At 37.3% G+C, this 72,089-nt stretch overlaps 2 protein-coding genes and 1 long non-coding RNA gene across 3 annotated transcripts; 1 reads left to right on the plus strand and 2 right to left on the minus strand.

Moving 5' to 3' along the window:
- Positions 1 to 248: 248 nt before the first annotated feature.
- Positions 249 to 1,036, minus strand: LOC134214771 (uncharacterized). The gene is made up of 2 exons (XM_062694088.1): positions 763 to 1,036; positions 249 to 645 (listed from the first exon to the last, which is right to left on the minus strand). The coding sequence occupies exons 1-2, from the start codon at positions 772 to 774 to the stop codon at positions 364 to 366; spliced, it is 294 nt and encodes a 97-aa protein (XP_062550072.1). The 5' UTR covers positions 775 to 1,036; the 3' UTR covers positions 249 to 363.
- A 6,518-nt stretch (positions 1,037 to 7,554) lies between these two features.
- LOC134214772 (uncharacterized) lies at positions 7,555 to 33,444 on the plus strand. Its single transcript, XR_009979904.1, has 4 exons — positions 7,555 to 7,684; positions 7,742 to 7,870; positions 7,939 to 8,102; positions 33,295 to 33,444. It is a non-coding gene; the product is annotated as an uncharacterized LOC134214772 (long non-coding RNA).
- A 17,855-nt stretch (positions 33,445 to 51,299) lies between these two features.
- LOC134209096 (uncharacterized protein K02A2.6-like) lies at positions 51,300 to 53,870 on the minus strand. The gene has a single exon (XM_062685074.1). It carries the CDS (start codon positions 53,868 to 53,870, stop codon positions 51,300 to 51,302), a length of 2,571 nt encoding a protein of 856 aa, XP_062541058.1.
- Between the last annotated feature and the right edge of the window lie 18,219 nt (positions 53,871 to 72,089).

The raw sequence follows: 72,089 nt of genomic DNA on the forward strand, positions 1-72,089 counted from the left end.
TGGTTTTCACAGCTGTACTAAGGAGCAGAAAGTAAAATCTTTCGCTTGATATATTAAGTCCACCCACATGCCTTTTACTTATTTTTTAAAAAATAGTTGTTCTTATGTATGGCGACAATTGGTACACCCACCCTATACATCCTACAAGAAAAAATGGAAAGGTCGAGGAAAAACGAAACGTACACCGTACACCTATAGAAATGATGCCTGATTAGGACGAACGTTAACGTTCGACTATTAACATTCTAAAAATAAGTGCATTTCGAGATTCAGGTCATTTTATTTTCGTATAAAATTATGTTGTTTACATTTCCAGGATAGATAATCACAGCTTTCACAGTTCAAAGTACCAATTGCATCCAATTATCTGCGCAGAGGTAGGACGGCAGGGGCCGTGGCAACGAACGGCTCATAGGCCGAGTAGGAGTATGCCAGCGGAGAGGCCAGATAAGCGGTTGGGTAGCCAGGGGCAGCGACTACCGCGGCAGCAGGTGCAAAGTTTCCGTGGAAGGACTGCTCGAAGAAGGTTGCACTGGGCACAACCGGGGCAGTGGCCACCACCGGGGCACTGTACGCAATCACACCGGGCTTGGGGTCGGCCTTGGCCGCAACCGAGGCAACGGCAATGACGACGAATACACCAATCTGCAAATATACGAATGTCAAGCATCATTAGCAAATGGCGCCAACAGACCGTTTGCTGGACGAATGCTGCAAACATCGATTGTTGACGGTTGGATTGCGCTGTTCCAGGATACTTACGATCTTGAACATTTTGACGATGATTAACTTCGAGGGGGCTCTAATGGAGGGGCTCGTCGACCGGCTAAGCTGTATCTATCAATGCGAACGATGATAACAAATGATAATTGCTGTCAACACCGGTAGAGGTTTTATACAAAGCATTTCTGGATTGCTCGCTCAAGTGGGAGGAGGTGATTATCAATTAAATGGAGGAAATGAATCAGCGGCACGTGCCAAAGCTCGCAGGGTGTATCAATTTGGAAGAATGCCTTTTGTTTTCGACAGTTTGATTGGCATCGGCTGTTTTTGGATTCGTGACAACCAATGAACTTGACTTTTGGCAAGCTCTTACGATGAATAGTTATATGGCTTCCTATTAAGGTGGTTATACAACAAAGCCACAAATCGGCCATCTTGGAAACCACGTGCTTTTTCTAGTGATTTTTCGAGAGCACGAATTGAAAGAACCACAACGCCCATGGGGATGAAACATCCGTAGATCGTTTGCTTACTCATGCTAAACAATCGACTTTAATTTCAGCATTGTACGAAAATTATTACGCTAGATTTGAACTTTTGATGTTACGAGTAGAAAACCTTGTGGTGAATTTGAAATTCACCACATGGCTTGATTGTATAATCACCTTAACAATATCACGAATTCGACAGTTTAGTGGAGACTCACAGAAACAATTTAATATTTTATTAGTTTGAAAAAAAAAAACAATATAAGTTGACTTGCTATAAATCAATACTGAATAAATCATCATCTACTCACTGGCATGTTGAATTGTGAAAAATATGTTGAGTTTTCGACGTAGAATGGGATATCGTGCATTTGTCATGCATTAAACTAAAAAGCACATGTCGCCGAAATGTCGCTGGCATAATTTATTTAATCCAAAAAGTATTTTTTTTATATTGGAATAAATCATTAAATTTCACCAATCTTTTCAGATACGTATTTCGATCTAAACTGTGATTCGATCTTCACTACCTACCTCGTACTTGAGTAGAATCAAGAGCCGTGGTGTGTGTGTGCTTCCATTCTATCTCCCATTGTCCGGCAGTGCTTTTATGGAAGAAACATGTCTTCATCTATTTGTTAATATTTTCATAGATGAAAACATGTTTAGCCCTGGAAATAGAAGGTGAGAGCACAGACAAACAGACATAACACTCGACAAATTTCCATAGTTCACTGATTTACTAGTCGCGTCAAATAATCATTAGTTGGCCAATCGATCAAGCGTGGCGCGCGCATCGGATTTGCTCGATTTTGACGTTTGCACACTACTGCCATCTGGTTCGTGGTATGCCGAACTAACTAAAATCAACAGATGTCGTTAGTGTTTGAACGACGATGAATTTGATGAGTGAATGTTCAATGTGTTATGTCTGTTTGTCTGTGTCTCCAAAGACCCTATAACAAGAAGCTACAGACCACATCTTGAGGTAATTTTCAGTACAGCAAGCCCCGCATAAAGACACTCAGATATCGTATGGATATATGCAATGTATTTATACTTCCGGGGTTTAAAATTTATATCAATGAAATCAAAAAAATATATCTCTCATCCTATCGCGTATTTAATTAAATCAGTTTTATATAATATGATCATGGAACGAACTCATCATATCGGCAGTTTGAATGATAGATCATTCTGCGCTATCGAGGTTCGGTTTTCCAGCACTGAAGCTATATTTCGTTTAGATCATTTACTTCATCGTAAGATCATATCCTTGGAACGGCTGCACTCCAGCCCCGTTTCAATTCTCCATCATTCAGTGCACGTACCTGTCTCCTGATGCAACTGCAATTCTCTAGAATCAGGAGCAAAGAATCCTCGGAAAAATTGAAAATCTTCGAATCTCTAATACAGCGGTTCTCAACCTGGGGTACATGTACCCCCGGGGGTACCTTCACTGACTCCTGGGGGTACCTCGGACGAAAATGCGTAATGGTGGACGTACTACAGTTCCAATAAAAAAAATTATTGGTAAAGTTGTGATAATTGTATAAATTTATATTGCAAGACTTTGTATTGTACATAATATGCATAGATCAGAGTATGTAGTATGTAGGACAAAAGATAAAAAAAATCTTCAAAAGCAATCTACTTGATCGAAACAAAATTAAGAATATACTTCTTAACTAAAATATTGAATTTGAAGGCATAAAAACTTTTTTCCAAAGTGGTTCGAAAGCTTCCTTTTAAGTATCCTTTTAAGAGGCGTGGAAACCTCCTTTCGAGGGGCTCGGAATTCTTCATTCGCCCAGCCCCCTTTGTTATGGAAGCCTCTTTTCGACAGGGGCGGAAGCCCCCTTTCAGGAGATTTGGATGCCCCTTATCAAGTGGCTCGGAAACTTTCTTTCGAGGGCTCGAAATTCATCCTTCCTTTCCATCCTTTTGAAGGCTCGAAATTATTTTAGTCAACCCCCACAAGTGGATCAAAAGCCTATTTTCTCCTCCCATTCGAATGGCTAGGAAGCTCCCATTCGAATTTCTAGGAAACTTTCTTTCGAGTGGCTCGGAATTCTTTCAAGAAGCTTGGAAGCCTACTTTCAAACGGCTTAGCAACGTCATTTCTAGATGATCAATGCCTCCTTTCAAGAGGCTCGAAAGACCCCTTTCATGCGGCTCGGAAGCACCCCACAATGAGGAAATCCGATTTCAAAGGTGGAAAAAATTGATAACTTTCTTCACGAACAACTCACATAAGAGATCAAGAGCTCATTCGAAAGGGAATTTTGCAAAGAATTCAGTGAGTGCTATTTCATGGACGTGGAACACTTATGTATGTAGTTATTGAGCTCGTTTTGCCCTAATGCCCCATTAATTGAGAGTTTCCAAACTATTTGTCATTTTATCTTTAAGAAATAGTTATAAAATTGTGTTTATCTCTTCACTGTTTTTTTCTTTAACGAAGGTAATGGAAGGTAATCTGCAACCAGACACCTGGGAAGGCGAACCCAGGTAGTGTGGGGATGGGATCACCACTCCCGACCCACTAAAACCAACTCCTTCCTCTCCAGTCATTCCCCCGGCCCGCAATTAAGCAATACTTCGGGGGATGCCTATTGGGCATTGCGCCCCCTCCATGACGTACACAAGTGCACGTATGCGCCTCAACTCTTCGACACTCCCCATGCAACACATTTGCACAAGTCACACTGGCACCACCCCCATGAAACGGCTGTCATCCACGAACAACTCGCTTGAAGCCAAAAACATGGTGCTGCAACATGGTGCTGGATGTAAACATTGCCGGTTAAGCATGATATCACGAAGTCAGAACAGTCGGATGCGTAAGCGGCATGTGTTGCATTGTTAAATTATATTCAACGAGATGTATTTCATTGTTGCGTGATTTTCGACGTGATTCATTGGCGGTTTGATGTTGCATGAAGAAGAAGGAGCAGAAAGATGATATTTAAAAAAAATCGCACGGGACTTATCTTAAACTGTGTATTAAGTATGATATCACAGAATAAAAATTGAAATTGAAATATTGTGTTGTTGTGTTTATTGTGCAGTAGAAAACAAGTCTAACCCCGTACTGCTCACCGTTTTTCAATTAAATTGCTTCTAGAATTTTGAAGAAGAGTTTCAAAAATTTCTTCGTATGTTTTCCCGTGCGAATATTTTTGATTATCATCTTTCTGCTTCTCTTTCTTCATGCAACATCAAAGCGCCAATCGCCAATGCTCACGGGGGTATGAACGGAGCTTAAAATAAGAAAGGCAACACTAGCGCCACCCAATCGGTAGACGGCTTCAAGAACTACATCTCATTTCAGGGGGGTGACTGGCACCACATGTGCCCCAACACTCACCTGTCTATGCTGCTTGAATGACTGCAAGAGGAACGATAGGTACCCTGCAGGGGGTACCCCATGCCGCCATCTCACAGCATAGACAGTCCTCACTCAGTATGGTGCTCACCCCGTCCTGCAACTGGGTGGCACCACTTGTCTACCAAGCCGGAGGCGACCCTAGGTTGGTGGCTCCTATGCCGCTCCTACCTCAGCTACGAGGCAGACCCTTTCATGTCTCCTATTTCTGAGGTGCCGCAGAGGCATCAACCCCCCGACACTCCTGCCAGTCATAGCGAGACTTTCGGATCACAGCCGGATCACACTACTGCCTAAGCAGCCACTCTGACCATACGTACCATGCGAGTCTGACTTGTGTGCTCGCTCATACATTCAATCCCAATCGCTTGCACCACTTGTGCACCACTCTCTTGTCATTCAGTCACTTACTCAGTGGGGGTTGTAATACCCCCATCTCCCATTTTTATCCACTCTGTGCACTTCCTGTGCATCGTTTGGCCGTGGAGTGTAACCGTTGGTCCCAATGTGTAGCTTGGTGGCTCCTCCCCAAGCATCCTTCTCAATATTCCGCGTCGCCAGTGAGCCTCTAATTCCTTTATCCCATCCTATAAAAAAATAAATATTCTACGTTACAACCTTACTGGCGACGTACATCCCGTTGTAACGAACCATGCATGAGCCGCAACACTTCCTCAATACTACCCGTTACAGAAACCCAAATGCGCAATATCTTTGCAGCGGTTTGAGCGGGCACTCATTCAGTTCCCTAGTGGTAAATTTATATACCGGTGCAGAATGGTTGCCAACATTAACGAACTGTCGTAGAAGATCGACAACTTCTGGTTCTCAAAAACCTAAACCTAAAGGTAGAATACAAAAACCATCCAAGGAAAAGGGGATTGAGCACAGTTGGAACGTGACTACCAAAGAAGACAGTTGCATGCAGTAAATTTTCCTATTAATCACGTGGTGAAATTTAAAGTTCCTAAAAGTGTATTTCGTGTTAATCAACCTTTTGAAAAAGCATAGTAGTTCTCAGTGGAAAATAGCCCTGAAACGGGAAAAACTATCGAGAGATAACAAAAACAAGGAAAAGGTAATTATAGAGGAAGAATAGTTTAAACGAGCTGTGTAGTTAGAGAGAGACGTCAAGTGGTGTATTAACCGTCCGGAATAGGTCCAGAATCGGGCCTTTTCTTTTACTCCTCTTTTGCGAGGGATTTCTTTCATCCGTAGCAGTCTCCAGGACCCAGGTCGAGGGTCAGATCTCGCTATCGACAGGCCACCTCCGCGGCCATCTTGGGATCCGCCGCACGCCTTTGGTCGGCCACGGCAGACGCCATTTTGAGGGAGACATAGATCGCTTGTGCACAATCGGACGAAATCTGCCCTATCACGATCACTGGCAAGTTTATCAGGCGAACTATCCGGCAGCCCGCCGTCCGAATCGGCCTGCCGATCATCGACCACCTTCGCCGGCAAGCCCATCAGCCACACCAACCGGCAGCCCGCCGTCCGAATCGGCCTGCCGATCATTGACCACGATCTACCGCAAGTCCATCAGCCGCACCATCCGGCAGCCCGCCGTCCTAATCGGCCTGCCGACCATTGACTACCATCTCCGGCAAGTCTGTCCGGCGAACCATTCTGCAGCTCGCCGTCCGAATCGGCCTGCCGACCATCGATCACCCTCGCCGGCAAGTCCATCAGCCGCACCATCCGGCAGGCCGCCGTCCTCATCGGCCTGCCGACCATTGACTACAATCTTCGGCAAGTCTGTCCGGCGAACCATTCGGCAGCCCGCCGTCCGAATCGGCCTGCCGACCATCGAACACCCTCGCCGGCAAATCCATCAGCCGCACCATCCGGCAGCCCGCCGTCCTAATCGGCCTGCCGACCATTGACTACGATCTCTTGCAAGTCTGTCCGGCGCACCATCCGGCAGCCTGCCATCCGAATCGGCCTGCCAACCATCGACCGCCCTCGCCAGCCGACCGCCGTTCGAATCGGCCCTACCACGCTCTCGGCCTAAGTCCATCAGGGGAACCACTCGGCAGCCCGCCGTCCGAATCCGCCTGCCGACCCTCGACTGCCTTCGCCGGTTCATCGCCGTTCGAATCGGCCCCACCAAGACCCTCGGCAAGGTCATCTGTCGAACCATCCGTCACTCCGTCATCGTAATCAGCCGGCCAAGATCATCGACCGCCATCTCCGGCACCGAGCCGAATCGTCTGCAGAAAAGGCCTCATCGACCCGCGCTGGGATCCAGCAATGCTAGCCAACGACCTCGCCAACGACACAGCCAGCCAACAACAAAAGCGTATGTACACCATTATAAAACATCTCTCTCAAAGCCCTCGCATGGGTTAATTAATAAACTAAGAATGTAAAATGAGTCGCTAGTTGAGATTATTTAAATCGACGCACTGCTTAGGTTTTTTAAGTTCACCTATCTCTTTTTCCTACTGCAACTTCTACTCTGTCGTGTCCACTGAGAGATTGTATCTTCATCTTTTTCTTTAAAATAATACCTAGACGGTAGAAATAAGGGGGCTCCTATTTCCCCACCGGTAAGTGTTGAAAGTTTAACTCCCACTGGAGTGAGTGCATGTTGGAGTGCAACCGTAGTATTGAATAAGACGACCCAGTGCTCAGCATAATATTCCTTTACCATTTATCCCGTCGGAGCAGCCGAGAGGCTACAGGAGCACCCAGCACGTTACGCGTGCCTAACACTCATCTACCCGGGCTTTGATACGGCCAATACACAGAGAAAACAAAAATTGTTTTCATAAATGTTTTACACTTTACATTTAAAAGTTGGTTTGTTTTCCTAAAATTAAAAGTTCTTTTTTTATTTTGAAAGTTATATTTTCAATTTGAAAGTGTTTTTTATCTGTACTCAGTGGAAATTTAAAAGTTTTTTCTTTCAGTGTAAAAACTATAGAAATGTCAAATCCACAAAAAAAAGTCGCAAAAGTAGCCATCAAAACAGAGTGCAAAACAAAACCAAAATTCCACTGCAAACCACTGCAAAATTAGTTTTGCAATGTCCACAGCGCAGATGCTACTTTTTATTTTTGGATTGCTTATTAAACGAAAGGTAGGTAGAATTGCGATAAGTGAATAATGTTTTTTTAATCTTTATTAATTTCACCAGGCTTTTGGAAATAGTCCGATCGTACCGCGGTTTGCCGTCTCCCGCCATGACCACTACCTAACGGTTTCCCCCTGCCGCAAAACTCAAGTTTATGCTGAATCGGAAGCTCCATGCTACGATAAACCGAAGGTAAGTTGTCAATTAAAACATCCACGGCAATAATCTGAGGTGTTATGCGTTTTATTCTCAAATTTTAGTGTTTGCAGTGATCAGCAATGATTCCCCCCACGGGGAATGTCGATCTTGTTGATGCTGTTCTTTTTCCTGCTGGACCAGCTAATCGATTAAAAGAGTCAGTATGGTTCCTGACAGCTTGTATTGTGGAACGGGAAGTTGACCATCATTGACCTGAACCTGGAAGGTAATGCTAATGGATGTCCGTCTAGCTGGCAGGCCACTTATCATAAAATTGAAAATAAACACCTCTAAGTTGATGTACCAAATGCGTACCTATGCGTACCTCCGGGGATTTTGAACGTACCTCAATATTTCCTAGAAAATCGGTGGCCTGCTGAATAGACGGTCGATTTTTCGAAAATCTTCGTAAAACTTCTCAATTTTATCGCTAATGTAATGTACCAAGTACGTACCTTCCGGAATTATATTTGTTTTTCAACGTACCTCAAAATTTCCCATACTTTCTTATACTAAACTTTTCAAATCGCTTTATATGTTAGATAACTCGACGGAATCGGATTCCTTGGAAAATTCTAGGCCGGAAACATATATAAAACCTTATACTTAAGTTGAATAATGGCAGTTTTATACTAAAAGCGTGATTTCGGGCCAAAAAAATCATATAAATACATTAGAAAACTCCTAAATACACACCAAAACATAAATAAGAGCTTACGCCTGAAAGTAGGCAATTAACAGAACGCTCGGATATTGTATAAAATGCATTTCCAACAATTTTCAATTCAAAACGAAATTAAAAACCGATAAGATATACATATATAGTTCAAAAATGCATATCAATAAGGTACATTGCACAAATCGACCAAAAATGTCCATCTGATCCTTCAAGGACATTCTCAGGTATCCCAAGTTTGTCGCAATTGCATGGCATGCCAACGTACCTCGATAGAAATATTTTTTATCAAATTATTTAATAAAAAGTCAATTATTCCAGATTAAATCCAATTAATTCGAATTTCTTTAGGTACATTGCACAAATCAACCCCAAATGTCCTTCTGATCCCTCAAGGACATTCTCAGGTATCCCAAGTTTGTCGCAATTGCATAGCATGCCAACGTACCTCGATAAAAATAATTTTAATCAAATTATTTAATAAAAAGTCAATTATTCCAGATTAAATCCAATTAATTCGAATTTCTTTAGGTACATTGCACAAATCAACCCCAAATGTCCTTCTGATCCCTCAAGGACATTCTCAAGTATCCCAAGTTTGTCGCAATTGCATAGCATGCCAACGTACCTCGATAAAAATAATTTTAATCAAATTATTTAATAAAAAGTCAATTATTCCAGATTAAATCCAATTAATTCGAATTTCTTCAACAACATTGCACAAATCACCCCACACTGTCCTTCTGAGCCTTCAAAGACATTCTCAGGTATCCCAAGTTTGTCGCAATTGCATAGCATGCCAACGTACCTCGATAAAAATAATTTTAATCAAATTATGTAAAAAAAGTCAATTATTCCAGATTAAATCCAATTAATTCGAATTTCTTTAGGTACATTGCACAAATCAACCCCAAATGTCCTTCTGATCCCTCAAGGACATTCTCAGGTATCCCAAGTTTGTCGCAATTGCATAGCATGCCAACGTACCTCGATAAAAATAATTTTAATCAAATTATTTAATGTCAATTATTCCAGATTAAATCCAATTAATTCGAATTTCTTTAGGTACATTGCACAAATCAACCCCAAATGTCCTTCTGATCCCTCAAGGACATTCTCAGGTATCCCAAGTTTGTCGCAATTGCATAGCATGCCAACGTACCTCGATAAAAATAATTTTAATCAAATCAGTCAATTATTCCAGATTAAATCCAATTAATTCGAATTTCTTTAAGTACATTGCACAAATCGACCCCAAATGTCCTTCTGATCCTTCAAGGACATTCTCAGGTATCCCAAGTTTGTCGCAATTGCATGGCATGCCAACGTACCTCGATAGAAATATTTCTTATCAAATTATTTAATAAAAAGTCAATTATTCCAGATTAAATCCAATTAATTCGAATTTATTTAGGTACATTGCACAAATCAACCCCAAATGTCCTTCTGATCCCTCAAGGACATTCTCAGGTATCCCAAGTTTGTCGCAATTGCATAGCATGCCAACGTACCTCGATAAAAATAATTTTTATCAAATTATTTAATAAAAAGTCAATTATTATAGATTAAATCCAAATAATTCGAATTTCCTTAAGTACATTGCACAAATCGACCCCAAATATCCTTCTGATCCTTCAAGGACATTCTCAGGTATCCCAAGTTTGTCGCAATTGCATAGCATGCCAACGTACCTCGATAAAAATAATTTTTATCAAATTATTTAATAAAAAGTCAATTATTATAGATTAAATCCAATTAATTCGAATTTCCTTAAGTACATTGCACAAATCGACCCCAAATGTTCTTCTGATCCTTCAAGGACATTCTCAGGTATCCCAAGTTTGTCGCAATTGCATAGCATGCCAACGTACCTCGATAGAAATAATTTAATCAAATTATTTAATAAAAAGTCAATTATTCCAGATTAAATCCAATTAATTCGAATTTCTTTAAGTACATTGCACAAATCGACCCCAAATGTCCTTCTGATCCTTCAAGGACATTCTCAGGTATCCCAAGTTTGTCGCAATTGCATAGCATGCCAACGTACCTCGATAAAAATAATTTTAATCAAATTATTTAATAAAAAGTCAATTATTCCAGATTAAATCCAATTAATTCGAATTTCTTTAGGTACATTGCACAAATCAACCCCAAATGTCCTTCTGATCCCTCAAGGACATTCTCAGGTATCCCAAGTTTGTCGTAATTGCATAGCATGCCAACGTACCTCGATAAAAATAATTTTAATCAAATTATTTAATAAAAAGTCAATTATTCCAGATTAAATCCAATTAATTCGAATTTCTTTAGGTACATTGCACAAATCAACCCCAAATGTCCTTCTGATCCCTCAAGGACATTCTCAGGTATCCCAAGTTTGTCGCAATTGCATAGCATGCCAACGTACCTCGATAAAAATAATTTTAATCAAAATATTCAATAAAAAGTCAATTATTCCATATTAAATCCAATTAATTCGAATTTCTTTAGGTACATTGCACAAATCGACCCCAAATGTCCTTCTGATCCTCAAGGACATTCTCAGGTATCACAAGTTTGTCGCAATTGCATAGCATGCCAACGTACCTCGATAAAAATAATTTTAATCAAATTATTTAATAAAAAGTCGATTATTCCATATTAAGTCAAATTAATTCGAATTTCTTTAGGTACATTGCACAAATCGACCCCAAATGTCCTTCTGATCCTCAAGGACATTCTCAGGTATCACAAGTTTGTCGCAATTGCATAGCATGCCAACGTACCTCGATAAAAATAATTTTAATCAAATTATTTAATAAAAAGTCAATTGTTATAGATTAAATCCAATTAATTCGAATTTCCTTAAGTACATTGCACAAATCGACCCCAAATGTCCTTCTGATCCTTCAAGGACATTCTCAGGTATCCCAAGTTTGTCGCAATTGCATAGCATGCCAACGTACCTCGATAAAAATAATTTTAATCAAAATATTCAATAAAAAGTCAATTATTCCAGATTAAATCCAATTAATTCGAATTTCTTTAGGTACATTGCACAAATCAACCCCAAATGTCCTTCTGATCCCTCAAGGACATTCTCAGGTATCCCAAGTTTGTCGCAATTGCATAGCATGCCAACGTACCTCGATAAAAATAATTTTAATCAAATTATTTAATAAAAAGTCAATTATTCCAGATTAAATCCAATTAATTCGAATTTCTTTAGGTACATTGCACAAATCAACCCCAAATGTCCTTCTGATCCCTCAAGGACATTCTCAGGTATCCCAAGTTTGTCGCAATTGCATAGCATGCCAACGTACCTCGATAAAAATAATTTTAATCAAAATATTCAATAAAAAGTCAATTATTCCAGATTAAATCCAATTAATTCGAATTTCTTTAGGTACATTGCACAAATCAACCCCAAATGTCCTTCTGATCCCTCAAGGACATTCTCAGGTATCCCAAGTTTGTCGCAATTGCATAGCATGCCAACGTACCTCGATAAAAATAATTTTAATCAAATTATTTAATAAAAAGTCAATTATTCCAGATTAAATCCAATTAATTCGAATTTCTTTAAGTACATTGCACAAATCGACCCCAAATGTCCTTCTGATCCTTCAAGGACATTCTCAGGTATCCCAAGTTTGTCGCAATTGCATAGCATGCCAACGTACCTCGATAAAAATAATTTTAATCAAATTATTTAATAAAAAGTCAATTATTCCAGATTAAATCCAATTAATTCGAATTTCTTTAGGTACATTGCACAAATCAAGGACATTCTCAGGTATCCCAAGTTTGTCGCAATTGCATAGCATGCCAACGTACCTCGATAAAAATAATTTTAATCAAATTATTCAATAAAAAGTCAATTATTCCAGATTAAATCCAATTAATTCGAATTTCTTTAGGTACATTGCACAAATCAACCCCAAATGTCCTTCTGATCCCTCAAGGACATTCTCAGGTATCCCAAGTTTGTCGCAATTGCATAGCATGCCAACGTACCTCGATAAAAATAATTTTAATCAAATTATTTAATAAAAAGTCAATTATTCCAGATTAAATCCAATTAATTCGAATTTCTTTAAGTACATTGCACAAATCGACCCCAAATGTCCTTCTGATCCTTCAAGGACATTCTCAGGTATCCCAAGTTTGTCGCAATTGCATGGCATGCCAACGTACCTCGATAGAAATATTTCTTATCAAATTATTTAATAAAAAGTCAATTATTCCAGATTAAATCCAATTAATTCGAATTTCTTTAAGTACATTGCACAAATCAACCCCAAATGTCCTTCTGATCCCTCAAGGACATTCTCAGGTATCCCAAGTTTGTCGCAATTGCATAGCATGCCAACGTACCTCGATAAAAATAATTTTAATCAAATTATTTAATAAAAAGTCAATTATTCCAGATTAAATCCAATCAATTCGAATTTCATTAGGTACATTGCACAAATCGACCCCAAATGTCCTTCTGATCCTTCAAGGACATTCTCAGGTATCCCAAGTTTGTCGCAATTGCATAGCATGCCAACGTACCTCGATAAAAATAATTTTAATCAAATTATTTAATAAAAAGTCAATTATTCCAGATTAAATCCAATTAATTCGAATTTCTTTAGGTACATTGCACAAATCAACCCCAAATGTCCTTCTGATCCTTCAAGGACATTCTCAGGTATCCCAAGTTTGTCGCAATTGCATAGCATGCCAACGGACCTCGATAAAATAATTTTAATCAAATTATTTAATAAAAGTCAATTATTCCAGATTAAATCCAATTAATTCGAAGTTCTTTAGGTACATTGCTCAAATCAACCCCAAATGTCCTTCTGATCCCTCGAGGACATTCTCAGGTATCCCAAGATGGTCGCAATTGCATAGCATGCCAACGTACCTCGATAAACATAATTTTATCAAATTATTTAATAAAAAGTCATTTCTTCCAGATTAAATCCAATTAATTCGAATTTCTTTAGGTACATTGCTCAAAACAACCCCAAATGTCCTTCTGATCCCTCAAGGACATTCTCAGGTATCCCAAGTTTGTCGCAATTGCATAGCATGCCAACGTACCTCGATAAAATAATTTTAATCAAAATATTTAATAAAAAGTCGATTATTCCATATTAAGTCAAATTAATTCGAATTTCTTTAGGTACATTGCACAAATCGACCCCAAATGTCCTTCTGATCCTCAAGGACATTCTCAGGTATCCCAAGTTTGTCGCAATTGCATAGCATGCCAACGTACCTCGATAAAAATAATTTTAATCAAATTATTTAATAAAAAGTCAATTATTCCAGATTAAATCCAATTAATTCGAATTTCCTTAAGTACATTGCACAAATCGACCCCAAATGTCCTTCTGATCCTTCAAGGACATTCTCAGGTATCCCAAGTTTGTCGCAATTGCATAGCATGCCAACGTACCTTGATAGAAATATTTTTTATCAAATTATTTAATAAAATGTCAATTATTCCAGATTAAATCCAATTAATTCGAATTTCTTTAGGTACATTGCACAAATCAACCCCAAATGTCCTTCTGATCCCTCAAGGACATTCTCAGGTATCCCAAGTTTGTCGCAATTGCATAGCATGCCAACGTACCTCGATAGAAATATTTTTTATCAAATTATTTAATAAAATGTCAATTATTCCAGATTAAATCCAATTATTTCGAATTTCTTTAGGTACATTGCTCAAATCAACCCCAAATGTCCTTCTGATCCCTCAAGGACATTCTCAGGTATCCCAAGTTTGTCGCAATTGCATAGCATGCCAACGTACCTCGATAAAAATAATTTTAATCAAATTATTTAATAAAAAGTCAATTATTCCAGATTAAATCCAATTAATTCGAATTTCTTCAGGTACATTGCACAAATCGACCCCAAATGTCCTACTGATCCTACAAGGATATTCTCAGGTATCCCAAGTTTGTCGCAATTGCATAGCATGCCAACGTACCTCGATAAAAATAATTTTAATCAAATTATTTAATAAAAAGTCAATTATTCCAGATTAAATCCAATTAATTCGAATTTCTTTAAGTACATTGCACAAATCGACCCCAAATGTCCTTCTGATCCTTCAAGGACATTCTCAGGTATCCCAAGTTTGTCGCAATTGCATAGCATGCCAACGTACCTCGATAAAAATAATTTTAATCAAATTATTTAATAAAAAGTCAATTATTCCAGATTAAATCCAATTAATTCGAATTTCTTTAGGTACATTGCACAAATCAACCCCAAATGTCCTTCTGATCCCTCAAGGACATTCTCAGGTATCCCAAGTTTGTCGCAATTGCATAGCATGCCAACGTACCTCGATAAAAATAATTTTAATCAAATTATTTAATAAAAAGTCAATTATTCCAGATTAAATCCAATTAATTCGAATTTCTTTAGGTACATTGCACAAATCAACCCCAAATGTCCTTCTGATCCCTCAAGGACATTCTCAGGTATCCCAAGTTTGTCGCAATTGCATAGCATGCCAACGTACCTCGATAAAAATAATTTTAATCAAATTATTTAATAAAAAGTCAATTATTCCAGATTAAATCCAATTAATTCGAATTTCTTTAGGTACATTGCACAAATCAACCCCAAATGTCCTTCTGATCCCTCAAGGACATTCTCAGGTATCCCAAGTTTGTCGCAATTGCATAGCATGCCAACGTACCTCGATAAAAATAATTTTAATCAAATTATTTAATAAAAAGTCAATTATTCCAGATTAAATCCAATTAATTCGAATTTCTTTAGGTACATTGCACAAATCAACCCCAAATGTCCTTCTGATCCCTCAAGGACATTCTCAGGTATCCCAAGTTTGTCGCAATTGCATAGCATGCCAACGTACCTCGATAAAAATAATTTTTATCAAATTATTTAATAAAAAGTCAATTATTCCAGATTAAATCCAATTAATTCGAATTTCTTTAGGTACATTGCACAAATCAACCCCAAATGTCCTTCTGATCCCTCAAGGACATTCTCAGGTATCCCAAGTTTGTCGCAATTGCATAGCATGCCAACGTACCTCGATAAAAATAATTTTTATCAAATTATTTAATAAAAAGTCAATTATTCCAGATTAAATCAAATTAATTCGAATTTATTTAGGTAAACTGCACAAATCAACCCCAAATGTCCTTCTGATCCCTCAAGGACATTCTCAGGTATCCCAAGTTTGTCGCAATTGCATAGCATGCCAACGTACCTCGATAGAAATATTTTTTATCAAATTATTTAATAAAAAGTCAATTATTCCGATTGAATCCAATTAATTCGAATTTCTTTAAGTACATTGCAAACATCGACTCCAAATGTCTTTCTGATCCTTCAAGGACATTCTCAGGAATCCCAAGTTTGTCGCAATTGCATAGCATGCCAACGTACCTCGATAAAAATAATTTTAATCAAATTATTTAATAAAAAGTCAATTATTCCAGATTAAATCCAATTAATTCGAATTTCTTTAGGTACATTGCACAAATCAACCCCAAATGTCCTTCTGATCCCTCAAGGACATTCTCAGGTATCCCAAGTTTGTCGCAATTGCATAGCATGCCAACGTACCTCGATAAAAATAATTTTAATCAAATCAGTCAATTATTCCAGATTAAATCCAATTAATTCGAATTTCTTTAAGTACATTGCACAAATCGACCCCAAATGTCCTTCTGATCCTTCAAGGACATTCTCAGGTATCCCAAGTTTGTCGCAATTGCATGGCATGCCAACGTACCTCGATAGAAATATTTCTTATCAAATTATTTAATAAAAAGTCAATTATTCCAGATTAAATCCAATTAATTCGAATTTATTTAGGTACATTGCACAAATCAACCCCAAATGTCCTTCTGATCCCTCAAGGACATTCTCAGGTATCCCAAGTTTGTCGCAATTGCATAGCATGCCAACGTACCTCGATAAAAATAATTTTTATCAAATTATTTAATAAAAAGTCAATTATTCCAGATTAAATCCAATTAATTCGAATTTCTTTAGGTACATTGCACAAATCAACCCCAAATGTCCTTCTGATCCCTCAAGGACATTCTCAGGTATCCCAAGTTTGTCGCAATTGCATAGCATGCCAACGTACCTCGATAAAAATAATTTTAATCAAAATATTCAATAAAAAGTCAATTATTCCAGATTAAATCCAATTAATTCGAATTTCTTTAGGTACATTGCACAAATCAACCCCAAATGTCCTTCTGATCCCTCAAGGACATTCTCAGGTATCCCCAGTTTGTCGCAATTGCATAGCATGCCAACGTACCTCGATAAAAATAATTTTAATCAAAATATTTAATAAAAAGTCAATTATTCCAGATTAAATCCAATTAATTCGAATTTCTTTAAGTACATTGCACAAATCGACCCCAAATGTCCTTCTGATCCTTCAAGGACATTCTCAGGTATCCCAAGTTTGTCGCAATTGCATAGCATGCCAACGTACCTCGATAAAAATAATTTTAATCAAATTATTTAATAAAAAGTCAATTATTCCAGATTAAATCCAATTAATTCGAATTTCTTTAGGTACATTGCACAAATCAACCCCAAATGTCCTTCTGATCCCTCAAGGACATTCTCAGGTATCCCAAGTTTGTCGCAATTGCATAGCATGCCAACGTACCTCGATAAAAATAATTTTAATCAAATTATTTAATAAAAAGTCAATTATTCCAGATTAAATCCAATTAATTCGAATTTCTTTAAGTACATTGCACAAATCGACCCCAAATGTCCTTCTGATCCTTCAAGGACATTCTCAGGTATCCCAAGTTTGTCGCAATTGCATGGCATGCCAACGTACCTCGATAGAAATATTTCTTATCAAATTATTTAATAAAAAGTCAATTATTCCAGATTAAATCCAATTAATTCGAATTTATTTAGGTACATTGCACAAATCAACCCCAAATGTCCTTCTGATCCCTCAAGGACATTCTCAGGTATCCCAAGTTTGTCGCAATTGCATAGCATGCCAACGTATCTCGATAAAATAATTTTTATCAAATTATTTAATAAAAGTCAATTATTCCAGATTAAATCCAATTAATTCGAATTTCTTTAGGTACATTGCACAAATCAACCCCAAATGTCCTTCTGATCCCTCAAGGACATTCTCAGGTATCCCAAGTTTGTCGCAATTGCATAGCATGCCAACGTACCTCGATAAAAATAATTTTAATCAAAATATTCAATAAAAAGTCAATTATTCCAGATTAAATCCAATTAATTCGAATTTCTTTAGGTACATTGCACAAATCAACCCCAAATGTCCTTCTGATCCCTCAAGGACATTCTCAGGTATCCCAAGTTTGTCGCAATTGCATAGCATGCCAACGTACCTCGATAAAAATAATTTTAATCAAAATATTCAATAAAAAGTCAATTATTCCAGATTAAATCCAATTAATTCGAATTTCTTTAGGTACATTGCACAAATCAACCCCAAATGTCCTTCTGATCCCTCAAGGACATTCTCAGGTATCCCAAGTTTGTCGCAATTGCATAGCATGCCAACGTACCTCGATAAAAATAATTTTATCAAATTATTTAATAAAAAGTCAATTATTCCAGATTAAATCCAATTAATTCGAATTTCTTTAGGTACATTGCACAAATCAACCCCAAATGTCCTTCTGATCCCTCAAGGACATTCTCAGGTATCCCAAGTTTGTCGCAATTGCATAGCATGCCAACGTACCTCGATAAAAATAATTTTAATCAAATTATTTAATAAAAAGTCAATTATTCCAGATTAAATCCAATTAATTCGAATTTCTTTAGGTACATTGCACAAATCAACCCCAAATGTCCTTCTGATCCCTCAAGGACATTCTCAGGTATCCCAAGGTTGTCGCAATTGCATAGCATGCCAACGTACCTCGATAAAAATAATTTTAATCAAATTATTTATTCCAAATTATTCAATTATTCCAAATTAAATCCAATTAATTCGAATTTCTTTAGGTACATTACACAAATCAACCCCAGATGTCCTTCTGATCCTTCAAGGATATTCTCAGGTATCCCAAGGTTGTCGCAATTGCATAGCATGCCAACGTACCTCGATAAAAATAATTTTAATCAAATTATTTAATAAAAAGTCAATTATTCCAGATTAAATCCAATTAATTCGAATTTCTTTAAGTACATTGCACAAATCGACCCCAAATGTCCTTCTGATCCTTCAAGGACATTCTCAGGTATCCCAAGTTTGTCGCAATTGCATGGCATGCCAACGTACCTCGATAGAAATATTTTTTATCAAATTATTTGATGAAAAGTCAATAATTCCAGATTAAAGCCCACTAATTCGAATTTATTTAGGTACATTGCACAAATCAACCCCAAATGTCCTTCTGATCCCTCAAGGACATTCTCAGGTATCCCAAGTTTGTCGCAATTGCATAGCATGCCAACGTACCTCGATAAAAATAATTTTTATCAAATTATTTAATAAAAAGTCAATTATTATAGATTAAATCCAAATAATTCGAATTTCCTTAAGTACATTGCACAAATCGACCCCAAATATCCTTCTGATCCTTCAAGGACATTCTCAGGTATCCCAAGTTTGTCGCAATTGCATAGCATGCCAACGTACCTCGATAAAACTAATTTTTATCAAATTATTTAAATTAAAGTCAATTATTATAGATTAAATCCAATTAATTCGAATTTCCTTAAGTACATTGCACAAATCGACCCCAAATGTCCTTCTGATCCTTCAAGGACATTCTCAGGTATCCCAAGTTTGTCGCAATTGCATAGCATGCCAACGTACCTCGATAGAAATAATTTTTATCAAATTATTTAATAAAAAGTCAATTATTCCAGATTAAATCCAATTAATTCGAATTTCTTTAAGAACATTGCAAAAATCAACCCCAAATGTCCTTCTGATCCCTTAAGGACATTCTCAGGTATCCCAAGTTTGTCGCAATTGCATAGCATGCCAACGTACCTCGATAAAAATAATTTTAATCAAATTATTTTATGAAAAGTCAATTATTCCAGATTAAATCCAATTAATTCGAATTTCTTTAGGTACATTGCACAAATCAACCCCAAATGTCCTTCTGATCCTTCAAGGACATGCTCAGGTATCCCAAGTTTGTCGCAATTGCATAGCATGCCAACGTACCTCGATAGAAATATTTTTTATCAAATTATTTAATAAAAAGTCAATTATTCCAGATTAAATCCAATTAATTCGAATTTATTAAGGTACATTGCACAAATCAACCCCAAATGTCCTTCTGATCCCTCAAGGACATTCTCAGGTATCCCAAGTTTGTCGCAATTGCATAGCATGCCAACGTACCTCGATAGAAATATTTTTTATCAAATTATTTAATAAAAAGTCAATTATTCCAGATTAAATCCAATTAATTCGAATTTCTTTAAGTACATTGCACAAATCGACCCCAAATGTCCTTCTGATCCTTCAAGGACATTCTCAGGTATCCCAAGTTTGTCGCAATTGCATAGCATGCCAACGTACCTCGATAAAAATAATTTTAATCAAATTATTTAATAAAAAGTCAATTATTCCAGATCAAATCCAATTAATTCGAATTTCTTTAGGTACATTGCACAAATCAACCCCAAATGTCCTTCTGATCCCTCAAGGACATTCGCCCAGGTATCCAAAGTTTGTCGCAATTGCATAGCATGCCAACGTACCTCGATAAAAATAATTTTAATCAAATTATTTAATAAAAAGTCAATTATTCCAGATTAAATCCAATTAATTCGAATTTCTTTAAGTACATTGCACAAATCGACCCCAAATGTCCTTCTGATCCTTCAAGGACATTCTCAGGTATCCCAAGTTTGTCGCAATTGCATGGCATGCCAACGTACCTCGATAGAAATATTTCTTATCAAATTATTTAATAAAAAGTCAATTATTCCAGATTAAATCCAATTAATTCGAATTTATTTAGGTACATTGCACAAATCAACCCCAAATGTCCTTCTGATCCCTCAAGGACATTCTCAGGTATCCCAAGTTTGTCGCAATTGCATAGCATGCCAACGTACCTCGATAAAAATAATTTTAATCAAATTATTCAATAAAAAGTCAATTATTCCAGATTAAATCCAATTAATTCGAATTTCTTTAGGTACATTGCACAAATCAACCCCAAATGTCCTTCTGATCCCTCAAGGACATTCTCAGGTATCCCAAGTTTGTCGCAATTGCATAGCATGCCAACGTACCTCGATAGAAATAATTTTTATCAAATTATTTAATAAAAAGTCAATTATTCCAGATTAAATCCAATTAATTCGAATTTATTAAGGTACATTGCACAAATCAACCCCAAATGTCCTTCTGATCCCTCAAGGACATTCTCAGGTATCCCAAGTTTGTCGCAATTGCATAGCATGCCAACGTACCTCGATAGAAATAATTTTAATCAAATTATTTAATAAAAAGTCAATTATTCCAGATTAAATCCAATTAATTCGAATTTCTTTAAGTACATTGCACAAATCGACCCCAAATGTCCTTCTGATCCTTCAAGGACATTCTCAGGTATCCCAAGTTTGTCGCAATTGCATAGCATGCCAACGTACCTCGATAAAAATAATTTTAATCAAATTATTTAATAAAAAGTCAATTATTCCAGATTAAATCCAATTAATTCGAATTTCTTCAGGTACATTGCACAAATCAACCCCAAATGTCCTTCTGATCCCTCAAGGACATTCGCCCAGGTATCCAAAGTTTGTCGCAATTGCATAGCATGCCAACGTACCTCGATAAAAATAATTTTAATCAAATTATTTAATAAAAAGTCAATTATTCCAGATTAAATCCAATTAATTCGAATTTCTTTAAGTACATTGCACAAATCGACCCCAAATGTCCTTCTGATCCTTCAAGGACATTCTCAGGTATCCCAAGTTTGTCGCAATTGCATGGCATGCCAACGTACCTCGATAGAAATATTTCTTATCAAATAAAAAGTCAATTATTCCAGATTAAATCCAATTAATTCGAATTTCTTTAGGTACATTGCACAAATCAACCCCAAATGTCCTTCTGATCCCTCAAGGACATTCTCAGGTATCCCAAGTTTGTCGCAATTGCATAGCATGCCAACGTACCTCGATAAAAATAATTTTAATCAAATTATTTAATAAAAAGTCAATTATTCCAGATTAAATCCAATTAATTCGAATTTCTTTAAGTACATTGCACAAATCGACACCAAATGTCCTTCTGATCCTTCAAGGACATGCTCAGGTATCCCAGATTTGTCGCAATTGCATAGCATGCCAACGTACCTCGATAAAAATAATTTTAATCAAATTATTTAATAAAAAGTCAATTATTCCAGATTAAATCCAATTAATTCGAATTTATTTAAGTACATTGCACAAATCGACCCCAAATGTCCTTCTGATCCTTCAAGGACATTCTCAGGTATCCCAAGTTTGTCGCAATTGCATAGCATGCCAACGTACCTCGATAAAAATAATTTTAATCAAATTATTTAATAAAAAGTCAATTATTCCAGATTAAATCCAATTAATTCGAATTTCTTCAGGTACATTGCACAAATCAACCCCAAATGTCCTTCTGATCCCTCAAGGACATTCGCCCAGGTATCCAAAGTTTGTCGCAATTGCATAGCATGCCAACGTACCTCGATAAAAATAATTTTAATCAAATTATTTAATAAAAGTCAATTATTCCAGATTAAATCCAATTAATTCGAATTTCTTTAAGTACATTGCACAAATCGACCCCAAATGTCCTTCTGATCCTTCAAGGACATTCTCAGGTATCCCAAGTTTGTCGCAATTGCATGGCATGCCAACGTACCTCGATAGAAATATTTCTTATCAAATTATTTAATAAAAAGTCAATTATTCCAGATTAAATCCAATTAATTCGAATTTATTTAGGTACATTGCACAAATCAACCCCAAATGTCCTTCTGATCCCTCAAGGACATTCTCAGGTATCCCAAGTTTGTCGCAATTGCATAGCATGCCAACGTACCTCGATAAAAATAATTTTAATCAAATTATTTAATGTCAATTATTCCAGATTAAATCCAATTAATTCGAATTTCTTTAGGTACATTGCACAAATCAACCCCAAATGTCCTTCTGATCCCTCAAGGACATTCTCAGGTATCCCAAGTTTGTCGCAATTGCATAGCATGCCAACGTACCTCGATAAAAATAATTTTAATCAAATTATTTAATAAAAAGTCAATTATTCCAGATTAAATCCAATTAATTCGAATTTCTTTAAGTACATTGCACAAATCGACCCCAAATGTCCTTCTGATCCTTCAAGGACATTCTCAGGTATCCCAAGTTAGTCGCAATTGCATAGCATGCCAACGTACCTCGATAAAAATAATTTTAATCAAATTATTCAATAAAAAGTCAATTATTCCAGATTAAATCCAATTAATTCGAATTTCTTTAGGTACATTGCACAAATCAACCCCAAATGTCCTTCTGATCCCTCAAGGACATTCTCAGGTATCCCAAGTTTGTCGCAATTGCATAGCATGCCAACGTACCTCGATAAAAATAATTTTAATCAAATTATTTAATAAAAAGTCAATTATTCCAGATTAAATCCAATTAATTCGAATTTCTTTAAGTACATTGCACAAATCGACACCAAATGTCCTTCTGATCCTTCAAGGACATGCTCAGGTATCCCAGATTTGTCGCAATTGCATAGCATGCCAACGTACCTCGATAAAAATAATTTTAATCAAATTATTTAATAAAAAGTCAATTATTCCAGATTAAATCCAATTAATTCGAATTTATTTAAGTACATTGCACAAATCGACCCCAAATGTCCTTCTGATCCTTCAAGGACATTCTCAGGTATCCCAAGTTTGTCGCAATTGCATGGCATGCCAACGTACCTCGATAGAAATATTTCTTATCAAATTATTTAATAAAAAGTCAATTATTCCAGATTAAATCCAATTAATTCGAATTTCTTTAGGTACATTGCACAAATCAACCCCAAATGTCCTTCTGATCCTTCAAGGACATTCTCAGGTATCCCAAGTTTGTCGCAATTGCATAGCATGCCAACGTACCTCGATAAAACTAATTTTTATCAAATTATTTAAATTAAAGTCAATTATTATAGATTAAATCCAATTAATTCGAATTTCCTTAAGTACATTGCACAAATCGACCCCAAATGTCCTTCTGATCCTTCAAGGACATTCTCAGGTATCCCAAGTTTGTCGCAATTGCATAGCATGCCAACGTACCTCGATAAAAATAATTTTAATCAAATTATTCAATAAAAAGTCAATTATTCCAGATTAAATCCAATTAATTCGAATTTCTTTAGGTACATTGCACAAATCAACCCCAAATGTCCTTCTGATCCCTCAAGGACATTCTCAGGTATCCCAAGTTTGTCGCAATTGCATAGCATGCCAACGTACCTCGATAAAACTAATTTTTATCAAATTATTTAAATTAAAGTCAATTATTATAGATTAAATCCAATTAATTCGAATTTCCTTAAGTACATTGCACAAATCGACCCCAAATGTCCTTCTGATCCTTCAAGGACATTCTCAGGTATCCCAAGTTTGTCGCAATTGCATAGCATGCCAACGTACCTCGATAAAAATAATTTTTATCAAATTATTTAATAAAAAGTCAATTATTATAGATTAAATCCAATTAATTCGAATTTCCTTAAGTACATTGCACAAATCGACCCCAAATGTTCTTCTGATCCTTCAAGGACATTCTCAGGTATCCCAAGTTTGTCGCAATTGCATAGCATGCCAACGTACCTCGATAGAAATATTTTTTATCAAATTATTTAATAAAAAGTCAATTATTCCAGATTAAATCCAATTAATTCGAATTTATTAAGGTACATTGCACAAATCAACCCCAAATGTCCTTCTGATCCCTCAAGGACATTCTCAGGTATCCCAAGTTTGTCGCAATTGCATAGCATGCCAACGTACCTCGATAGAAATAATTTTAATCAAATTATTTAATAAAAAGTCAATTATTCCAGATTAAATCCAATTAATTCGAATTTCTTTAAGTACATTGCACAAATCGACCCCAAATGTCCTTCTGATCCTTCAAGGACATTCTCAGGTATCCCAAGTTTGTCGCAATTGCATGGCATGCCAACGTACCTCGATAGAAATATTTCTTATCAAATTATTTAATAAAAAGTCAATTATTCCAGATTAAATCCAATTAATTCGAATTTATTTAGGTACATTGCACAAATCAACCCCAAATGTCCTTCTGATCCCTCAAGGACATTCTCAGGTATCCCAAGTTTGTCGCAATTGCATAGCATGCCAACGTACCTCGATAAAAATAATTTTAATCAAATTATTTAATGTCAATTATTCCAGATTAAATCCAATTAATTCGAATTTCTTTAGGTACATTGCACAAATCAACCCCAAATGTCCTTCTGATCCCTCAAGGACATTCTCAGGTATCCCAAGTTTGTCGCAATTGCATAGCATGCCAACGTACCTCGATAGAAATAATTTTAATCAAATTATTTAATAAAAAGTCAATTATTCCAGATTAAATCCAATTAATTCGAATTTCTTTAAGTACATTGCACAAATCGACCCCAAATGTCCTTCTGATCCTTCAAGGACATGCTCAGGTATCCCAGATTTGTCGCAATTGCATAGCATGCCAACGTACCTCGATAAAAATAATTTTAATCAAATTATTTAATAAAAAGTCAATTAGTCCATATTAAATCCAATTAATTCGAATTCATTTAAGTACATTGCACAAATCGACCCCAAATGTCCTTCTGATCCTTCAAGGACATTCTCAGGTACCCCAAGTTTGTCGCAATTGCATAGCATGCCAACCTACCTCGATAAAAATAATTTTAATCAAATTATTTAATAAAAAGTCCATTATGCCCGATCAAATCCAATTGTTTCCAATTTCTTTAGGTACATTGCACAAATCAACCCGAAATGTCCTTCTGATCCTTCAAGGACATTCGCCCAGGTATCCAAAGTTTGTCGCAATTGCATAGCATGCCAACGTACCTCGATAAAATAATTTTAATCAAATTATTTAATAAAAGTCAATTATTATAGATTAAATCCAATTAATTCGAATTTCCTTAAGTACATTGCACAAATCGACCCCAAATGTACTTCTGATCCTTCAAGGATATTCTCAGGTATCCCAAGTTTGTCGCAATTGCATAGCATGCCAACGTACCTCAATAAAAATAATTTTAATCAAATTATTTAATAAAAAGTCAATCATTCCAGATTAAATCCAATTAATTCGAATTTCACATTGCACAAATCGACCCTAAATGTCCTTCTGATCCTTCAAGGACATTCTCAGGTATCCCAAGTTTGTCGCAATTGCATAGCATGCCAACGTACCTCGATAAAAATAATTTTAATCAAATTATTTAATAAAAAGTCAATTATTCCAGATTAAATCCAATTAATTCGAATTTATTTAGGTACATTGCATTTTAATCAGTCCTTCTGATCCTTCAAGGACATTCTCAGGTATCCCAAGTTTGTCGCAATTGCATAGCATGCCAACGTACCTCGATAAAAATAATTTTAATCAAATTATTTAATAAAAAGTCAATTATTCCAGATTAAATCCAATTAATTCGAATTTATTTAGGTACATTGCACAAATCAACCCCAAATGTCCTTCTGATCCCTCAAGGACATTCTCAGGTATCCCAAGTTTGTCGCAATTGCATAGCATGCCAACGTACCTCGATAAAAAAATTTTAATCAAATTATTTAATAAAAAGTCAATTATTCCAGATTAAATCCAATTAATTCGAATTTCTTTAAGTACATTGCACAAATCGACCCCAAATGTCCTTCTGATCCTTCAGGACATTCTCAGGTATCCCAAGTTAGTCGCAATTGCATAGCATGCCAACGTACCTCGATAAAAATAATTTTAATCAAATTATTCAATAAAAGTCAATTATTCCAGATTAAATCCAATTAATTCGAATTTCTTTAGGTACATTGCACAAATCAACCCCAAATGTCCTTCTGATCCCTCAAGGACATTCTCAAGTATCCCAAGTTTGTCGCAATTGCATAGCATGCCAACGTACCTCGAGAAAGGTAATTAGAGTCAAATTATTTAATAAAAAGTCAATTATTCCAGATTAAATCCAATTAATTCGAATTTCTTTAAGTACATTGCACAAATCGACCCCAAATGTCCTTCTGATCCTTCAAGGACATTCTCAGGTATCCCAGATTTGTCGCAATTGCATAGCATGCCAACGTACCTCGATAAAAATAATTTTAATCAAATTATTTAATAAAAAGTCAATTATTCCAGATTAAATCCAATTAATTAGAATTTCTTTAAGTACATTTACCAAATCGACCCCAAATGTTGTTCTGATCCTTCAAGGACATTCTCAGGTATCCCAAGTTTGTCGCCATTGCATAGCATGCCAACGTACCTCGATAAAAATAATTCTTATCAAATTATTTAATAAAAAGTCAATTATTCCAGATTAAATCCAATTAATTCGAATTTCTTTAGGCACATTGCACAAATCGACCCCAAATGTCCTTCTGATCCTTCAAGGACATTCTCAGGTATCTAAGTTTGTCGCAATTGCATAGCATGCCAACGTACCTCGATAAAATAATTTTAATCAAATTATTTAATAAAAGTCAATTATTCAGATTAAATCCAATTAATTCGAATTTATTTAAGTACATTGCACAAATCGACCCCAAATGTCCTTCTGATCCTTCAAGGACATTCTCAGGTATCCCAAGTTTGTCGCAATTGCATAGTATGCCAACGTACCTCGATAGAAATAATTTCTTATCAAATTATTTAATAAAAGTCAATTATTCCAGATTAAATCCAATTAATTCGAATTTCTTTAGGTACATTGCACAAATCAACCCCAAATGTCCTTCTGATCCCTCAAGGACATTCTCAGGTATCAAAGTTTGTCGCAATTGCATAGCATGCCAACGTACCTCGATAAAACTAATTTTTATCAAATTATTTAAATTAAAGTCAATTATTATAGATTAAATCCAATTAATTCAATTTCCTTAAGTACATTGCAAATCGACCCCCAAATGTCGCTTCTGATCTCAGCCCAAGGACATTCTCAGAGTATCAAAGTTTGTCGCAATTGCACTTGCATATGTAACGTATACCTCGATAAAAGTAATTTTAATCAAATTATTCAATAAAAATCAATTATTCCAGATTAAATCCAATTAATTCAATTTCTTTGGGTACATTTTTACCGTCAACCCCAAATATCCTTCTGATCCTTCATAAAGGACATTCTCAGGTATCCCAAGTTTGTCGCAATTGCATGGCATACCAACGTACCTCGATAAAACTAATTTTATCAAATTATTTAAATTAAAAGTCAATTATTATAGATTAAATCGAATTAATTCAAGTTTTCCTGAAGTACAATGCACAAATCCCCCCCAAATGTCCTTCTGATCCTTCAAGGACATTCTCAGGTATCAAGTTTGTCGCGTTTGCCCAGCATACCCAACGTACCTCGATAAAAATAATTTTATCAAATTATTTAATAAAAGTCAATTATTATAGATTAAATCCAATTAATTCAATTTCCTTTAAGTACATTTCGCACAAATCGACCCCAATATGTTCTTCAGTCCTTTGAAGGACATTCTCAGGTATCCCAAGTTTGTCGCAATTGCATAGCATGTACAACGCATACCTCGATAATGAAATAATTTTTATCAAATTATTTTAATAAAAATCAATTATTCCAGATTAAATCCAATTAATTTAAAATTTCTTCAGGTACATTGCAAATCAACCCCCAAATGTCCTTCTGATCCTCAAGGACATTCTCAGGTATCAAAGTTTGTCGCAATTTACATAGCATGCCAACGTACCTCGATAAAAATAATTTTAGTCAAAATTATTTAATAAAAGTCAATTATTCAGATTAAATCAATTAGTTCGAATTTCTTTAAGTACATTGCACAATCGACCCAAATGTCCTTCAGTCAACCTTCAAGGACATTTCTCAAGTATCTGAAGTTTGTCACTGCAATTGCGCGTATAGCCAATAGCGTACCTCGATAAAAGTATATTTAATCAAATTATTTAATAAAAGTCAATTATTCCAATTCAAATCCAATTAATTCAAGATTTCTTTGGAGGTACATTGCAAATCAACCCCAAATGGCCTCTTCTGATCCTCAGGACATTCTTGAGGTATCAAAGTTTGTCGCAATTTGCCAGCATGCCAACGTACCTCGATAAAAATAATTTTAATCAAATTATTTAATAAAAAGTCAATTAATTCCAGATTAAATCCAATTAATTCAACAATTTCTTTAAGATACATTGCTAAATCGACCCCAAATGTCCTTCTGAATCCTTCAAGGACATTCTCAGGTATCAAGTTTGTAGTCGCAATTGCATAGCATGCCAACGTACCTCGATAAAATAATTTCTTATCAAATTATTTAATAAAAGTCAATTATTCAGATTAAATCAATTAATTGAATTTCTTTGGTTACATTGCACAAATCAACCCCAAATGTCCTTCTGATCCTCAAAGAGACATTCTCCAGGTATCTAAGTTTGTCGCAATTGCACTTAGCATGCCAACGTACCTCGATAAAAATAATTTTAATCAAATTATTTAATAAAAAGTCAGATTATTCAGATTAAATCCAATTAATTCAATTTCTTTAAGTACATTGCACAAATCATTGACACCAAATGTCCTTCTGATCCTTCAAGGACATTATCAGGTATCCAAATTCGTTGGTCGCAATTGCATGGCATGCCAACGTACCTCGATAAAATAATTTTAATCAAATTTATTCAATAAAAGTCAATTATTCAAATCATTTAATTCGAACAATTTCTTTAGGTACGATTGCACAAATCAACCCCAAATGTCCAATCTGATCCCTCAAGGACATTCTCAAATATCTAATTTGTCCTGCATGATTGCATAGCTAATACTCGGTAAAATAATTTTGATCAAATTATTTAATGAAAATTCATTATTCAGCAATTCTTATTCAATCCGTCATTCAGATTTCTTTAAAGGTACATTTTTAAATCTGATTGCAAATATCAGATTGAGTGGATTTGAGGATCGCTCAGGTATCTAGAATTTGTCGGGTTGCATAACATGCCAACGTACCTCATGATAAAATCAAATTATTAGGTGAAGGAGCAGAAAGTCAATTATTGAATTAAATCAATTGAATTTCGAACAGAAAAGAAATTCGAATTTAATTTGGGTTAATCTGAATAGTGTTGATTATGAACAATTTAATTATGAATATACAGTACGACAAACTAGGAATACAGAATTGTCTGTGCAATGGATCGAAGGATGACCATTTGTTGATTAGAATTTATCGAGTACGTTTTTCAGAAGTGCGTTAACATTTAGAGTCATTGCAGAAGGACTGAAAATTCAGATTGGTGGGTTAATCTATAATTGACTGTTTTGATCAATAATTTGATTAAGAGTATTTTATCGAGGTCACGATGGCAATGCTGTATAGTACCTGACAAATGGGATCACCTGAGATCAGAAGGACATTGAAATTGATTGTGCAATGTAAAAGAAATTCGAATTAATTGAATTTAATCTGATAATTGACTTTTTGATTGAATAATTTGATTAGGTATGTTTATCGAGAATTGACATGCTATACAGTAAAGAGAATCAAGCAAGGCATTTGAGAATCATTGTGCAATGTGAATCAGATTAGTATTTTGTCAATGCGATGGCATTGCCAGTGCAAGATGAGCAATGAGATCAGGAAAGTGAGGTCAGGCCTGCAAGAAATTGATTGAGATTTGGTGACGTGAGATTGACTGTTTGAATAATTATGAATAATTTCAGATGCGATGATACATTTTAGGAAGGATCAAGAAGTGACATTGAGGTGTGACATGAGTATGAGTGCGACAGGATGAGATCAGAAGGACGTGGGGATGATTGAATGTCTGAAATTCCAGATTGGTGGGTTTGATCCAGGATGGCACGACAGTTAGAGGTGAAATTATTTTTGTCTAAGCGATTAACATGCTATCTGTGCAGTACAAACTGGGAATACCTGAGAATTGTCAATCGAAAGACTTGGTTATTGTGCCAGGTGTGTTTGATTAAAATTATTTTATCGAAGGTACCATTAGACTATGATGCGACAAACTCGGATACGTGCATATCATAAAGAGTCAGAAGATACATTGAGATTGATTTGTACGCTTAATGTCAGAAATTTCGAATTAAATTCCGGTGGTGGATTTAATCTGGAATAATGACTTTTTGATTGAATGAATTTGATTCAAAATTATTTTTATCCAAAGTGCGTTGGCATGCTGTGCGACAAACTGTGCGATACCTGAAATGTCCTTGAAGGATCAGGAAGGACATTTGGTCAGATTGTACAGTAACACTAAAGAAGTCAATTAATTGGATTAATCTGGAATAATGACTTTATTAAATAATTTGATTAAAATTATTTTATCGGAGAGTACAGTTGGCATGCTATACTGTTACGACAAACTGGATACTGAGTGTCCTTGAGGATCAGAAGGACATTTAGGAATTGTGCAATGTACCTAAGAAATTTGAATTGAATTGGATTTAATCTGGAATAATTGACTTTTTATTAAATAATTTGATAAAAATATTTTTATCAGTACGTTGGCATACACAACCGTTGCGACAAACTTTGAGATTTACAAGTCTCCTTGAGGGATCAGAAGGACGACAGGAGTTGTCTTTATTAAATAATGTACCCCTGAAATTCAGTTGATTTCCCATCTGGGAATGGGTAACGTTTTTTTATGAATTTGATTAGAACCAATGTCTTTAATGAGGGTACGATTGACATGCTTGTCTGATTGCGATGAGGATACACTGAGAATGTCCTTGAAGGATCAGGAAGGACATTTAGGGGTCGATTGTGCAATGTATACCTAGAAAGTTCAATTAATTGGATTTAATCTGGAATAATTGACTTTTCTAAATAATTTGATTAAATTATTTTTATCCAAAGTACGTTGGCATGCTATCTGCAATTACGACAAACTTGGGATACCTGAAATGTGTCCGAGGATCAGAAGGACATTTAAGTTGGTTAATTTGTTGCAATGTACCTAAAGAAATTCGAATTAATTGGATTTAATCTGGAATAATTGACTTTTATTAAATAATTTGATTAAAATTATTTTTATCGAGGTACGTTGGCATGCTATGCAATTGCGACAAATATGGGATACCTGAGAATGTCCTTGAGGATCAGAAGGACATTTGGGGTTGATTTGAGCAATGTACCTGAAGAAATTCGAATTAATTGGATTCAATCTGGAATAATTGACTTTTTATTAAATAATTTGATAAAAAATATTTCTATCGAGGTACGTTGGAATGCCATGCAATTGCGAAAAACTTTGGAAACCTGAGAATGTCCTTGAGGGATCAGAAGGACATTTGGGGTTGATTTGAGCAATGTACCTAAAGAAATTCGAATTAATTGGATTTAATCTGGAATAATTGACTGATTTGATTAAAATTATTTTTATCGAGGTACATTGGCATGCTATGCAATTGCGACAAACTTGGGATACCTGAGAATGTCCTTGAGGGATCAGAAGGACATTTGGGGTTGATTTGAGCAATGTACCTGAAGAAATTCGAATTAATTGGATTTAATCTGGAATAATTGACTTTTTATTAAATAATTTGATAAGAAATATTTCTATCGAGGTACGTTGGCATGCCATGCAATTGCGACAAACTTGGGATACCTGAGAATGTCCTTGAGGGATCAGAAGGACATTTGGGGTTGATTTGTGCAATGTACCTAAAGAAATTCGAATTAATTGGATTTAATCTGGAATAATTGACTTTTTATTAAATAATTTGATTAAAATTATTTCTATCGAGGTACGTTGGCATGCCATGCAATTGCGACAAACTTGGGATACCTGAGAATGTCCTTGAAGGATCAGATGGACATTTTTGGTCGATTTGTGCAATGTACCTTATTGATATGCATTTTTAACTATATATGTATATCTTATCGGTTTTAATTTCGTTTTGAATTGAAAATTGTTGGAAATGCATTTTATACAATATCCGAGCGTTCTGTTAATTGCCTACTTTCAGGCGTAAGCTCTTATTTATGTTTTGGTGTGTATTTAGGAGTTTTCTAATGTATTTATATGATTTTTGGCCCGAAATCACGCTTTTTAGTATAAAACTGCCATTATTCAACTTAAGTATAAGGTTTTATATATGTTTCCGGCCTAGAATTTTCCAAGGAATCCGATTCCGTCGAGTTATCTAACATATAAAGCGATTTGAAAAGTTTAGTATAAGAAAGTATGGGAAATTTTGAGGTACGTTAAAAACAAATATACTTCCGGAAGGTACGTACTTGGTACATTACATTAGCGATAAAATTGAGAAGTTTTACGAAGATTTTCGAAAAATCGACCGTCTATTCAGCAGGCCACCGATTTTCTAGGAAATATTGAGGTACGTTCAAAATCCCCGGAGGTACGCATAGGTACGCATTTGGTACATCAACTTAGAGGTATTTATTTTCAATTTTATGATAAGTGGCCTGCCAGCTAGACGGACATTGCTAATGGATGCTATCATCAGCGTTGGACAGTAAGTTCATGTTCTGTACAAACTGCCAGATGGCCGCAGTGATTCTGAGGAAATCGCGCATCGAGACCATCAGCTAAGGACTAGCGTCGGAGGACAGCCAGGAGAGGAATCTCCCGTGAGGATTTTATAAAGTTGAAAATGGTTGGAAATAAAATTAAATAATTCTCCTTTCTTTAAAATTTGTTATGTTTTGATTATTCTAATAAGAATATTACCCATATTACCTTTTGAAACAAACAATATCATTCTTCCTTTTTTACTGTGTATTTTTTTTTCGATTTGACAGTTCTACAGTTTATTTTAAAAGCTTGAACTTTCAATTTTATAGTTTGAAATTACTTTTAAAACGGCAGTTTCTGGACTTTAGTTTTGATTTTTCGCAACTCTCTACGAAAAAGAACCAACGCAACTTTTCAATTTTACCAATGCTTTTTTCAATTATACCAATGATATTTTTTTGTGTGTAGGTACCGAGGACAGGTACTTTGCAGGTAGCACCCACCTATTGACATTTCGAAGCCCAGATAGTCCTTAGCAAGTGTGGTGGTCTCCCCATCCTGCATCCTGCACCAACCCCCCGATACTTCTGCCAGATAAGCGAGATTTTCGTGTCCCCTACTTCTGAGGTGCCGCAGAGGTATCTGCCCCCCAGGTATCTAACACTACCGACCATGCGTACCATGCGAGTCTTACTTGTGTGCTCACCCATACACTCGGTCCCTCACTCTGTGGGGGTATTACGAGTAATACCCCCAACTCCCATTCAACACATGTGCACCACTTGGGGGTGTGTGGGTACCACCCACTGCCACCCGCTTGCCGCCGAAGCAGCCGTCACTCTGTGGAACAGGCTCCGTTAACGACCTGGCTAATTGTTTCACCCCCCAGGTCATTCATCCCTTCGGCACGGGTCGCCTGACACCTTGGGATTCGGGGTTAGGGGCTTGTATGCTTTAAGCGGAACACGGTCGCTTGATAGGGTCTGCTTGCGGATACTTGTGGTTTTTGGGAGGGAATTAACAGAGCCCCCTGTTAACCCCACCACCTCCTAGGCAGAACCCACTGACTCGCAGACAGCTGGGGAGGGGTCGTCAAGCCCTTGGACATAGTCCCTGCTGCCCCCTATCTCTTCACTGTGGATCCACAGAAGTGCACTAAATATATTTTGCTGGTAAAAGTTGGAAATTTAAGGGATCTTGGGGTCAAATAAGCATCAAAGTGCATTTTATGTGCAAATTTCATGTATTCTGTAAAAAATAGTAATATTTACAGATAAGTGTTGATGTTATTGTCTCGAAGTGTTGAACAGATATTGACAAAAGTTTGCTGAACAGAAATTAATGAAATAAATCGTTTCACAAATCATTTATTTGGTTATTTATTGAGTTAAAAACGATCTTTAAAAACTTTTGAATAGCACCGATGCCAAACATTTCCAAACCATACACGATAGCACAACTAGACAAGAATAGTCATATGTTATGAGTCTTAATGTGATCATAGATAGGAGGTGATGGGAGATTCTCTTTTTTCTTACCTTTTTGCCCAAATTCCCCTATGAAATAATATAGCTCAATGATTCTGAGCAAGGAAATGATGTAGTAATGTTAATTTAATTGATATTTTCCAATGATATAATGAAAATAACAAATAATCATATCATTCATTAAAAATATTGAATTATAGGGGATTTAGGGGTCATGCAGCTCATTTAATGTAATTTTTTATTCAAAATAGGATAAATTTTCTCACGAGCGACTCACAGATATGGTTAAGAGCTTATTCGAAAGCGAATTTTCTAACTAATTCAGTGAGTGATGTTTTATAGACATGAGACACTTCTGTATGTAGTTCTTGAGCCGGTTTTGCCCCATTATTCCATATATCAAAATTTTCCATATTTTGGTACTTTTATCTTTCAAAAATTTCACTGAAACAAGGATGTTAACGATCATTCAGTAATTTGCGTTCGATCATTTAGTAGTTTGCCAATAACACATTCCAGAAGCTGAATTTCAAAATATGTTGTATGGTGGACTTCTAGTGCGAAGGTTTTTCTACAAATTTGCTTAATGGTTCATTAATAGAATTCAACTAATAACGGAGTTAGAGCGCTAGTTGTAGTAACTTAAACTAAACGATTGGAATTTTGTTATCATTTAGTCTAAGTAACTGAAACTAAAGCTATAACTCCGTTACTAGTAGCATTTAAACAACGAACCATTAGGCAGAGTTGTAGAAAAACCTTCGCACTAGAAGTCCACCATACAACATATTTTGAAATTCAGCTTCTGGAATGTGTTATTGGCAAACTACTAAATGATCGAACGCAAATTACTGAATGATCGTTAACATCCTTGCACTGAAACTCTGTTTTCCTCTCCATTGTAGATCCACACATAGAACTATACATATTTTGTTGGAAAAAGTTGGAAATTTAAGAGATTTTGGGGTCAAATAATCATCAAAGTACATCTATGTGAATTATTCATGTATTCTGTAAAAATAATAAAAATATTATTCTCCCAAAATGTTCTACAGACATTGATAATTGTTTGCGAATTGTTGTCTCAGAATTCCTTAAGCCAACCCCTAGTGGCTCGGAAGCCTCTTTCAAAAGGGTCGGGAAAAAAACTCCGTTCGAGGGGCTCAGAATTCTTTAAGCCAACCCTTAGTGGCTCGGAAGCCTCTTTCAAAAGGGTCGGAAGCCCAGTTTCAGGAGGCTTGGAAACCCCTTTTTCAAGAGAATTGGAAGCCTCCTTTCTTAAGTCTCGGAAGCCCACTTTCAAGAGGCTCGGAATTCTGCTTTCAAGAAGCTTGGAAGCCTACTTTCAAAAGGTTCAGAAACGTCATTTCAAGATGCCTAAAAGTCTCTTTTCAATAGGTTAGAAAGCACTCTTTCAAAATAATCTTATGAATTACGCTTATTAAAATAGGGGGTACCTCAATAAATACAAAAACACGAAGGGGTACCTCTCAAGTAAAAGGTTGAGAACCGCTGCTCTAATATATCCTATGTGGACACTTTTCCGGAATTCTTAGCACATTCACAAAATTTTGTTTACTGTGAAAATATTTGCAAATATTTGAACTTGAAATTGAAAAATCCAACACAGCTTATTATGATTACAACTGTTATTAGCTTATAAATTATAATTAGTTTGAATTTTATCCAAATTTTGATTTTGTTATTCAATATTTAGTAAGGAATTTAATCAAATATGTTTGGTATTCAAAAAACATCCAGTTGAATTCTTTGTGTTCGAAAGATTCCTCTGTGTAAATTTGTAAAATTTCTCATGTACACTTGAAAAAAAATCTAAGTGAAAATAAAATTCAAGACATTTTAAATCAAAAACCGTAAAAAAATATTTTTGTCAGTGTACCAAAACTTTTACCAACATTATTCCAACAAACTAATTTTTTTAATTTTTTTTAATGTATAATTTATGATAAGTGAAAATAAGTAACATTTTTTTATGAATTAATTTGAATAGCGCAATCAACAGAAAAACATGAAAGCTTTTGATTGCAGTACTCAAATTAATTCTTGAAAAAAAAACGTTACTTAGGTCCTTTTGAACAGTTAAGCAAGAAGTATAACCATAATGTCCAAGAGGAATTATCATTTATAATAACTAAATAAAATTCTAATTCCAACCAACCAATCTTTTGGCATAAGGGGCAAGCAAATTTGAATGAAGGATGGGGCTTTGCCGATCTAATCACAACAAACAGCGTGTCGTTTGTCATTTTTCTTCCTCCGCAAAATTATGACCGTGGTAATGGTAGAGTGACGGCACAAACACTTTCTAATAACATGCAGTGGTTGATTGTCAATTTTCTTTCCCCCATAACAGAAGTCAAAAAGATTTCATTCAATTCCAATCGCCTTTACGCTACAGATACACATCTCTAACCCAATAGGAAGGTTTTTTCCGGCTTCTCGTATATGACTCGTAATTGTTGAGGCAAATACGAGACACCGAAAAAAAAACCCAATGTAGAGGCCAAAACACGCATCTGCCTAAATGTATGCATTTATACAGGTATTGTAAAAAACCCAGATTAATCCACCTAGCAGTGATGATGCCTTTCTCGTGCACTATAAAATATATTGAAAAAATCACATCAGAAAGGTCAAAAAGGGGAATAGTTCACATTTTTTCGATCATTTTTAATATTTTTGCCTTGCCACCATTCAAAAAATAATTGTTTTTTGAATTTTTTTTTCCCCCTTTGGGAAATAACAATGATTTTTCAATAATTCCGAAAAGCAATAATTGTGCCCATTTTTAATACCAAACAATTCCCCGTCGAATGCAACTTGTTGCGAGTAAATCGGATAATTCTAAGTTCTAAAAGGTGTGTCTACACCTACATACACAAAAAACAGACGTCACCTCAGTTTGTCGAGCTGAGTCGATCGGTATATAACACTATGGGTCTCCGGGCCTTCTACCAATTTTTTTTGGAGCGATCATATAGCCTTTCGGTACAACTTTGTTGTACGAGAAAGACAAAAAAAGTTTACGTTCGGTTGATCGTTTTTGCCACGAATCTTCCAAATATTTCTCACGTTATTCCCAGGAATACGTAGTACAAATAGTAGAATAATGACAAAAAAAAATCGCAAGCATCGAAAAGAAGAGAAACTATTACTTAAAATGATCGAAAATTATGTGTTGAGTAAACTATTTGTATCTTTATTTTGAATTAAGGAGTATGGACAATGTCGAAATCTGCTTCGACTAGCGATCTACCGAACTGACAGGGAATTCTTCCGAATTTGTAAGCAATTTTTCCAGAGCAATCTGTATTTCACAGCTTTTTTTTTGAGCTTATAAATTTCCTGTATTGTGTTATACAAATGAAAATATATACGTTCTTAATACTAGTATTTAGGTAACATAAGTATGAATGTTCCGTCACCGAGGTCGTTATGAGCCCCTCTGTTTTAATTAAAGGTTTGATAAACTTTCGTTTAGTATGCCTGTATGTAGCTTCGGTAGCTTGGTCGATTCAAGAGATGGAATACTGTAAATATATTTTCTTTAAGAGATGGAATACTGTAAATATATTTATATTTTCTCTTCTTTTCTTTTCTTTTTCTTTAAGTAAATATATTTTCTTTTACTTTATATTTTCTTTCTTTCTTCTTAACATAAGTAGATACTCGCCTAGTTCATGACTTACCGGGTTCAGTGCATGGGCTCATTTTAGGCTCATTGGGCTCAGGTTAGCCCGGAGTCGATTGATATGATCAATATACATAGTTGTATCTTCGAATATTAATAAGCAATTAGGCTTTAATTTATAATTTTAAGTGGTTGTAAATTACCTATAGTTTAGTAGTTATTCACCAGAATAGTTCGCTATAAACAATATGCGTAGATATTTAGAATTTAGAGTATAATTATAGAGCTTATAAACGTGTTCTCTCCAATTCGATTGATTTTATTATCTTCTTCAGTTCAGTGTAGAGATGTCGCAAATTAATCTGTTTTTTTTTTTTCCTCGTTTGTCGGGTGAAGATCACTGCGTCCAGATTTTAGGACTATTGTGATATACCCTTTTACTGTGAAATACGCAAGTTATCTCAGTAACATGTTTGTCACTGAGATACCTTGGTAACGACTGAACTCAAGACCATCTATTATTGATGAATAGAGATCCTGAGTTACAGTATGTGACTCCCCCATTCTGGCGAGACTAGCTTTATGAAGCCAACCACGTCCTTGGGGGATAAGATCCATATGTCAGCAGGCCCTAAAAAAGGCTTGCTGAGAACTTTGAATCTACGTTGGGTGAGTGCACTGCAATAGCAGAGGATGTGTTCTGATGTTTCTCTCTCCTCGTCACAGAAGCGGCAATTTGAGGTTTGGATTGCTCCGATCTTTTGTAGATGGTATCTGCAGGGGCAGTGTCCAGTTATTAGACCGGTGTAGATGTTGAGATCCCTTTTATTTGAGACCTAATAGTTGTTGGGTTTTCTTGGGGTTAATCGTTACGAGCCTTTTGGATTGGCTCGTATGGGGAAGTGCATTCCAGTTTGATGTGATTTGACTGACCATATATTTGTTCAGTTCCATTTTTACAGAGCAGTCTGAGATCCCGCAGAAGGGCTCAGGGCCAATGAACCTTTCATTAGATCCATTCCTGGCTAGCTCATCAGCAATCTCGTTTCCCTCTAGACCCGTATGTCCTGGGATCCAATATAGGTAGACTCGATTGCGTATGGATAAGTTTTTCAAAGCCAGAATGCATTCCCACACTAGCTTTGAGTTACAAGTGTAGTTATTAAGCGACTTAAGTGCCGCTTGGCTGTCAGAGAAAATACATATTTTTGCAAATCTATACTTTCTCCTCAGGCATAATAACACGCATTCTAATATTGCATATATTTCCGCCTGAAATACTGTGGGCCACTGTCCTAAGTGGACAGAAATTTTTGTTATAGGGCCATAGATTCCGGATCCTGTCAGATTATTCATTTTCGAACCATCTGTGAAGAAATTTATAGAGCCTGTTGGAACGCTGGGTCCACCTCCTTCCCACTCCTGGCGGGAAGGAATGAACACATCGTAAGGTAAGTCATAATTGACTACCGTTTCCATCCAGTCACTACAAATTCCTATTGCGGGATTTATGGCAAATTCATTTAATATGCTGAGGTGACCCGTAAGGTCTCCCGACAGTAGTGTTTTTGTTCTCTTTAACCTTAGAGCACTTTTTTCCGCTTCCAGCTTTATGAATTGATCTAACCGGGGCAGGTGAAGCATTGCGTCTAGGGCCAAAGTGAGTGTACTACGAACTGCACCAGTGATGGCTATGCAAGCGGTGCGTTGGATTTTGTTGAGCTTAGCCCTTGCAGCAGCCTCATTAGTTTTAGGCCACCAGACAAGGGAAGCGTAAGTTGTCCTGGGACGGACAATGGTTTTATATATCCACATGATCATACTTGGTTTTAGGCCCCATCTTTTACCAACCGTTTTTGAAAAAACCCAAAGTGTATTGAGACCTTTCTGCACAACTGATTGGAGATGAGAGTTCCAATTAAGCTTTGCGTCGAGTATGACACCTAGATATTTTACTTCACTTGAATAAACTAATTGTGTTTGATTCAAGAAAAGGGGTTTCAGTTGTACCTTTCTCCGTTTGGTGAAAGGGATAATGGAAGTTTTTGTAGGATTTATGCCTAGTTGATACTTTTGACACCAGGAAAAAGTGTGATTTAGGGCAGATTGCATTCTTTCCACGATAACACTTTCGAATTTGCCTCGTACAATAATGACAACGTCATCAGCATATCCAACCACTTCGAAGCCTCTTCTCTCTAAGCTGTCTAGAAGCTCATCCACCACCAGTGACCACAACAAAGGAGAAAGCACTCCGCCTTGCGGACACCCCTTGTTGCTTTAACAGTGATGTATGAACCGCTAAGCTCAGAGGAGATTTTCCGATTAGCTAGCATAGCATGTACCCAGGTAACAATGCATGGGTCGAATTTTCTCCTCAACATTGCTGACCCTATAGACGAATAAGAAGCGTTATCGAATGCGCCCTCAATATCAAGAAATGCTACAAGAGCAATTTCTTTTGCATTAAGTGTTTTTTTCGATTTTTTGAACTACCGTATGTAGTGCCGAGATCGTAGATTTTCCACTTTGATAAGCGAATTGGTTTTTCGACAAAGGCATTGCTTTCATAAATTTGTGATTTATGTACTCGCATAGTACCTTTTCCATAATTTTGAGCATTACAGATGATAAACTTATCGGCCTGAATGCTTTGGGGTTGGTTTTATCTCTCTTGCCTGCCTTCGGAATGAAGACAGCCCGGATTTGACGCCAATCGTTAGGTATGTGCCCCAAAATCAGACTCGCCTTAAAAATCTCAACCAAGGGTGGAACCAGTGTTTTCTGTTACTTCTATTCATCGATTAATCGTTGTAATAATCGATTCAATAATCGACAAGAATCGAGAGTAATCGATTAGTTACTAATCGATTAATTGAGATTTTACGACATCTCTATTTCAGTGTGCCCATCAACGAGAGGCTGCCGATGCGGATTCTACAACGGGTGCGTGCTGTCCAATAGGGTAGACCACAGGCAATATATATTAGAGTGGGGCGCAGTTGTATGGAAAAACGCAAACTTCGTCCGATTAAGTGAGATCAAGGTTTTTCTGAATCGTTTTGGGACCCCAATCAACTGTGCAAAATATGGGCTCGATTGGTTGCAACCTCGCATGCCGCATCGCGTTTTAAATTTACATGGAGATTAGTATGGGAAAACGTACTTTTTTACATTTTTGCTCTTAACGGCTTCAATTTATCATCAATCACGTGATTCAATATTTTAGCATATAGTCTGGAAGATGTCGAAAAACTTTGCCGAAGAAGGTACGTATCTGGAAGGTCTACAAAAAATGTTATTACGTTTCGAAAATTAATTGTTCAAACCATATGCAAGAAATCAATGTTTCTGCCAGCACTACCGGACAACATATGGCTCTCGAAGGGCAAAACCCATCTTCCTTCTCGTCAGATTTTTTTCTTCGTGAAATGATTCAGGATAGCTCCCATTAGCTCTAAAGCCCTATAAGATCAATTATTTTGAAATAACACTCAGTTAAATTAGTGGTCTACGTAGTACGGCAGTGCTGGCAGAATAAATGATTTTTTGCATACGGTTTGAACACACAATCTTCGAAGCGTTATAACTTTTTTCGTGGACGTTCCAGCAACGTGCCTTCTTCAGCAAAGTTTTTCGGCATCCTTTGGGTTATACTTTAACGCAATGTGCCACTTGGTTTACGATGAACTGAATCCTCTAGTAGTAGAAATGCAAAAATATACGTTCTCCCATACTAATTTCCATACAAACTTCAAACGCGATGCGGAAAGCGAGGAAGCAACCAATCGGTCCCAAATTCTGCACAGTTGTTCAGGACCCAGAATGGCTTCGAAAAACCATTGATTTGAAAAAATGACCATGACGCCCCACTCTAATATATATAGATAAGGTAGTGATTCAGTTTCATTCTAAATTTTCGACCACTATTCTAGTTTGAATCTGGAGCAAAATAGAACAAACTCGCTGGTTTCCCCAGCAGTGTTCTATTCATGTTTTTCAAATTTTCAATTTATTGAAATCATTATGTTACTGCCAAGAAAGGCGCCGGAATTGCAAAGTGGATTGATCCGTAGATAAAATGACGCATCCATACACAAAAACAATTGAAAAATATTTGAATCTCGTGATTCAATCGTGGTTCAAATCTGCAGAAAATAGAACGGAGCGTTATACCAGTTTTATTTTTTTTGACAGTTAACTGGTATAAAAACTGAATCTAGAACAGCTGCTGGGAAAATTAATGTTTCAGATTCATATTCAAACTGACAGCCCCGAACGATTTGAATCACTGCTGATTTTACTCTAAGTAAATAAATTTAATAAATTTAATATTTTTTTTAACTTAGTGCAATCATTGCCTATATGACTGAGGAAGTTATATCCACTGCCATTTTGTCGACGCGGTGCTAAGAAAGAAGGTCTTTAATTGAACCGGTGCCTGCGGAAGTGGTACATGTTACATTGAATAAATTTTACAGGAGACGCATTTTTCCAAAAACCTCGAAAATAAAATTTAATTTTGCTATTTTCTGCAACTTAGCTGTACCAATGTGTGATGGCTGATGTTGGTAAAGGTTGTAATGAGAAATATGCGAAGTTTCTTGACAAATTTCAAGTTTTTTGGAACAAAATGCACATGTACCACTATTAATGGGAACAAAATGCATCAGAAACCGAAAATCGTTGCCAGTAAAAGTGGTACATGTACATTTATAAAATTATTTGAAACGGGCGTAAACCATATTGAAATTCAAAATAGGATTAAAATCTATTGCGGAAACGACCATGTTTCCAATATTTTCTTTTCAATTAGCTGATTTTAGTTAGCAGAGCTGTACATGTATCATTTTTCCTGGCAACGAAATTGCCATTGTGATATATACCAGAAATTCAGAAGTGAATATCTCCAGATCAAAATCCAGTCAAAAATCGCTTATTCGTCATTCCCTTCTTACTATATCTTTGCAAACAGAAGCCGTTGCACAATGGGGAAAATGTTGCATGTTTCGGGCAAAATTCATGGCTCACACTTTGTATTTAGAACAATGATCTGTTTGACAAACTTCTAGGACCCTTTAAGTACTACATGTTAATCAAAAAATCCGAATTGTAAATGACTTTTGGAAAAAGTTATTAGAAAATTAGTAAAAGCAATGCCATGACATTTTTTTGACATTTCCCATCACTGCTGGAGAGTATGTTAGTTTTAGGGGAATATGAGGTAAAATAGTCTCATATATTACATACATTCAAATAGATTTGTCTGTCTGTCTGATCACTTTAGAACGGAAGCTACTGAACCATTCGGTGTGAAAACTAGTATGCTGGGGTTTTTGGAGTCGAGTAGGTTCTTATGATACTTGGAGACCCCTCCCCCTCCTGAATGGGGGGCTTCCACATAAATAAAAAAAATATAGCATAACTCGAGGGCCATCCAAACAAATGCAACCAAAGTTGGCATGTTAAGGTTTTTGAAGTCAAGAAATGTTTCTGTTGTAATTCGTGACCCCTCCCCCTTCTGGAAGGGGGGCTCTCATACAAATGAAACATAAATGTCTGCATAATTCGGAAACTGATCAAGCAAATGAAACCAAATTTGTCATGTGGTGAATATAATAGGCAAAAAATGTTTCCGTGGTAGTTCGTGAGCACTCCCCTCTCTGCAAGGAGGGGGAGGGGCTCCTATACTAATGGAATCTAAATTTCCACATAACTCATAAACTAAGCAAACAAATGGAACCAAATTTGGTATGTTAAGATTTTTGAAGTTTGGAAATATTTCTATGATGGTTCATGACCCCTCCCTCTTCTGGACGGGGAGGCTCTCATACAAATCAAACATAAATTTCTGAAACTAATCCAGCAAATGGAACCAAATATGGCATGAGGGGGATGTGATAGGCAAGAAATGCTTCCATGGTAGTTCGTGATCCCTCCCCGCTATGGAAGGAAGGGGTGAGGCTCCCATACAATTCCCACATAACTCAAAAAATAATCAAGTAAATGGAACCAAATTTGGTATGTTAAGGTTTTTGAAGTCAAATATTTCTGTGGTGGTTTGTGACCCCTCCCCCTGCTGGAAGGGGAGGCTCTCATACAAATGTTATTCATTGCAGCTAAAGAAGATGCAATTGAATACTTGAATGCAGATTTGCCTATTAGCATATTATTGAATATTAGGAAATCAAAGTATATGATTATTTCTCGAAATCATTCAATTGATAATGTCTCGATGAAAAGTGATGACGGGACACTGCGTACGAGACATTAAATATCTTAGCATGATTATTGATGATAAATTGAAATTTCACCAACATATTGAAAATGTCATCAAGAACATAGCCAAGAGTTATGGACTTCTCTGTCGGCTGAAAAACGAATTAAATATTGCAAGTAAAATACAGTTGTTCCAATCAATCATCTCTCCTAACTTGGACTTTTGTTCTTCCATTTTGTTTTTAGCAAATCTGATACAAATATCGAGATTGCAGCGTATGCAGAATAAGATTATGCGTTTCATTTTAAGATGTAGCAGATTCACTTCCTTCACTTTTTTGTTGGATGCTTTGCGGTGGCTTATTGAATCAGATTGGATGAATACCGACGATGAGGACATTGGTAAAAGCCTTGATTGATCTGATAGATACCGTGGGCTGAACTCCAGAACGTTTTGGAGTACCTTGAGCATCTCGTATTCAAGAAAATTAATCACAGGCATAACGAACTATCAAACAATGTGATTTAGGATTCACACACAAATTCATTTGCATGCTCTCAGAAGCGAAATCCTCCCAAAGTTTCGGATATCAGAGTCTTCAGAGTATGGTCAAACTTTACCTCTGATATTTTTTCTGCAAAGCCAATAGTTTTGTTGAAGAAAGTGGTGACCTACCTCTCTTCTGTGATTTTACACAGCTAATTCATTTTTTCACAGACGTTTACATGTCGAAATTTATTCCATTTGCTTGATTAGTTCTCGAGTTATGCGGAAACTCCTGTTTCATTTGTATAACACCCCTTCTCCCCTTCCAGAGGTGGGAGGGGTCACGAACCACCACAGAAACATTTCTTGCCTTCAAAAACCCTCACATGCCAAATTTGGTTTCATTTGCTTGATTAGTTTCCGAATTATGCAGAAATTTATGTTTGATTTGTATGAGAGACCCCCTTTCAGAAGGGGGATGGGTCACGAACCACCACAGAAACATTTCCTGCCTTCAAAAACCTTCACATACCAAATTTGGTTCCATTTGCATGATTAGTTTTTGAGTTATGTGGAAATTTTGATTCCATTAGTATGGGAGCCCTCCCACCTCCTTGCAGAGAGGGGAGGGCTCACGAACTACCACGGAAACATTTTTTGCCTATTATATCCACCACATGCCAAATTTGGTTCCATTTGCTTGATCAGTTTCCGAATTATGCAGACATTTATGTTTCATTTATATGAGAGCCCCCCCTTCCAGAAGGGGGAGGGGTCACGAATCACAACAGAAACATTTCTTGACTTCAAAAACCTTAACATGCCAACTTTGGTTGCATTTGCTTGATTAGTCCTCGAGTTCTGCTGTAATTTTTTTTATTTTTTTGGAAGCCCCCCATTCAAGAGGGGGAGGGGTCTCCATAAGAACCTTCTCGACTCCAAAAAAACCCTGCATACTAGTTTTCACGCCGAATGGTTTAGTAGTTTCCGTGTCTATAATGATCGGACAGACAGACAGAAATCCATTTGTATGTATGTAATATATGAGACTATTTTACCCCATATTCCCCTAAAACTAACATACTCGCCAGATAGAATAACACTGCGCTTACCCAACAATATTCTAATCATTCAGATTCAATCAGAAATATGCCATAAACTGCTTATAACGGCTGCATTCCGTTCATAATACCAAAGTTCTGGGGGAAGTTGGGGGAAAACGTTCAAAAAGTCCTATTAGGAATTGCGTGCCGAATCCGAAATAACCCCCATTCGATTCCTGAGAAAATTCTGTTTAAGAAAAGTTCTTGGTCACAATTTTTGTTCAGCGGCCTTTTGAGCTATTGAATTTTGCCCGAAACATGCAACATTTTCCCCATTGTGCGTTGGTGTAAAAAACACAAAATTAGGAAAAATGGTTTATGCACCACTTTCGCTGGCACCGGTTCAATTGTTGAATTGGTTCAATTGTTGTTCTCTCAACTTTCCACCGGCGCCACACGGAAGGCTAAGAATTCTGGTATTCTGGTACCCATTTTGAAGAAAAGCGGCATAACTCATTTAATGAGTATATAGCGTTTACTCATTAATGAGTACTTCCAACAAACTTCATTAAATGGGTATTTTGAACTCTTGGTATTTCTGTAGAAAATGAGTAAAAAAACCACATTTACATAAACAAAAAATTTGAGGTTAGAGCGTGGAAATCAAAAACAATTCAAAACAACCCCAAATTAAGTTTTTTTTCTAAAAATGAAGAACTCTCGGGTACTTATTCAAAAGGACTTATGTGATTTTGTAAACAAAGATTCAAACGTCGATTCGTCCAATCTGATAGCACTCCCACGCAAACCAACACTGCCAACAGGTAGCCGAAGGCTACCCCTACCTGTATGTGGTGATGGTTTGCGTGGGAGTGCCATTAGATTGGACAAATCGACGTTTGAATCTTTGTTTACAAAATCACATACGTCTTTTTGAATAAGTACCCGAGAACTATATTTATTTATCTATTCAAATCATAATTATATTAAACAAACATTTTAACATTTTTTGTTGTTAATTATCTTCGCACGGTTTGATTTCGGGATGTGACGGATCACCTCGAAACGAGCATCCTCGCGTGAAATCACGAATCCCGTCCAAGCTGCTAAAGTTTACGTTACCGGATTTATCCATTTTTAAAATCAGAGAAAGTGCTGTTATCACACCGATTTCCCCTCGGATTTTCCACTCTTTTATGTTATTCGCCCAGCAGATCTCGTGATGAAGGAACAGCAGCAGCGGGAGGCTTTGGAATCTGAAAAAATCAGAATCGTGGTCACAATCAACCGGAAAAAAATGTTCTTTTGACTTACCTTATCTTCTGTGAATATGGAGCACCTCGTGAAACACTTAATTGCCATCCTCCAAACAAATTTTCAAATTCAGAAAGGCAGGCAGACGTCTTTTTTTTTCAGCTGTACAACTTGTAAAATTGAAAAGCAAAAATGTCGACTTCGCATTCCAAATATTGCTGTGCGTACCATTTACCCATTTTTAATTCTAACAATCGATCTTGTTAATGGGAGAAAAATACCCATTTTATGCCTTTGAAAAAATACCCATATTTTGACATCTCAGAACAATTTCAAAAAATGGGTGAATCAACCCCATATAATGGGTACTTTCAAGCTTCCGTGTATAGAAAAAGGGTTTAGGGTTATTTGGCCGAGTGCCGTTTGGCTGAATGTATGTGAAATAAGAAGTAAGAAGTCAGTAGTGAAAAATAGGAGTGAGAAATAAGTAGGGAGAAGCGAGGAATGATATGTTCAAAGTAAGTAGTGAGTAGTGAGAAGTAAGAAGTGTAAAGTAGGAAGTAATAAATGAGAAGTGGCTAGTGACTAGTGAGAGATGAAAAATCTGAGATGTGATAGGTGAGAAGTGATAAGTGAGAAGCGAGTAGTAAAAAATACGAAGCGAGAGGTGAAAATAAAGAATAAACAAGGAAGGAGAAAAAAGGAATCAGGGAAAAGGAAGAAGGAAGAAAGAAGGAAAATGGAAAATATGAAGGGATAAGGAAGAAAAGAATAATGTAGAAGGAAGAAGGTAGAAGGGAGAAACAAGAAGTACGAAGGAATAAAGAAAGAACATGAAGAAAAAGGAAGAAGTAAATGGAACGAAGGAAAAATAAAAAAGGAACGTGATTTTCTCATTTCTCGCTTATTTTATTTCGCATCCCACTTCTCACTTTTCGATTCTCAATTTTTACTTCGCCGTTTTTATTTCTCATTTCTTGGTTCTCACTTCTCATTTTTCACTTCTTATTTCTTATTTCTAAATGCCGAGACTGCATTTGTTGTAAATATAGGTAAGTGGTAACTGGTGTCTCGGCAGTGTCACATGAAAAGGCCTACACGGACAGATTCTTCTTCTTCTTCTTCTTATTGGCATTGCATCCCACACTGGGACAGAGCCGCCTCGCAGCTTAGTGTTCATTAAGCACTTCCACAGTTATTAACTGCGAGGTTTCTAAGCCAGGTTACCATTTTCGCATTCGTATATCATGAGGCTAGCACGATGATACTTTTATGCCCAGGGAAGTCGAGACAGTTTCCAATCCTAAAATTACCTAGACCGGCACCGGGAATCGAACCCAGCCATCCTCAGCATGGTCTTGCTTTGTAGCCGCGCGTCTTACCGCACGGCTAAGGAGGGCCAGATAAATCAACCCAAACTTTAAGTTCAATATACGCACTATTGAGAATATCGCAGAAAAAATTTACCCAAATTTGGGTAGTTTTCCCTTTCTTTCCCATGATTGCTATTAAAACTAGAGCAAGATGCAAACACCTAACCGAGGTTGCTCAGCCCAATAACCCAAATTTGAGTAAATTCAATATTCTCTATTTTGGGATGATTAAGGTCCGCTTTGGATAAATTAAACTCAGCTTTGGGTAAATTATTTACATGGGATTAAAGGCAAACTACATAGTGCCAGAAAAGTCATTTTACTCAAATTTGGGTTATTGGCCCACACCACGGTGTTGAGTGCAAACAACCCACTTTTGGGTAGTTTTGGTTTTCAGTGTATACATGCATGCTAGGCCTGTTCATGATAATAGGCCTGACCAATGCCACACAATGGGAGGCAAGGGTTAGTGGAAAGAAATCGAAATAAAGCGTGATAAAATCGAAACATATCTGTATTGGCAATAGATAGAAAATATTTTAAATTAATAATTTATTTATTTACATTACATTTTCGATTAGTGACCTCCTAAAATCCTATAGTGGATTAGTGTGAACAACAAATAGGCTTCAAAACTATAGTTTTTGATGGAATGGAAACAGGAGCTATGAGATGAAGTGCCGAACCGTTCCCCTATATGACATCCCGTTTGGAAAAAGTTATTATTTTTTAAAGTGTGTTTTCAGTTAATTGATAGTTCACCATGTTTTGAAAAAAAAACTGGTGCCAGCTATTTAGTATGTCAGTATCAGTCAAATGCGCTACACGTGGAGGATCCAAAAATTAGGATAATGCGATTTCCAAGACTATCCTTTTAGTGTGAATGCCTAACGAGCGTCGGGAAAAGGGACCGCTCAGGTTGGATCGCTCGAACACGTCTTACCTGCACAACGTTCGGAATGCAAAAGAGGCAGAGCTAATGGCGGCGACACAGATGAGCCCATGTGGAGGGCACTCACAATGTGTGTGTGGATGCAGGGCTGTCATGCATATGTTTAGCATGGTTTACACTATCTGTTGAGTACCACACATCTTCCTTCTCCTCCCAAAAAAAAATAGTTATGGATTGATTGTATAGAGCTACAAAAATAGATACTCTCATTTCGTTTCTTCCGCACCCTAATAAAAGCTGCCGCTATAAAATGAGCAGATGGCGCCACCTCTTCAATAGAAATATACGTATACAGTGTCGCCGTTGTTTTGGTGCGGTGGGTGCAAAACAAGTTGTAAAATGGGTAACCTTGATTGACCCATTTCCCAAACGAACAAAACTTAATATGTTGGTTAAAAAAATGAGAACGGTATAATAACATGGTGTTGAGGAGCATTCCAATAATAATCATTTTTAAATTTAGCTAAACCTGTTCCCTATTTTTTTAATTGGGTTGTTTAGCAAAGAAAAATATGAGGTTTTTTATAGTTTAACATAAAGAGCATGCTTTGCTGATCTCCAACATATTTTTATTTTGTTTGTAAACCTTTTATTTACATTTTTATACAGGTAACAATGAGCCATTTCAATCGATAGAATGACACTAAGATTCATAGAATGACAGTTGGCCCATGCAGCATAAGAACAAATTTTTAGTCCCATATAAATTTAAAATGCAAATTAAAAATAGTTCCGGATTTCCAAAAATTTTGAAAAATTGGGGTTAGGCTTAGTTTTTTATGCAGATTCAGAATATGTAAAAACATATATACCCCTAAACAACCCAATTTCGGGAGTTTTTTTACCTCGACTCCTCACAGTCGAGCTGTTTCATTTAACCGTGTATATGAAAAATCTATACCGCTGCAGCAACAGCTGCAGCCCTTGTGTGTTATTTGTGCTTCATGGGCTTGAACAGATCTTTCAAAACGATGAAGTGTCAAAACATCAAAACAAAACGATGGGAACTGTGGAAAGAAAAAAGAGTGGTATCTGCTATAGCCGCTATAGCTTAGATTTAGACTTAGACTTTCGTAACAAAATATTTAAATATTACTATTAGCAGGCAACGAAGTACTACATTTAGTATTCAGCATTGGCCTGGCGAAAAAGTTTGTGGAAGTTTTAGTATAGGTATATCTTTGGTGTAAATAGGTGTAAATACGGTTTTGCTTTGTGTGATTCTCGTTTGGAGTTGGCTGTGGGCGAATTACGAAATGAGAAAAGCGAATCTTCATGAAATTCATTCCGCAGCGTACGAACAAAATATAATAATAATTCCATTTATGATTCCTACCACAGTCAAAATTTCCGGCTGCCCGTTTTATCCGTGAACTAGTAAATGCTGTAGTTCTTGACAAGAGCTAAATATTATTCCAAGCTAAAATATCATTATTCTTATGTCATGTAAAAAAAAACGCTTTTTTTCGCAAATTTATATTTTATTAAGGTATTTTTGTTTTAGGTTCAGCTGTATCGTGAGCCAAAATGCTAATTGTTAACAGTTCTGATGTAATCATTTAAGAATGCCGGTGTCCGCTTTTGACGCGATGGTCGCTCTGGCGCTTGCTCTGGTGTGTTCGAAAGCGGCTCTTGTGACTCCAAGCCAGGTGTTTTTATGTCGTTTCGTGAGTCGCGCCATGGTTTAACTTTTCTCGTCTGAGATACGTGGCGTTTGTATGTTTTTCCCTCTTGGTCCGTGAGAACGAGACTACCATTCCGTTCTTCTGTTACCACGTACCTGGTCGGCGAAAAACGGGAATCGCCTTTCAAGCGATTATGGCGCTCGATGAGAACTTCGTCTCCCGGTTTAACTCTGCAAGGGCGCGCTCCACGACGGATATCCTCGCGTTGTTTTCCCGCCAGCTTGGCTTCGCGATCTCTGTGTTGCAGAAGTGCTTCATCGTAGTTAGATACGCCGTGCTGGAGTAATGGCAAACCTCGTTTGATTTTACGCCCGTACATTATTTCCTCCGGTGGAACTTTGGTGATACTATGGGCGGCTGCGTTATGGGCGTTTGTTGCCTTTCTAAGTTCTTCGATGTAGTTTGTGTTGTTTGCGATGGCCACCGCCATAGTTTTGTTTATTAATTTCATATAACTTTCCGCTAATCCATTCTGTTGCGGAAATAGAGGCGTTGAAAAAATCATGGTGATACCTCGCCGTTTACAATATTCGGCAAACTCCTGACCGTTGAACGGGGGACCGTTGTCTGTTTTGATGGTTTTCGGAAAACCTTCTTTTTGGAAAATATCATCAAGGACTCGTTTTGTGCACTCAAATTTCGTCGATTTCACAGGTCTGGCAATAAGGTAACGGGACTTGTAGTCCACTATTACTAGGATGAGGACTCCTCCAAACTTTACATAGGGTCCGTTAAAGTCTAAAGCCACGGTGTCCCAAGCAGCCTTCGGAATAAGCACTCTTTCCATCGGTGTTGTCCTCTCCGGTTTCCCATTTACACAACATGTTCTACATGTCTCTACCCAGCTTGTCACATCTTTCGGCATACCAGGCCACCACACACGCTGTCGCATGATACTCTTCATTTTGGCCGTTGAAGGATGGCCCTCATGTGCTACTTGTAAAGCATGTGCTTGAAGTGTTTTTGGGATGACCGCACATCCAGTTTTGATGACAATCCCATCCTTAACAGTTAGGTCCTTTTCAACCGTGTTGTACCTTTGTAAATCTTTGGTCCAGATACCAGTCTCCAATGCCTTTATCACTCGCTGTAGCATGTCGTCTTGATCTGTAGCGTTTTTAATCTCAGTCTCTGTAAGGAATTCAATGGAATTCGCTTCGAGGGCTGCGATTTCCCATGGACTTTCTTCTTCGTCGAACGGGGCATCTTCCCCACTATAGAGCCTTGAAGGTGGGTCGGCAATGTTCTCCATGCCACGAACGTACTCGATGTCGTACCGGTATGGGCTCAACCTTAGCGCCCACCCATCGGCACGAGTTAATGCCCTCTTCGAATCTTCTCTTGAACGATTAAGAATAAATGCTAGCCCCTGTGCATCGGTGCGGAGGGTGAAATGTCTACCGAGCAGGAAGTAGGAAAAATGTTCCACCGCCCACACCGCTCCTAGGGCTTCCCGCTGGTTCTGTGCGTATTTTCGCTCTGTGGGGGTCAACGATTTGGAAGCAAAGCTGATTATGCGCGGTGCTTGATTTGCTGCTTCCTGCACAAGCACGGCTCCTAGAGCTATAGGTGAAGCATCCGTGTAGAGCACAGTTTTATCGAGTTCAGAAAAATATCCTAGCGAGATCGTGCACTTGATGATATGCTGTTTAATCAATTCGAATGCCTTTTTCTGCTCGGGACCCCAGAACCATGACTTGGATGTTGTAGCAGCCCATAATGGGCCAGAGATGTCGGCAAAATTTTTCAGGTATGGGCTAAGATAAGACGCCAGCCCAAGAAAGCTACGAAGCTCTGATAATGTTGAAGGTTCTCTGAAGGCTCGGACGCTCTTGATCTTCGCATTATCAATGTGAAAACCATGTTCATCTAGCTCGTGGCCGATGAACTGCACTTTGGTTTTGTCGAACTCACACTTTGCTGTGTTCAGTGTCAAGTTGTTTGTTCTCAAAATTTGTAAGACCTTCGCGACATTTGTTCGTAGCCCTTGTAATGTGTCTGCAAAAATCAGGAAATCGTCTATATAAACGATAACATTATCGCTAACGTCTTTTAAGATTCTTGTCATCTCTCGTTGGAAAACTTCTGGTGCACAGTTTACACCAAACATGAGTCTAGTGAACCTGTACATTCCGTCTTCCGTCAAAAAAGTGGTCAGATCCCGGGATTTCTCGCACAGCTCTAAGTGATAAAATGCGTTTTGCAGGTCAAGCTTCGTGAAATATTTCGCACCGTGAAGCTTGACCTTCATTTCATCGAGTAAGGGCAATCTGAAGTATTCGCGGTTAATCGCTCGATTGGGGGCGCGCATGTTTACCACGAGACGAAAATCGTTACTCCCCTTTGCCACAGCCGACATGCCGCTAATCCAGCTAGGGGCAGTGGTAACTTTTTCTATGATTCCCTGGGATTCCATCTCCTTTAGCCTCCGTCGCGCTCCATCCCTGCAACCATTGTTAAATTTGGAATGGAAAACATTATATTATCGATCAAGATACTTCAAATCTAATCAGTATACAGCAGGGCTGTAAGGGCTACTATCATGTAAATTTATTCTGCTTTATTCAATATGGTACAATTATTACGATATAGCTGCTCAGTTGTGGTGTACGCAATCTTATTAGTAAGTGCACATGATACTAACGGAATTCACAATTGTTCAAAAATAATTGTTCATAGTTAGAGTTTTTCTTACTCGTATGCTGGTACATTGAAGTATGTATGTACTTTTAGTAGGTGGGACGGTTTTATCGATGCTAAACTTAATTCGTACCCCTGGCATTCTTGGGAACTGATTCTTGATATACGAGATTTCATAAAGCCTGCTCTTGTTCCCTATGTGCAGCAACCCCATATCGTTGTACGTGGACCACCCACCCTCTCGGCACGGCATGCAAAATAGAGTTTAAACTTCGCTCTGTGGATCCCCCAGTTGTTATTTCTGCTTTGAAGCTGCACTCTGCAAACATTGGCTTCTTCCTCTCAGGTGTTCTAATAAATTCTATCTTTGAAACTCCTTTTTGAATTTCTTGCTTCAGTTGAACCCAGTCGTTTCCCCCGATAACATTTACGTCCGCCCCTGAATCAATAAGAAAGCGTATGGGGGCAGATGATCCGACCGAACACATGACTAAGACATCTTCGAGTGAGAGAGCGTTGATTAGCTGGGTTGAACAAGAAATGTGACATTGGTTAAGATACAGTTCTAACACTTTGTTAAAAGTCGTTATTCATGATGTAATAATCAAATCATTTCAATTTATTTTCTCATCGATTTTTGTCAATTGTAGTATGTCATGAAAGAAAAAAATAATAAATTTAATAGTCAATCAGTACCTGCTCATTCTCCTGCTTGCTGTCATTCGGAATGTCGGGTTTTCCTGGGATTCTATCAAACTTCGGATTTCTTTCCATGGCATTTACCTGCTTCTGCCGACAAGCGGCCGCGTAATGGCCGCGTTTACCACATTCGTTACAGTTCCGGCTCACTGCTGGACATTGCCCGTTTCTGTGATGAAGAAGGCAACAACGAGTGCATCGCAGACGTTGTCCTTGTGACCGCTGTTGGCTGGGTTCTTCAGTGTGCTGTCGCTTAGCTGGTGCTCCACCAACTCTAGCTCCTCCGCTTATACGCTTTCGAGTGGACTGATTGAAGGATGGTCGGTTTCTGTAGCTTCTGACTGCTGACACTGTGGATTCTGGCTCCTGCCTGCTTTCGGACTCAAAGGCTTCGTCCCTCGTCGCTGATTGGACAATAAAGTTTGTGTCATAACCATATGTCCTAGATTGTTTCACAAGTTCCTTGTTCTTGAGACCCGTCAGGAGTTGCGACCGCACAAATCTATCCTCATCGTCAGCGCTGTAATTGCAAGCCCTGACCTTGCACATCAATCGAGCATGAAAGGCAACGGCGGATTCGCCGTTTTCCTGCCGCATTCGGGAGAATGCCTCGTGTTCGGCAGCAGTGTCTGTCATCGATCGCAGGTATTTTTGAATGTTTTCCACAAAAATACCGTAACAGTTCGGATTTGATAAGCATGGTCGTAACTTGGCAGCTTTCACTATTCCTTGTAACTCGTCACCCATGGAGAGGAATAGCAGTTGAGTACGCTTAATGGGATCGTTAACGTTGCCAAAGGAAGCTGCTATTTCATAATTCTCTATATAGCGGTTCCACGCTTCCCACATTTTCCCAGCTGCGATACCGCTCGGGAAGGGCTTCAAGTGGTCCCAACGGATACTTGAGGAAGAACTCTCGCCACATCCATATCGTTCTGCGCCGGTCGGGAACTTCCAGCTTTTATCAACGTCGTCGTTCGGTATTGGTCCAGTATTTGCTTGAAAACGAGCAAGCGCGTTATTCATACTCTCGAGCATCTTTTCCATGCGGTCAATCCGATCCGTGTTCGCCTGTTCGTGTGCTGTCAGACTTGGAACCTTCGGAGGTGTGGCTTCTGGGGATGCCGACGGGGATCTGGTCGAGTAAGCCGTCGAGCTCGATGCTTCATCGTTTGAACTGGTTCCACTTTCACCGTCGGAGTCGTTATTGGATTCTGAGTTGTCATTGGTGTCATCAAAATCCCTACGCAGTGTGTGTGGTGTCTCGATTTCGTCGAAATCTCCGATATCAACTTGATTTCCTTCGATTGGATTGTAAACGTCATCGTCACCTGCCAGAGTATCTGGGGTGTTTCGGACGTATTTCCCTTGCTTCGACATTTTCGTTTCTGTTTCTTTGTGTTTGTTTTTAAAACTTTATCGTCTCGTTATCTGTAATGATGCCCAAAACATACATGATTAGCTCACGGATATTAGATACATTTACTTAATTGAATGTTCAGGTATTTATTTCTATATCTCTTGGTTTAAAAAAAAATGCTCTTTTTTTGTGGGGCAATATATTATTCTGTTCAGCGCGATTCTCTGACCCGCTATGTGTGATCCTTTGATCCGCTCAGCGCGACCTCTCGGCCCGCTCGTAGTAGACTTTCGATAGGCTCAGCGCGGCCTCTTGGCCCGCTTGTACATAGTATACTTTCGATGGGCTCAGCGCGACCTCTTGGTCCGCTTAGTGCAATGTATCGATTCGCGTTGCGCAATCCATACTCAGCGCGGTTTTTCAACCCGCATCTACCGATTGTTCATCACTTTCAGCGCGGCATGCTATTTTGCCCGCTCAGCGCGATTCTAGATCCGCTATACATCAGCTTTTTTTTATTGGGTTTCTTTTTGTATTTAGGTCCATTCTGCAGGCCTAACCTCAATTTCTTCGCACTACAATTTTTTTGTTGTTGCAACTCTGAGTGATCCCTTTTCCTTGGCTTGGTTTTGAAAAATGAATGTCTGGTTTTGTTTTTGCTTTGTGTTGCAGCGAAAGTGAAAATAAAATGCTGCAACACCTGGCAGGATCGCCATTGTGAATGCCTAACGAGCGTCGGGAAAAGGGACCGCTCAGGTTGGATCGCTCGAACACGTCTTACCTGCACAACGTTCGGAATGCAAAAGAGGCAGAGCTAATGGCGGCGACACAGATGAGCCCATGTGGAGGGCACTCACAATGTGTGTGTGGATGCAGGGCTGTCATGCATATGTTTAGCATGGTTTACACTATCTGTTGAGTACCACACATTTAGGTCGGCTGAAAACTTTTTTCTGCGTAACAATACTAATAAACTGAAGTTTATTTCAACTAAAGTTTTATTTATTGTTGTAGTGTCGTTCTCGTATGCTGAATCACACGCGTACTCGGTTATATAACTAATCCAATGTATTGAACCTCGCACGTGTTCCGATCCGATACCTACTTTCGATAAGCGTTGCTCCCATGAGAACAAATTTCCAATTCACCCAACATTGGATTGTCCGCATTCGAGCCTACCATAATGGCACGGGGCAGGGATTTACGTCGCAGTGTTACAACGTACGGATGGGAATGGGCTCGGATCGTACACTGCCTACAATCGAGCGCAATGTAGGTGAGTGGAGGCCACCGGCCACAACCGAAAAGTGGGACAAGATTCTTTCTGACGTCATCGTTGTTCAATGCCATCTGGTTGGATGTTTTCCGCCAATGATGCTGCTGCTCGTTTTGGTTCCAGCGGCGCAGGGTCGGGCGGGAATCCTTGCCAGGTGCTTTACTGCCTAACCTTGCAAGGCAAAACGATGAATGTAAGTGCAGGCCGGAGTTTCTAACAGAGTGGGTTTGATTTGTAGACGACATGCTATGGGCTATGGAGGTTAAGTAATGGAACTGCTGGGATGAAAACAAAAGAAAGGAAGAAATTAGGTCAAGCTTCTGCCGCAGCATCCTTCGTTCACAAGAAAGCGGAAAAGTTCTAACTTTGAGACGTCATAGTGTATGGAGGAAAACTTTGGGAAACGTGTTTGATTTAATTGTTCAATTACTAGAAATAATGAAAAGCAATGAATAGTAAATGTTTTTACATGATGATTTTTCGATTCACAGAATAATAGAAGTAAAAAGGCAGGACAAATATTATTACATCTTATGCTTAAAACTCCAACTTAGCAACACATTAACTTTCCAACAACGATGAAACAATCCAACATTCTCCCGAATCCTTGAATGCCGTATACACATCTTCGTGCTCAATCAACGTGACAGGGTCCGTTCCATGAATGCAGCTTGTATCCTCATTACATTGAGACTAATGAATTCGATGTAAAATGTCCCCAATGCGATTTCTGATACCTACGTACCTAGTTCCTAGGTGGGCTTTGTTTGAGTTGGTGGATGGGAAGCACTAATTGCAAGGAATCAATTCGCTTCTGTTTCGCAGCGCAATTCAAAGAAGTGGTTAACGATGTTTTGCGAGCGGGGAACTTTTGCTTCCTGGGAAACTGCTTTTCGCATCCCACTTCGTGTGAAGGTGTTTTATTTGCAATTTGAAGGGAAAAAGATTGTTTTCGAATAGTAATTATCACGAAAACACGATTTCAACTTTGTCTTGTTTTACTTGATATTATAGAAAGGACAACAACCGCAATATATAGGCATGAACCATGTTTACAATTGATATCGATAATGGGACTTGAATTACGCGCCATTACCTTGTACAAACTACTAATGTATCTGTGGATTCGTTCACCGAAAAAATTCTTTATATTGAATATATTTGTCGCACACATAAATTTTTGCAATTTGGCGACCCAAATATATGCAATTTGTACCCACACATAAATTCAATAACTGCATATTAGAGACCACACATACATTTCATTTGATTATAGATTATATTTGTACTTCGCGTGGAGAGTGGTTATGTGTGCACTAATTAGAATCATGAATTAAATTAATGGATTTTTGCCAATAAAAATGTGTGGAATTTTTGTAGTGTTCGCTGATTCAATTGTTTAAAAAAAACATCAATGGTTTTCCCTCAGCCCGAGATGCAAAATATGACTAAAGTCGACATTTTCCACAAGTTTCATCTCCGTAAAGCCCAAGTCAACAACAACAATAAATATCCAATTGAGTGACAGCTAGACGCGCACTTTCTGTTCGCATTCGCTGGAACTCGTTTCAGATGCGATTACGACAGAAATGAAAACGACATTCTAAGAACGAACTCCAGTTACCGCGATAAATGTGACGATTTCCTTCCTTCTGGATTGGATAACAGCGGTGGGTAATAGGCGACGAAGCTACATGATGCCTCATTAGTCTCAAGACACGTCTGTTATCCTTTCTTGCTGGGCTTCTGCATTCAGTGGATTTGATTATTCCCCTTTCATCAACAACAGCTCCTGCAACAACATTAATTTCATTTCCTTCGTTATTTGTTACCAGAATCTTCTTAATACCAACATTGATTCTCTTTCGCGGAAGGAATTTTCCGACGAGCCGCAGCGCCGTTGATTGCTTTCTTCTAGGCTCCAGGCATGGACGTAACAATATCGTAGTTATTTAATCAATGTACAACGAAGGTAAATTGTTCTACAGCATCATTATAAATGATGCTTTTAAATGAGGTCGAAATGCACTTTAGATAACAAAGAAGTATGGAATATTAAAATTAAATAATGAAGTGGCAGTCCTATTGTTTTTCTGTTCATGATATAGAGTTACTGCTCCTGGACTTCATCTCATAGCTCCTTTGTTCATCACATCAAACACAAAGTACTGAAAAGGAATTGAAATATTGGAAATGATCCATCAAATTGAATAATGAAATTTGCAATAGGCGAACAAGGTTTAAAATGCGCCAGTCAACTAATACGAACATGTTTTTAGATCAACATAATAAAAATTATGGCCAAGACATTCATGATAAAATTTAAAAAATAAATTGGATTTTTTCGCCTTTTGATAAAATTTAAGTTTCCATTCCCATAAAGTTTTTCACAAGATAAAAACATTTTTTCAATTGCATATGTTTGAAAAAACAAATTAGTAAATATTGTGCCAAGCAGTGTTGGTAAAATCACTCATAAATCTCAATCACCGAGCGCTCCCGTGCGATCGAAATCGTCTGCGATTTTAAAGGAATGCATCACGCTTGAATTTTTCATTCTAAAACGCATCATTTCACTCATTTGCCAAAAAACCATTTTGGTTTAAAAACGCATTTGAAATCGATTTGGTGGCAATTTATTGCTTATACATAAAAGAGTGTCTAATATTCTATGCGACAAACGTCAATTCATTGTTTTTAACGAACAGGGATGCCAGAAGATATTTTCATATGTCTTCACAGTCGTTTAAAAATGTCTTCAAATGTCTTCAATATTAAAATTACGATTATTAGCGAGAAATTTCAAAATCCAATAAGTTTGTAAATTCAATAATCTCCTTGTTTTACTGATGTGGAATAATGTTTATTTTTTAACATACAAATTGTTAGAATTTAAGAGAATATTCTTTAAAATTATTATTATTTTTTATTATAAGGGTCTGTTCAAATATTACGTAACGCAATAGGGGGTGGGGGTTATTTATTTTTTGTTACGATTTGTTACGCAAAATATGGGGGATGAGGGTCTCTCGAAGTTTTGTTACGCGTAACAATAGAGAAAATTATTATTATATTCTTGAAAAATATTTATTTTCTTTAAAATAGCATGAAGTATAAATAAAAATTAAATTATTGTATCGTGTTTTAAGTTATACCAAAATTAAGATTCTTCTCAAAAAACAGCATTTGTTATGCGTTACGCATAGGGGTGGGGGTACTTCTGAAAAGTGTTAGGGGAGACTGGGTAGACCCTTTGATCCCTTTTTCTGATTTCCGATGTATCACAACCAAAAATAAATAAACATACGCGATTTCCACACAGACTCTCTAAGGAATATAGTATTTAACTTTACTGATGTATGACAGTCCTTAAATTATTGTTGTTATTGATACTCAATCGATTTTTTAGAGTGCTGTCAAAAATTCACTTTTAAAATATTTGGGGGAAATTGATCCCTCTCCAAGAACTTGCTTTGAAAAAATTAGAAAGGTGCCCTCAAATTTTTTTAAATATTTTTCCTTCAAAATACGCGCAATTTTCGAATTGCTGTGCGTATACATGAACGATTTTTGTTATTCAATTCGACAGCACATGCAATTTTAAAATTTGGGGTGACTTGATCCCCTTTCTATGATATCTACGCAATAAATAATTTTTCCAGCCAACCCTTCATCAAATCTGTCAAATCTACAAAAAATTAGAAGCCGGAGAACAGATTATATTTTTTTAAATTTTTTCGCCAAATTTTTGTATGGGTGACTAATGGGGGATCAAATGTCCCCATATTGAGGCAATAATTTTAAATCCAAATATCCTAAAACTTTGATAGAATGTTGACATTTTCATCAGTACAAATCATTAAGCACATTTATGGCTTTGTCCTGTGAAAAAACGAAAGCATTTGGTCATTGTTATGAAAAGTTATTCAAATTTTGCATGGTCATTAAAAAAATCTTTAGGAAGGTCAAAACATACCAACCGCCCTGCAGAATAAATAAGGTTGTCAATCCAAAAAATAACTCACCACATAAAGGTCATTTGTCTAGAGGATCTATACTAAAAAATACGCTAGAACAAAACTACTTTCTTCTTCTTCTTCTTCGTTGGCATTACATCCCCCACTGGGACATTGCCGCCTTGCAGCTTAGTGTTCATTAAGCACTTCCACAGTTATTAACCGCGAGGTTTCTAAGCCAAGTTACCATTTCTGCATTCGTATATCATGAGGCTAGCACGATGATACTTTTATGCCCAGGGAAGTCGAGACAATTTCCAAGCCGAAAATTATCTAGACCGGCACCGGGAATCGAACCCGGCCACCCTCAGCATGGTCTTGCTTTGTAGCCGCGCATCTTACCGCACGGCTAAGGAGGGCCCCAACAACACTACTTTAGTTCTCGATAAAACAGGGGGTGATCAAGTCTACCCACCTTCCCCTGCAGATTGTTACGAGGAGGTGGGAGGTACTTGAAAATAACGTTTTTCGCGTTAAGTAATATTTGAATAGGCCCTAACGAGTTTCCCCTGGATTTTGTACTGAGTCGTATTTTTAACTGAATTTTCACGTGGAATTCTTCCAAATTTCTTTTTAAAGAAACCCTGTTGGGATTCAAAATTTACTGTGAAATACTTGAAGAAACATCCAGAGAATTTTCTGAAAGAACTTCCGGTAAAATTTCTAGATCAACTTCCGGATAAATTCCTGATGGATCTTATAATTTATACTAATTTCTTTTGGATGAACCTTCTAATTACTTCTGGAAGTCTCCTGAAGAAATTTCCTGAGGAATTCCTGTTGGAACATCCAAAGGATTTACTGAAGAAATTTCCGGAAAAAGTTCAGAAGGAACTTCCGGAGGAATTCTTGGAGGAACTTAAGAAGGAATTCCTGTAGAAACTTCAGGGTGAATTCCGGATGTTTTTTCTGGAGGAATACCTGAAGGATTTTCCTGATGAATTTTTGAAGGATATTCCTGAGGAATTACTGAAGCAATTTCCGGTGGAATTCCTGAAGAAACTTCTGGAGAAATTCTTGGAGGTAGTTCTGGATGAATTCTTGGAGGAGCTTCCTGATGTATTGCTGCAGAAATTTCCGAAAGCAATCCTGGAGGAAATACCAGATAAATTCCATAGTATACTTCCGGAGGCATTCTTGGAGAGTCATTCGGCAACTTTCTTAAAGGATCTTCCAGAGGAAGAACTTCCGGAGGGATCCCTTGTGGAGCTTCCTCCGCAATCCCGGGAAAACTTTCGAAAAAAATCCTGGAAGAACTACTGGAGGAATTCGTGAAGGAACTACCGAAGGAGTTCTGGAGAAACTTCTGGAGGATCTTCCAAATGAATTCCAGGAGGATTTTTCGGAAAAACCCCTGAAACTTCCGGACAATTTCCTGGAGGGATTACAGAAAGAATACCAGGACGATTTTTTGAAGAAATTCATAGAGGAATTCGCAGAGAAAATACTGGAAGAATGTTCAAAGATATTTCTAGAAGAATAATCAAAGGAATTCAAGGAAAAATTTAACAAAAGTGTGTAGCAAGTTTCCTCTGAATTTCTTCTAGGTAGATTTTCCTGTAGAAATTTACCTTGAAAATTATGAGAAATATTCATTTAACACCAGCATAATTTCAATTTCTTATTGACATTCGTAAGAATTTTTTATGAAAATTAATTGAGACAATTTTCTTGTGGAAATTAAAAGGGGTTTATTGTGGGAAATCAAGATGAATTTTCCGTTAAAATTTTGGAGGATTTCCTTTATGTTTTTCTACGGAAATTATTAAATATAAATTTTGTACTGAATTTCCAATTTCAATTCTATTGAAGGTAGACAAGAAATTCCTCATAATTTTCATCGGAAATTCTTTTAAAGATTCACAGAAAATTCAAAGAGTTTCCCGTCGAATATTTAGAGGAAAGTCACATGGACATACCGAAAGGATCAAATGAATTCGTAAGGAATTTAGAAAAAGATCAGGTTCTAGCTCAACGATTGAATAGATTAATTATAACCGTAAATTATATCGGCCATTGCGTTCCAATGTAATGATCGAAATACCTTTTTACATACACGCCATCGGGAATTTTTTAACCAGCGCCTAACTCCAAGTTAAGTGCGTATGAAGTCTAAAATGCGTTGCATTTATCAGCCAGCTAGTGTGAATGTATTTTTATGTTTGAAATTCTAAGCCCCAGACAAAGACCATTATAACTATTGTATGTTTTTTGCATAATTTACATATGGTTGGGATTCAGCCAAACCGCATCAAGCGGCTTTTTGACTAACTTGTAATATTTTGGTCGCAAAAAACAAACGGAAAGTATTTCATTAAATTAATGATTTCGTGTGTGTTACTTCTACGTGAAGTTAAACGATTTACAATGATATGGAAATGCTAATATCATCTTCCAAACTTGGACGTACATGTTCATGATAGCATTAGAGGCGAAAGTATAGAATTGATAGTTCCGTTAGGATACGGCAGGCATGAAGAATGTTTTTATATAAGTCGATTTGAAAGCGAGCGAAGGGCAATATTTGTGATGGCACATATCGCACGACCTTCCTTCTTCCGTATCCTAACGGAACTATCAATTCTATACTTTCGCCTCTAATGCTATCATGAACATGTACGTCCAATTTTGGAAGATGATATTAGCATTTCCATAAGTATTTCATGTTAAGTCATGCGTACATTTGTTGTAAGGAATCCTCAGCTATGGCGTTGAACGATGTCCGATGCGATTTTTGACCAAGTGAATCTATTACATGAAAACCTTGGCAAAAAATAGTAAATTTTTCGTTGGCGCTTGGTGTGATTTGGCTGAACCCCGACCATACAGAAGTCGCAGAATTTATAACTAAGAAATAAAATTATATTTTCTCTCGCTGGCTTATTGATTGTCTTCAAGTATCTTCAAATAAGTAGATAAGTCTTCAAATATTTTGAAAAGTCTTCAAAATGTCTTCACGAAATAAATGTCTTCACAGAGATTCAAATGTCTTCAAATTGAAGACATGTCTTCAAATCTGGCATCTCTGTTAACGAAGGAGAACAAAAGAAAGCCTACGATGATTCAAATGGATGATTCAACTCATCCATGAGTTTTTAGATGCTGAGTTGGGTGCGTTTCAACTCACGCTTGATTTAAATCATCCATGAGTTTTGAGATTTTGAGTTTTTACCAACACTGGTGCCAAGTTACTTAAAAGTTAACTTTAATACTTTTTGCCTTTCTTGTATACTAAGTATACGTAAAGGCTATAGCATTGCTCCAGAACCAATCTTTTGATAGAAGGCTCGGAGACCCATAGTGTTATATACCAATCGACTCAGCTCGACGAATCGAGGTGATATATGTATGTATGTATGTGTGTGTATGTGTGTATGTGTACAAAAAATGTGAGACACACTTCGCATTATCCGATTTACTTGCAACAAGTTGCATTCGACACGGAATCCTTCCTTATTTTTCGCTATTAAAAATTAGTCCAATCGGCCATTGCGTTCCGGAGTTATTAGAAAAATATTGATTTTTGAAATTTCAAAATAAAATAAAAATTCAAGAATTGCGTCAATGCATTTCAATAAATGCAAATAAATGTAAATTGATGGAAATAACTGAGTCTATATCCCTAAAGTGCAATTTTGACCTCCCTTATGAGCTTTTCTTGTTACTCTTGTGTGTTTTCTTGTTTTATAATATGTACACGAGAAAGGCAGGCGGGATAAAACGCGCCAATCAGATATGCTTGACTAAGGATGTTAAAGTTTGATAAGGGCCTGTGCCACTAATAATTTATTTTTAAATCAACTAAAAAGTAAATGAGGTACCCCGGGGAAAGTGAAAATACGGGGTTAGTGGTGACTGTGGCTGGTGATGAATAGATGAACGTTTTTATTGGTAACAATGTTCTAGGCACGGCAAATGCTGGGTAAAGCGTACCATTGGTACTTCGCGTACCTGAAGGAATAAAATAGACCCCATCTTGCGGTCCTTAGCCTCTTACACCGGGAATAAAGAGGAATGTACCTCCGGAAATTTAGGGGGTTTGGTGTCAGGCCCTGCAAGCCAGTCTTTAAAAAAACATACGTAACGAACAATCAACATGAGAGTACGGACCGAAACCATCGGCGAAGACCACTGCGACGAAAAGGGACTAGCGATTGGAAACTCGGTTCGTGGAACTGCAAATCTCTCCACTTCATCGGGAGCACTCGCATACTCGCCGATGTGCTCAAGGACCGTGGATTCGGCATCGTAGCACTTGTGTAGCTTGCTGCTGCGCCAGGAAATCACCCATTGCGCATTATTGCACTCGGCGAAGGTATCGCCTTACTCGGATCACTGTTGGACTCTGACTGAGGGAGAACGATGCTTGGCTGCTTGCTCGTCACCAACACCAAGACGGCATAAGCAGCATATAATATAGAGTGGTATACAACAGGGCTGTCTCGCCCCACACATCCCCCTTTCTCTCCGGCTTTTTTATTATTCTCTTGCAATTATAACTTGTCCTTGGTTTTCTCTTTTATTGTAAATGTATTATTGAGCTAATATTTAATTAAACACTCGGTAAAAATACCACTACAAAGATTTATTTGCCGAAGGCACCAATCAAAGGCCAAGGAAATCGAAAACCATTTTCTACGGAATATTGTCTTATATTCAGGCAACGAACAGATATTTCCGGTTTGAATAGATGAAGTTTCCTCCAACGGTTGTCCATTCACCTCATTCATATGCTCCAAGATTCAATTTGTACGTTGATCTTCCTGGTCTTCAACCCATAGAGGGCCATCGCACTTTGTAAGTGGTTGTAAGTATTTCTACTACAATTTTGGCGCGTCAATCTCCAGCTGCTGAGCGAAGCACATCAACTCAACACCACTACCGCCTGCCAAATATTCCACTCTCTCATCTGTCACTTTCCCATCTAGGGCTAATGCTAATGGCTAATATATATGCCCTTTATTCGGTTTATGTCATTTACCATACCCGTCTCAATCCCTACAGATGCGTCTCCGAATTTCGTCGCTGGTTCATTCATTTCATTTATTCAGTTTACATCTAAACAGACAACACTGAATCAACAATTTGAAGCTACAATACACGGTTCGAGGCCTGCACCTGGTCTGCCCACCTCGCCCGCTGTGCTCCTTGCCGTCTCATTCCTGCCGGATCGGAAGCGAACACCATCTTTGCAGGGTTGCTGTCCGGCATTCTTGCAACATGTCCTGCCATCGTACCCTTGCTGCTTTAGCTACCTTCTGGATATTGGGTTCGCCATAGAGCTGGGCGAGCTCGCGGTTCATTCTTCGCCGCCACACAACGTCTTCTTGCACACCGTCAAAGATGGTCCTAAGCACCCGTCTTTCGAATAATCCGAGTGCTTGCAAGTCCTCCTCGAGCATTGTCCATGTTTCATGTCCGTAGAGCACTACCGGTCTTACAAGCGTCTTGTACATGTCATATGGTGGTGCGGTGTTGAATATTTTTCGACCGCAGTTTCTTCTGGAGCCCGTATTAGGCCCGACATCCACAGATGATACGCCTTCGTATTTCACGACTAACATTGCACATTGGGCCACGGAGCGGAGCTAGCCCGACAAAATACCTTGGAGCTTAGGGGATGCGTAATTTTGAGTTGGTGTCTTCGGAGGAGTGTCGTGTTCTGAAAAAATATGAAGCCCAGCGTCGAGCATTAGTTCAAATTTTCGCCGCATAGGTGGCGCTGCAATACAAACTTTTTTGTTTTACGGTTTAGAGCTTTGGTGTCTTCGGCAAAGTTGTAGAACGTGGAAAAATAATTGTAGTTGCCGAAGACACCTAAGCTGTATACCTTCTATTTGCAGAGATAAGGCTTGTTCGCGACAAAATCTAGACACAAAACTTTAAGAATAAAAATAAACTGCTGTTGGTTTATTTCGGTACGTTTTTTACTTCAAATGGCTTCATTCCTTATCGATGCTTCGATGTATGCACGAAACTTGGTGACATTTGAATTTTCAAAGAAATAATACGTGCCGAAAGATCTGGCATCCTCAGTAGAATTTGTTTCGAGCTCGTATCCTTCTGGTGGCTCATAAAATCCGTTTTTGTTCTACTCTCTAACGTTTTAGATGTTGTCAAACAAGCATCGACAAATTTTAAAACGCTTTGAACAGTGTTCACATGAAAACAAAATGTTTTTAGTCAGTTTCTGGATCGAGAGACCCGAATTTAAATTGCGACTGCACACAATTCTTTCCGAACCTGCAATTCCTCCGACGCCATCTTTCACTACGTACTTGTAACACTTATGAGAAATATATTTTCAGAAAGTACAGACATACATTCATCAATCTACGAAATAATTCACTTGTTGATGAGCTATTTCAAAAGTTATACGTGTTTAAAGGTGTCCAGATTTTGTCGCGTACAAGCCTTATAGTAAAAATTGTAAAGTTCCATTTTTTTTTAGATTTTCTTGGACTATTTACGAAAAATGTAAAAAAATAACATATTAAAACCTAGTAGCCTGTCACAGTTGATAGTGCTCATGCTTTATGCAAGAGTTTTTGATATTTCATCAAGTTGAAGAAGAAATATTAACCTGAATATTGAAACATTAGTGGGTCAAAGCAAACAATTCATGGCTAACCAAGAAAACGAGTTTGCAAACACAATACACTTCAGTTGCCTTCTATTATTTTTCCCAAACTTCAACTTTCATTGGACAACGTGACATATGAAGGAAAAAATAATAAAAATGACTAACCTACAAACAATTATGAAAATGCTTTTATTTGCTCACTTCAATAGTTGTTGCACTGATTCTGGGAAGAAATCTCTGGCCGTTTGAGGAAACTGTTTTCTCGACATTTGTTCGTATGGTGATATGTACTGGATACTGATATACTAATTAATGTATAATATGTATAAACTGATTAAAATAACTTACCTTGAGCCATATCGATAATCGGATAAAAGCAAAAAAAAAAACACATTCGCTATAATGTTTAACAAGAAAACCACAATTAATGAAGATGAAATGTTTTGATTTTGAAATCTCACCTGCATAACCCTCAGTAAATATGTATACTAAGATCAACAGCATACGCTTTGCCTACTACGATTCTTAATCGATATGTTGTGGCAAACATTTGCAGAACACGTTACCAGGGATCGATTTCCAACATAAACTATAATTGGGTTGTTTAGGGGTATATATGTTTTTACATATTCTGAATCTGCATAAAAAAACTGAGCCTATTTTTACTATTTTTAATTTGCATTTTAAATTTATATGGGATTAAAAAAATGTTCTTATGCTGCATGGGCCAACAACTGTCATTCTATGAATGTTAGTGTCATTCTATCGATTGAAATGGCTTATTGTTTGCTGTATAAAAATATAAATAAAAGGTTTACAAACAAAATAAAAATTTGTTCGAGATTAGCTAAGTATGCTTTTTATGTTAGACTATAAAAAATCTCATATTTTTCTTTGCTAAACAACCCAATTGAACATCATAGTAGTAGGACTGATTTTATCGTAAACAAATATATATGACTAAAAATGTCAATAATGTTATGCGTTTAGATTGCATTAACTCATTGAAATCGATCTTTATCTGATGATTTGTACTGTGTGTTTTGTTACTCGATAAAAATATGGACTACTATGATAGTTTCCTTTATCTTAATATGATAGTTTAATGTTTCGAATTCAATAACTTCACTAACTTCACTATGATACTTTTATACCAAGTTACAGTAAAAACAACTCAAGCATGGACCATAACCATAATCAGTTGTGTAAATCAGTTAGTTCTGTCGCGTGTGATTAGTTTTTTTAGACGATCCCCACCAGTGCGTAAATAAAGCCAAAATAGCAACCTCTATCATGACGCGAACTCGCACCGGTCGTTGGTAAACAGGTTTGGGAAATGTAAACGCAACCTTCGGTGAATAGCGAGTTGGCAAATTTGGCGACCCGCTCCAACCGTTGCCAAACCATCACACGGAAATATAGAGTAACGCATAAATAAAAAATGTGCCGCCTTCTGAAAAATTGTTCGGTTATTCATCATCAAAATCATTGTGATGGAGGTCAGTTTAGTTTGGATTTCAACTGATTGGCGGCGCTAGTGCATATGAAATAACCTGATAGGTTAGATATCTCGAAATCTGGAATTTTTAGAATATTGGCGTCTTCTACAAAGTTGTTCGGGTGGTCAAAACCATCATGACGAAAACAAGTTTAATTTGAAATACAACCGCTTGGCGGCGCTGGTGAATTGGAAATATTTAACCTAAAAGGTTAGATATTTCGATAGTTGAAATCTTAAGAATATTGCCGTCTTCTACAAAGTTGTTCGGATGATTAAAACCATCATGACGATAGCATGTTTAGTTAATAATACAACCGCTTGGCGGCGCTAGTGTATTGGAAATAACTTGATAGGTCAGGTATCTCAAAATATGTAATTTTTAGAATATTGCCGCCTTCTACAAAGTTGTTCGGGTGGTCAAAACCATTATGACCAACGCAGGTTTAGATTAAGACATAACCGCTTGGTGGCGCTAGTGTATAAGAAATAAACTGATAGGTTAAATATCTCAAAATCTGGAATTTTCAGAATATTGCCGTATTCTACAAAGTTACTTGCCATAAGACGAGTTCGTTCAATTCCATTCAATTCCACCACTTGGTTGTACCTTTGACAGATACTTATTTCTGACTTCTACAGTAAGGCCATCTTCAGTGTCTCGTACTTGACTCTATTCGACTCAACTGGAGCACCAACGAGTATTGCGGTTTCAAACTAAACTTCTGGTTTTGACTACCCTTTTAAATCTTACATAATAACCAACCTAACAGATAATTCGGATAACTTTGTAAAAGATGGCCACTTTCTAACTCTAACAGATTTAGAAATATTTAACCTAATAGGTTATTTCTCATACACTAGCGCAGATATACGTATGAATTCCAAACTAAACTAGTCTCCATCATAAATGTTATGGCTACCCGAACAACTTTGTAGAAGACAAAGTCTTATAGATCTCGAGATATCCACCTCACTAAATTATTGCATATAAGCTAGCGTCACCTAGCAGATGTGTGTCTAGCTAATCTGATAATCACAAAATGCATTACGCACATATTTATATTACAAAAGTTGGAGCGCGTTCTGAAAGATTTGAAAATAAATAATAATATTTTTTTCGTGATTTTATTTATTTCCGTGTTTGCCTCAATAGCAACCGGATATTCACCACCGGTGCGAAGCATGATTGCACTTCAACAACCTTGATAGAAACAACCGGTGCGAGAACAAGTGAATAAATAAAATATGAACGCATTTCGTTCCTATACTAGACACTCATTTGGATACACATCGGTGGGGATCGTCTTACAGTTTTGGGTAAAATAGTGCGAGAAATACAAAAATCAATGTAATTTTACAATTTTAACTATATCTCAGCAATTTGAAGACATAAAGCTTATGTGTCTTCGGCGACTACAGTTATTTTTTTACGTTCTACAACTTTGCTGAAGACACCAAAGCTTTAAAATGTAAAACAAAAAAGTTTGTATCGCAGCGCCACCTATGCGGCGAAAATTTTAACTAATGCTCGACACTGAGCTTCATATTTTTTCAAAACACGACACTCTTCCGAAGACACCAACTCAAAATTACGCATCCCCTAAGCTCCAAGGTATTTTGTCGGGCTAGCTCCGCCCCGTGGCCCAGTGTGCATTGTTATCAGCCGTTAGCAAGGGTTAGCAGAGGTTGACGAATACCAGCTACATTGTCTTCTTTTATGTCTTTTCCTGTCATGTACATCGTTTTCCAGGTGGTCATGACTGTAGCAGGTTTCCTCTATCTTATCGTTCCGTGTCAAAGCACCAATTCCGACATTGCTAAACGATCCTTATGCAAATCATACTAATAGAGTTATTCCATACCGAAGCGTAACTCTCTGAATGTTCCCGAAAGGATCGAAAGCGTTCGTGTAATTTAAAATACTCGTTTTCCCCTTTCCAACGTCGCCTTAACTAATCTTGTAAGTTTATCCGAAAGTTCACATTCGTGCATTAAATGCCATAGCAAACGAACATAACAAAACGATACAGATTTATTTTTAGTATTCTATTCTGTAGTGTGCTCATAACATGTAAGGGAAGGTAATCATATGATAATTACTTCTGCCTCATACGCAGCTGGTCGTGGGATCAATCCCAAGTTCAATTCTCCTACTTTTTTCTCTTCATATATTTCTCATGTTTTAGCAATCGCTAAGATTAGAAATAGGCTGAATACCGGTTCCATCTTCTATTCTTTATCTACAACTTGACTAATTCTAGCCGTAACTGTTAGAAATCGAAAAGAGCGAAAGAAAGCTCGTTTTGGCATCCATTGCAACCTGTTAATCAAGATGAGCCTCTTTCATAGAACCTATCCCCTAGATTCCAATAATATTCTCGTGGCGAGTGCAGAAATGTTCTTGGTTTACAATGTGGCGAGTGACTGCATCTTTTATCAATTCCTATACATCTACGGTAGCCCGAAAGGACGTGGCCAGCGCCGTTTGTTAACCCCCCTAGAGCTTTTGAACTGAGCACATTGAGGTGCTCAGTGCAAATCCCATGCCCTAGCCATTGGC

This window comes from Armigeres subalbatus, chromosome 2, assembly GCF_024139115.2.
Source record: "Armigeres subalbatus isolate Guangzhou_Male chromosome 2, GZ_Asu_2, whole genome shotgun sequence".
Lineage (NCBI taxonomy): Eukaryota > Metazoa > Arthropoda > Insecta > Diptera > Culicidae > Armigeres > Armigeres subalbatus.

What these genes read in the sequence shown, in the direction of transcription:
- LOC134209096 (XM_062685074.1), bottom strand. Translation starts at nt 53,870, where the DNA reads ATGGAATCCCAGGGAATCATAGAAAAAGTTACCACTGCCCCTAGCTGG.